Source organism: Salvelinus namaycush, chromosome 24 (assembly GCF_016432855.1).
Source record: "Salvelinus namaycush isolate Seneca chromosome 24, SaNama_1.0, whole genome shotgun sequence".
Lineage (NCBI taxonomy): Eukaryota > Metazoa > Chordata > Actinopteri > Salmoniformes > Salmonidae > Salvelinus > Salvelinus namaycush.
In genome coordinates this window covers 24,066,604-24,138,692 of record NC_052330.1, presented here as the reverse complement: position 1 = coordinate 24,138,692, position 72,089 = coordinate 24,066,604, and positions in this window count along the sequence as shown.

The window sequence follows — 72,089 nt, the reverse complement described above, 5'->3', positions numbered from 1 at the left end:
AACGTGTTTCCATTGCATTTCCATTTTTTTCGTCGAGTTCCATTGACCTCTTTACCGCATCTATGGGGATCAGATGCAGATGCCGTAAAATGTGGGGATCAGATGCAGATGCCGTAAAATGTGGGGATCAGATGCAGATGCCGTAAAATGTGGGGATCAGATGCAGATGCCGTAAAATGTGGGGATCAGATGCAGATGCCGTAAAATGTGGGGATCAGATGCAGATGCCGTAAAATGTGGGGATCAGATGCAGATGCCGTAAAATGTGGGGATCAGATGCAGATGCCGTAAAATGTGGGGATCAGATGCAGATGCCGTAAAATGTGGGGATCAGCTGCAGATGCCGTAAAATGTGGGGATCAGCTGCAGATGCCGTAAAATGTGGGGATCAGATGCAGATGCCGTAAAATGTGGGGATCAGATGCAGATGCCGTAAAATGTGGGGATCAGATGCAGATGCCGTAAAATGTGGGGATCAGATGCAGATGCCGTAAAATGTGGGGATCAGATGCAGATGCCGTAAAATGTGGGGATCAGATGCAGATGCCGTAAAATGTGGGGATCAGATGCAGATGCCGTAAAATGTGGGGATCAGATGCAGATGCCGTAAAATGTGGGGATCAGCTGCAGATGCCGTAAAATGTGGGGATCAGCTGCAGATGCCGTAAAATGTGGGGATCAGATGCAGATGCCGTAAAATGTGGGGATCAGATGCAGATGCCGTAAAATGTGGGGATCAGATGCAGATGCCGTAAAATGTGGGGATCAGATGCAGATGCCGTAAAATGTGGGGATCAGATGCAGATGCCGTAAAATGTGGGGATCAGATGCAGATGCCGTAAAATGTGGGGATCAGATGCAGATGCCGTAAAATGTGGGGATCAGATGCAGATGCCGTAAAATGTGGGGATCAGATGCAGATGCCGTAAAATTTGGGGATCAGCTGCAGATGCCGTAAAATGTGGGGATCAGCTGCAGATGCCGTAAAATGTGGGGATCAGATGCAGATGCCGTAAAATGTGGGGATCAGATGCAGATGCCGTAAAATGTGGGGATCAGATGCAGATGCCGTAAAATGTGGGGATCAGATGCAGATGCCGTAAAATGTGGGGATCAGATGCAGATGCCGTAAAATGTGGGGATCAGATGCAGATGCCGTAAAATGTGGGGATCAGATGCAGATGCCGTAAAATGTGGGGATCAGATGCAGATGCCGTAAAATGTGGGGATCAGATGCAGATGCCGTAAAATGTGGGGATCAGATGCAGATGCCGTAAAATGTGGGGATCAGATGCAGATGCCGTAAAATGTGGGGATCAGATGCAGATGCCGTAAAATGTGGGGATCAGATGCAGATGCCGTAAAATGTGGGGATCAGCTGCAGATGCCGTAAAATGTGGGGATCAGCTGCAGATGCCGTAAAATGTGGGGATCAGCTGCAGATGCCGTAAAATGTGGGGATCAGATGCAGATGCCGTAAAATGTGGGGATCAGATGCAGATGCCGTAAAATGTGGGGATCAGCTGCAGATGCCGTAAAATGTGGGGATCAGCTGCAGATGCCGTAAAATGTGGGGATCAGATGCAGATGCCGTAAAATGTGGGGATCAGATGCAGATGCCGTAAAATGTGGGGATTTTGCAGTAAGAGCTTGAAGTAAGAACAGGTTTAAATGTGACTTGTAACATAGATCAACAGACCAGCTAGCTCAAGTGTGTGTGTGTGTGTGTGTGTGTGTGTGTGTGTGTGTGTGTGTGTGTGTGTGTGTGTGTGTGTGTGTGTGTGTGTGTGTGTGTGTGTGTGTGTGTGTGTGTGTGTGTGATGACTTGTGAGGTAGGTGAAGAGAACCTTTATCGTTCGGAGATGCTGATTGGCTGACGGTGGGGCATGACTCACATCTGCTCTGAGCACTGTGCACACTTGGTGATCATGGCCAATTTGAGGCCGAATATATTCAACATGTTTGAAAATGATCAGGACGCCGTAAGTGCCCGCAGAGTGCCAGGAGCTTGTGACAGCCATCAACTTCAAATGGGGTAAGTGCTTACACTTACGGGTTGCGGCGTTACATTTTACTCAGAGTTTGCTCTGATTTCCTCAGATTTTGGAAAAATGTGCCGCGAGCTGATTGGGAGCCCGTAGATTGGGCTAAAAACATGTGGTGTCCGAGCAGCTTTAGTGGATTCTCTCTGCTTCAGTCTCTCATTGATGTCCATGAATGCTACAAATCATTTCCAGCTCATGATTCTGGTCTCTCTCGTAGTCTTGGCACATGGTATGAGCCTGGACAGAATGAGGGATAATCTGGCCTGGATGTAGGCTCTCTGCTGTAGAGCGGTGGATACTTGTCATGTCTAAGACAACAGCATGCCACCCTGCATCCCACTGCTGGCTTACCTCTGAAGCTAAGCAGGATTGGTTCTGGTCAGTCCCTGGATGGAGGGCCAGATTCTGCTGGAAGTGGTGTTGGAGGGCTAGTAGGAGGCACTCTTTCCTCTGGTCTAAAAGAAGTATACCAATTCCCCAGGGCAGAGATTGGGGACATTTCCCTGTGTAGGGTGCTGTCTTTTGGATGGGATGATAAACTGGTGTCCTGACTCACTAAAGATCCCATGGTACTTATTGTAAGAGTAGGGGTGTTAACACTGGTGTCATACCATCACGGACACCTAATCATCCCCACCTTCCAATAATCTATTCCTCAGGTCATTGCTTTAAATGAGAATGTGTTCTCAGTCAACTTACCTGGTAAAAAAAGATATTGAGGCCCAATGACATGCAGTGGTGAGGTTGAAGCACAACCAGCTGTGCAATAAAGGTCCTGACCTGTCGGCAGGGATGTTTGTAGTGTTTCAACTATGGATGTGTGTCTGTCTGTGCCAAGATGCTGTTTGTAGTCTCTCATGTCTTCTTTTGCATGCCAGGGCAATGCTGTGTGGATCTGTAGGTGTGGAGTGTGTCAAATCAGTAGGTAGGTCTTCGTATACATGTTTTTGTTTACGTGTCTTTGTATACGTGCAAAGACATTGGAGTGTGTACAGCCTGTGTGTCTTCTTATCTGAGCTCCAGATGCATGTCCCTGCGTGTGCCAGCCCACTGTGTGTGTAGCCTGTTAATGAAGGAGCTGGGGAGAAAGAAACCTTGTTAATGCGTGGCCATAACAACAGCTCATCACTTACTGGACCTGAATACCTCATTGGTGTTATTATCTTAACTGGGGACAACTTTAAGAAAATACGTTTTACATATCCAAACTGGCACGGGAACGATAGCTGACACCTATGTTGTCAACAACACTGAGGAAAGGGCACCATCCTCCTCAGTGAATTTCATACAAATAAAATAGTGAAACATGAAAAAGTATTCCTTTTTAGATAAAACTATACTAAATATATTCACTCCACTAAATAATTGATTAAAACACACTGTTTTGCAATGGTTTCCAGTAGCCTCAGCAGCACTCTGTAGGGTAGCACCATGGTGTAGCCGGAGGATATCTAGCTTCTGTCCTCCTCTGGGTACATTGACTTCAATACAAAACCTAGGAGGCTCATGGTTCTCACCCCCTTCCATAAACTTACACAGTAATTATGACAACTTCCGGAGGATGTCCTCCAACTTATCAGAGCTCTTGCAGCATGAACTGACATGTTGTCCACCCAATCAATGGATCAGAGAATGAATCTAGTACTGAAGGCATAAGCTACAGCTAGGGTTAGTACACACGCTCGCATTCAAACGGGTCTTGGGGTGGGGAATGGAGGGAGAAGTTATTTATTATTATTTTCAGGGGGGGGGGGGGCTGTGGGGGGAGGGTCTCGGATGGTTGAGGACCAGCTCTTGGGGAACTGTGGGAGGATCTTGGATGGTTGGAGGCCTGGCGGTTGAGAGCTTGGGCTGGTGGCCAATAGGTCGCTGGTTCGGGTCCCCGTTTTGACTTGGTGGGAGATCTGTTGAGATGCCCTTGGTGACCCTGGTTGCTCCTGTGGGTCGCTCTGGACGGGAGACGGTTAAATGACTGAATGTAATGTAAATGTTGAGCGACTTCACTGCAGGTAGATTGCATGTTTTAATATTCAATAAAACATTTAGGGAAAAAATAAAACACCTGTTTCAAACAGAGAGGGATGCAATGTTAGCTAAGTCAAGTCAAGGTAAGCTTTTGGCTTTATTAATTTATTGCCACCGGGGCAGCCGGTGCAACTGCTAAACTGCTTTCTGACTGTACCCTGTACTGCATGATTGTAGCGGGTTTACTAACACGTTAGTTGTAGTAGTTCTAGTTGTCTATGACGTGACAATGATGTAGATTGTGTGTAGTGGTTAGCAGTCATGATATGGTTTGGCCTGTAAAGTTTTTTTTTTGCATGGTCACAGACAGCTGATGTATTGTGCACTGAAGTTCACAAGCGAAGGGAAAAGGTGAGAGGAGGAGAGTGTGTAGATAGTTGCGAGAAGGAATTATATATACAACTAGTAAAGTGATCATGCTGTTTTTATGTGGCTGCTATGAAAGTGAACTGTGTTTGCGTGTGAGCCGGGGTGTGTTCATTCCACCGATTCACTTGAAAAACGTTTCTAAAACGGAAGCAAACAGAACGAAATGGGGATAAACATACCTGAATATGTCCAATAGAAACTCACATTTGCAACTGTTGGACTAATGATTACAACCTAGATCAGCTAGATGCATGCAAGAGTGTGCAGGCGGTATAGAATGTGTCACTGTCTGTCACTGATTACGCAAAATTCTCTCGACCTGTGCACCTACTTTCATTCATAGGCCAGGTTGTAGCAACTTCATGATGGGAATAGGGAAAATGTGTTTATCATGTAGTAGTCTAAACCTATCAACGTTACATTAAACTGGGTGAATGAAATATGAATGACAGTCATCTATTATGCTGTAATCGAAATAAGGCCATGCTCATCATTTGTTTTATCATCCTCCCTCATCTTAAACAGCACCGACCCCAACTGCAGCTACAGCATATGATCAAGCATATTTGAGAACTACATCCACAAACATTATGTTGCAAACAACACTATGCTCTAATGGACTGAGCCATTGGAACCACTTTCCCATCAGCTGTAGTAGTCTAATGTACCTGCTTCAAGACTCACGGCTAAGTAAGAAAGACTATCGGTAGGCTAATTGAAAAGCCAGTCTAAACTGGACCACAGTCCACAGTGACATCTTCACCCACTGCGATGGCTATAAGGTGTCACGGCGTGTTTGAGCTAGCATTAGCCAGCTGATTTGTAGAGGGTTTTAGTAAAATGTCGCTTCAGCAGCTTACAGTGGAGCCTGATTGCATCTGCCTCTCAGAGAGAAATCGACTCTAACAGGCTCTGGGGGGCTTCACGTTTGGATATTAATTAACACGCGCACACACACACACACACACACACACACACACACACACACACACACACACACACACACACACACACACACACACACACACACACACACACACACACACACACACACACACACACACACACACACACACACACACACACAGAGGCCTGACCACTGCATTTCCTCCTAACTGTTTTCCACTGCCCAGTAGGATCTGATAGGCCTGTAGTCTCCATAACAGTCGCCTGGCCCATAAACTATTGGGATGAGACAGTACAGCCATCTAAGCTCCGTGGTCGTACAATGGCTTTTATAGCGAGCCAGCGTTTTACACACTATATCACAGTATGTCCAGCCTCATGACTACTGCTTTTGTAAACGTGACACATGAGCCACATCTGACTCTCTATAATGGTTTGGTGAGACTAAGGGCCATATTCACTCAATACTGGCTTTCCTGGGGAATACAAAGTATAAAGGCTAAATATTTTACTCCAGCTAGGGGAGGGTGGTAGGGTTAGGGTAAAATAATAAAGAAGGAAAATCTATTTTATTAAAAAATATATATATTTAAAATAATATATATTTACAAAATAATATATATATATATATGGGGGATTGGGAATGATGCAGACAATTACATTGATAGATTGTGGCATCTGTCTGTAATATTAAAGCTGATCTACCCCCCCCCCCCCCCCCAAGTAAAACAGCTTTGTAGTGAATTACTGTAAATAAAATAAAAATACAGAACAGTTTGAACAGCCAATTATTGCAGGATATCCAAGGAGAGTCATAAGATTGATGAAACAGTGTTCAGTGTGTGTGCCAAACACAATTTTTTATTTTCTTTGGTACACACTTATTGGAAACTAAAATCCCATTGTAATGATCTGATGACGGCATAACTGATCGTGAAATGGTTTGTTATGAGAAAGAGAATTACAGGAATCTAAGGGTCAGTTTGGCAACGTGTATCCATCCATCAACATACAATAGGTGAGTCTTCATAATGAGCACATCACTTGTTAGGGCCTACGCTGTGGCACATGTTACTGAGTGGACTATACAATGAAATAAAAAGGAAAATAAATGGGCCCAAATTGCATTAACTATTAGAGAAACTCCATGTGTTTAAGAGTTTCTATCTACAAGTCATTTGACTGCTGAACACCTAAACTGGACTGACCACCTGCGCTGAATATCAGCACCTTAGCAGAAAGCACACACACACACACACACACACACACACACACACACACACACACACACACACACACACACACACACACACACACACACACACACACACACACACACACACACACACACACACACACACACACACACACACACACACACACACACACACACACACACACACACGCACACACACATCACAACAGCTGCTACCAGACTTATTTACTCGTGCTAATACTGCACAATTTATACACTTGCCCCTCAATCCCCACTTCCCTGATACATGTGTTGATATTGGACTATTATATATTATATATTATATTCTAAAGAGCCATTTACTTTATGTTCGTGTTCTTATCTTTTATTATTTCTTATTGTTGTTGCATTGTCCAGAAGGAGCCTGCAAGTAAGCATTTCATTGGACGGTGTATACCATGTGTATCCTGTACATACGACTAATGAAACTTCTGTGTGTGTGTGTGTGCGTGTGTGTGTGTGTGTGTGCCTGAGCTTAAGTCTTATCTCTAGTGTAATCAATCCAGGACAGCGCTACCCAGCCCTATCCATTGTGTTAATAGCTGGGCAAGTAACAACGCTAAGTCTCACCGCTCGCTCCTCTCGCCACCCTCCCTCATAAATAAGATAATGAACTTGGTCTTGGCCTGGCCGGCGTGGAGAATAGAACTGTCTTTACTGCTTCCTCTACTAGAAGGGAGGAGCACATTTAAACATACATAGATGCATTAACACACACACACATTGCAATTTGATCTCATAGTTGCAATTCGGGATTTGATGTAATTGGATGAAAGTGCACACACACACACACACGCACATGCACACGCACACGCACACACACACACACACACTTAGTCCTCTCCTTTCACTGCACAGGCGTAGAAGAATACAAATCAGATCTCTCCTGTCTGTCTGGGTTTAGAGGCTTGCTGTTCGGTAAATAATGAGAGACAATGAGGAGCTGCAAATGGAGGGGGAGATATATTCTCAATGAACTGACAGATAGGAGATGTACCACTGCCTACCAGCAGCAGCACAGTCACCACCTCAGTGGTCATTGAAGGGTATGATAAGAGATACTGGAACGTGGGGCTGAGGCACATCAGTGGAATTAGGTTTAAAGCGGTGCTATGAATGGTTTGATGAGCATGAGAATGATGTTTCCATATGCCATGGCCGTCTCAGTCACAAGATCTCAACCCAATTGAACAGGTACAGGAGATTCTGTAGCAACAACATCTCATAGTTTCCCTTCGAAACTCGACGTATTATTGGTGAGCGTCTATTTTTGTCGCATTTCTGCATGGTTACAGGGTTAATTCCGCATAGTTACAGGGTTAAAACAGAAACATTCAAAGGTTAACAATTTAGGTATTCATTCTGAGTGGTTAACGTTAGGGCTATGATTTGGGGAAGGCTTAAAACAAAATAATTAAAAAACAACACACTATTACCATCAGTATTCTCAGTATCATCAGTATTATCAGTATTCTCAGTATCATCAGTATTCTCAGTATCATCAGTATTCTCAGTATCATCAGTATTCTCAGTTTTCTCGCGGCTTGCTAAAGCATTGTGAACTGCCGTATCGCAGTGGTCTAAGTAGCGCACTCTGGCTCTGAGCGTCGTTTTTGGGGTGAGCGTAGAAGAAGGTGTACACTGAGTGTACAAAACATTAAGAACACCTGCTCATTCCATGACAGACTGATCAGGTGATTCCAGGTGAAAGCTACAGTATGATCCCTTATTGATGTCACCTGTTAAATCCACTTGAATCAGTGTAGATGAAGGGGAGGAGACAGGTTATAGAAGGATGTTTAAGCCTTGAGACAATTGAGATATGTATTGTGTATGTGTGCCATTCAGAGGGTGAATGGGCAAGACAAAAAATGCAAGGGCCTTGAAACGGGGTATGGTAGTATGTGCCAGGTGCCCTGTTTGTGCCAAGAACTGCAACGCTGCTGGGTTTTTCCCACTCAACAGATTCCCATGTGTATCAAGAATGGTCCACCACCCAAAGGACATCCAGCCAACATGACACAACTGTGATAAGCATTGTAGTTAACATGGGCCAGCATCCCTGTGGAAGGCTTTCCACACCTTGTAGAGGCGATGCTTCTCACAGACCCTTTCAAACATCAGAAATCAACGCCTATTTCTAGTGATCATTCTGTCTGGAGACAGCATTTTCCACAACCATAAACAAAATACCAAATTATAGAATTTCTCATGGAAGAATGCAGTCGCATCCCTCCAATAGAGTTACAGACACTTGTAGAATCTATGTCAAGTTACATTTCAGCTGTTCTGGCTCCTGGTGGCCCAACACCCTATTAAGACACTTTATGTCGGTGTTTCCTTTATTTTGGCAGTTACCTGTATGTTAGTGGGTTTCTAAATGCTTGTTGAAGGATTTGGACAATTTATCAAACTTTGAGAAATTAGAAATGTCTGAAAATCAAAGGGGACTCTAAAGAGTATGAGGTGGATGATATTTAACATGGACTGTAGCTTACGATGCAAAACCCCATTCTTACCATATCTACTACTTGCTATATAGACTAACTAAAATGTAACCTCAAGGAAAATGATAAAATTCTATTCAGAAGTCCAGCTCTTGCAAAAAAACCTTGTACTATGTACAATATTTCTGAATATTTTCTTGGAGAGTCAGGAGGAGGAGAAAAAGAGTGGGAAAAGTAATGTGTTTTGATAGAGCTGTCTGTATGTTATTGCCATCTTTCCATCTTTCAGTTTCATAAGGGAGACCACACGGCAGAAGAGTATGTGTCAGCACAATACTGTAAATAACAAAAAATGCCCCAGCCAAAGCCATAGGAATATACAAGACATGGAACAGGTTTGAGGGGGAGAGAATATTTATTCACTTTAATGATCAAGCCCTCTATTGACTTTTTGGAAAATCCAATATTCAGCCTGCAAGCCCATGTGACTCTTTCTCATCCCAACGCAATTTCAGAATTATCTCTGGGACAATAAACATTTATAACCTGCACACACACACACACACACACACACACTTAGCACACACACGCTCACACACACGCACACGCGCACACCCACACGCGCACACCCACACGCGCACACAAACAGACAGACGAACAGGCACACACACACATAGCCACACACACACATACACAAACACACACATGCACACACATGCCTTACCTGTGTCCTGTGTGCTTGGTCACCTCCAAGCTCATATTCCCAATATCACACTGTGTTTGCCCTCACAAGGTCATGGAAGAGCCAGATTAGTTTGGGGACAGATATGAAACAAAGCGTGGTTTACCATTCTCATAGAGTATAGTGTCTGGCAGGACAGCCAGTCATTCAGTCAGTGATGTTGCACTGATAGCTGGTAATCTTCATTTCTGTAGGAGGGCTATCTGGAGAGACATGGACTGTGTTTAGGGAGTAGCATGGGGAGGGAGAGAGAGAGAGGACAGAGAGAGGAGAGATAGAGAGAGAGAGACTGTTGTTGTGAACCTTCAGAACAGAGGAGCCGTCAGGATTTGAGGTCCTTTAGGTGAGAGGAGGTCAGGTTAACGGGGGTTGGTGTGGATCTCTCTCTCACTGTCTCTCTCTGTCTCTCTTTATCTGTGTGTGCGTATGTGTGAATGTGTGACTGTCTGTGCACTCTTAAGTGCAGTGCTTAATTTGTAAATTGGGCGGTGCCGGAACAAAAGGTTAGCCGGAGAAGGGGGTGAGCTGGGGGGCTCTGAGGTACCTGAATGCATGAAAAAAAATCACCTTTATAATAAAGCATTGCATGCATTGTCATCGCTTTTGCGTACTGATACAGAGCAGTAGAGGACAGGCGCTTGCAGGAGTTGCACATATGGGGAAAATGTTTTATAGCCTAGGCTCCGGGAAAACATGGGCCTTTTATAAAGGCCTTTCATGCATTTCTACATACATTTAGACGACTGGACATATTAGCAAAATCTTTGTTAATTCAACACAAATGATAGAAATGGCTTCTTTGACACTGATAAACTGAGAATCTGAGATCAATTAAAATTGACCTTGTCTTGAATCCATCAGTAGCCTAGACCTAGGTGTGGGGAGACATTTTGTACAAGATGAGGAGGAAATTATAGTTCTGAAAAGCATTCCAGTTTCATTGACTCACCCAATGATGTGTAGCTCCCTCGCTGGTGATGAACGATGCACTCGTGCCAAAAGCCTACCTCTCTCTTGTTTTACTTTGTAAACGATGCTGTTCGCTCAATAGGCCTATTTGGAAGATTATAACTTGGTAGCCCACAGGCAGATTAGTGTTCTCTTTTCAGCAGGATGCATTTGCTTTCCAATCTGCGTTTTCCCGTGATTGTATTTGAAATATTGTGAAAGGCCTGTTTTGGCTGCATGCTGTTCACTGACAGATTTGCTGTGTGTTCCTGACTGTAGGCATGCCTTGTGATTGGGCTACGCAATCCACAACTAGGCTATTTTTCTTTTTTAAAGCTATTGATCCTCTGTGGCTAAATTATAGACCTTCTCCTGATGTAGTATTCTGAATAATTTCATTTATTTCTGAACAGACAGCAGTAATTTTATAACTTTGGCAAATATCTTTAAAAATATCAGGGGTGTTGGGGCACCTCCAGCAAACTTCCCACAGTTCTACAAGGAAATAAATGAGGAAGTGCAATGCTGGAGAGACGAGAGTTGCAGGCTCATGTCTATCAGAGCAGAGAAGGGGAGAGAGATCATAGAAAGTAAATCTCATTCTAGTTCTGTGATTCAGGCGCGCTTCTCTCTCTCTCACAACAGACCTCTCGTTGTTGCCTTCAGAAAGTATTCACACCCCTTGACATTTTCAACATTTGTTGTGTTACAGCCTCAATTTAAAACGGATTACATTTCGATTTTGTGTCACTGGCCTACACACAATACCCCATGATGTCAAAGTGTTTATTTTTTAAAGTTTTATTACTAATAAATTAACATTGACAAGCTCGTAACGTCTTGAGTTAATAAGTATTTAACCCCTTTGTTATGGCAAGCCTAAATAAGTTCAGGGGTAGATATTTGCTTAACAAGTCACATAATAAGTTGCATGGACTCCCTCTGTGTGCAATACTAGTGTTTAACATGATTTTTGCATGACTACCTCATCTTTGTTCCCCACACATTCAAATGATCTGTCTTCAGTCGAGCGGTGAATTTCACACAGACTCAACCACAAATACCAGGGAGGTTTTCCAATGCCACGCAAAGAAGGGCACTTATTGGTAGATGGGTAAAAAAACGAAGGAGAAACTGAATATGCCTTTGAGCATGGTAAAGTTATTACAGTTTTTTACAATCACTTTGGCACTAATTTCAGAACCTTGATGTAATTTTTTCGAAACTCTAGACACAAAACTCACAACCGATGATCAAAATGCACATTTTAAATCTAACACTTTTTCCAATTGCTTGGATACAATACACATAAAGCTAAGATCATTTGTTCATTGACCTATAATCACCTGTTCAAAATGACAACTTAAAGTACTACCATTTCAAAATGCAATTCACACATTACATCTGAGATGACTGTCTATTCATTTCATTACAATGATCTAACTATCAATTGATACAACTGCTCAAAATGATAAGTAACTGTTGCATTACTCTTATTAATGCATAGTTTTATGGAAACTGACAAACAATATTCCATGTTTAGATCATGAAAGTCTCAGGATAATGAGATCCATTGACACCAATTACCGTGGAACATGAACCAATTGGATTACATTATCTATGGATGTAATATTTCATCATCATTCTTTATCAGACACTGTTTCTATGGTCCCATGTACCACTTTTCCAGACCATGTTTTCAGATTTGACATTACTGTAAACTCACTTTATTAGGTACACCTATCTAGTACTGGGTAGGACCCCCTTTCGCCTCCACAACAGCCTGAATTATTCACGGTGTTGTACGTTAGGAGATGCACTTCTGCTCACCATTTGTGGCCTTTCTGTTAGCTTGAATGAGTCTGGACATTCTCCTCTGACCTCTCTCATTAACAAGGTGTTTTGCCCACAGAACTGCCGCTCACTGAATGTGTTTCGTTTATCGCACCATTCTCTGTAAACTCCAGAGACTGTAGTGCGTAGAAATCCCAGGAGGGCAGCTGTTTCTGAGATGCTGGAACCACCATGTGGCACCAACAATCATACCACTGTCAAAGTTGCTTAAATTACGCATCTTGCCCGTTCTAATGTTTGGTCGAACAACAACTAAAGCTGTCTACTCTATACACTCTATATACTGAGTTGCAGGCAGCCACATGATTCACTGTTCGGGGGAACAGGCTATTTGCGTTAACACGCAGGTGTACCTAATAAAGACCAAGACAGCGGCAGCAACAGCAAAGTGTCCAATGAAATCCGAGTAATAGTTGCAGACCATGTCATAAATCATGGCATGACAATGACGGAGGCAGCTACAATGATTCAACCAAACCTCAGAAGATCAACCATGGCCTCAATCATCAGAACTTTCTGCAATTAGAACCAGTAAGTCTTCAGCATGCACTAAACATTAGGCTACTCTCAATTGTCAAATGACTGTATACTGCATGCCAATGTGTACCACAGAGTAGGTGATGTGACTAAATGTGTTCTTATTGTAATTTTCCCTGCAGAATTGAGAATAGGCCAAATAGGGGAGGCAGAGGCAAAAGTCTGACTGACCAATAAGAGCGGGCTGTGGTCAATTTGGTTCTGGCCAGAAATGATATTCGCCTTACAGAAATTCGGCAGCACACCTTGAACAATGACGACATGTTCAACAATGTGGAAGCCATAAGTTTGCCGACTATTGCCCGCATGCTGAAAAGGCACCAGGTGTCTCTAAAACAGTTATACCGTGTGCCTTTTGAAAGAAATGCAGACAGAGTGAAGCAACTGAGGACTGAGTATGTTCAAGTATGTTCAGTTTCAAGATGCCTGTTGTGAAACATTCCCCATCATTGTAATCAGTTCTCTTTCCAAAATGTCTTTTTAGAGAGTGATGGAGCTGGATGCTGACAAATACCAGCACAAATTACTCTTTTTGGATGAGGCAGGCTTCAATCTGGCCAAGACAAGGAGGAGAGGTCCAAATGTCATTGGCCAATGGGCAACCATCCAAGTACCTGGACAACGTGGGGCCAACATCACCATGTGTGCGGCTATATCGGAAGATGGTGTGGTGGGACGCAGACCTCGTATAGGATCATATAATGCAGCTCTCCTTGTAACCTTCCTTGATGAGCTCAATCAGGTCTGTAGCGCTGATGGTGTGACCTATGTCATTGTGTGGGATAATGTCAGGTTCCACCATGCTCAAATGGTGCAAGCATGGTTTCAGGCCCATCCACAATTTACCACCCTGTACTTACCCCCATACTCTCCTGAACCCGATTGAGGAATTTTTCTCCACATGGAGGTGGAAGGTATATGATAGACGCCCTCACGAACAAGCCACCCTTCTCCAGACCATGGATGACGCATGTGTCACGCCCTGGCCTTAGTATTCTTTGTTTTCTTTATTATTTTAGTTAGGTCAGGGTGTGACATGGGGAATGTTTGTGTTTTGTCTCGTCTTGGGTGGTTATATGGTAAAGGGGGTGTTGGGTTTAGTGTGTGGGCTTGTGTTTAGTGAATGTTTCTAGGTATGTCTATGGTTGCCTGAGTGGTTCTCAATCAGAGACAGATGTCTTTCATTTGTCTCTGATTGGGAGCCATATTTAAGGCAGCCATGGGCATCATGTGTTTGTGGGTAATTGTCTATGTTGAACGTTTGTCGCTTGTCCATGCACTTACGTCGTTAGCTTCACGGTCGTTTGTTGTTTTGTTTAGTTTGTATTCAGTGTTCGTTTTCGTGTTTTTCCCTTCTCTAAATAAAAGAGAATGTATTTTGCACACGCTGCGCCTTGGTCCTCTCTCTCACCCATAGACGATCGTGACAGAATTACCCACCAGAATCGGACCAAGCAGCGTGTAAAGCAGCAACGGGAGCAGCGCATAAAGGATTCATGGACATGGGAGGAGATATTGGATGGAAAGGGACCTTGGGCTCAACCTGGAGAATATTGCCGCCCTCGTGAAGAGCTGGAGGCAGCTAAAGCCGAGAGGCGGCGGTATGAGGAGGTAGCAGGGAAACAGGAGCAAAGACTGGACTACACTACGTGGGAGGAGATCGACAGGTGGGCGATAGACCCAGGGAGAATGCCGGAGCCCGCCTGGGATTCTCTGGCGCAGTGCGAGGAGGGATACCGGCGAATGGAGGCAGCACGACGACGCGGTAGGAAGCCTGTGAGTCAGCCCCAAAAATTTCTTGGGGGGGGGGGGGGGGGATAAAAGGGAGTGTGGCGAAGTCAGGTAGGAGACCTGCGCCTAATCCCTGTACTTACCGTGGAGAGCGAGAGTACGGGCAGACACCGTGTTACGCAGTAGAGCGCATGGTGTCTCCTGTACGTGTTCATAGCCTGGTGCGGGTTATTCCACCTCCCCGCACTGGCAGGGCTAGATTGGGCATTGAGCCAGGTGCCATGAAGCCGGCTCAACGCGTCTGGTCTCCAGTGCGTCTCCTCGGGACGGCATACATGGCACCAGCCTTACGCATGGTGTCCCCGGTTCGCCTACATAGCCCGGTGCGGGTTATTCCACCTCCCCGCACTGGTCGGGCGACGGGGAGCATACAACCAGGTAAGGTTGGGCAGGCTCAGTGCTCAAGGGAGCCAGTACGCCTGCACGGTCCGGTATTTCCGGCGCCACCTCCCCGCCCCAGCCCAGTACCACCAGTGCCTACACCACGCACCAGGCTTCCAGTGTGTCTCCAGAGCCCTGTTCCTCCTCCACGCACTAACCCTGTGGTGCGTGTCTCCAGCCCGGTACCACCAGATCTGGCACCACGCACCAAGCTTCCTATGCGTCTCCAGAGCCCTGTTCCTCCTCCACGCACTAGCCCTATGGTGCGTGTCTCCAGCCCATTACCACCAGTGCCTACACCACGCACCAAGCCTCCTGTGTGTCCCCAGAGTCCTGTGCGTCCTGTTGCTGCTCCCCGCACTAGCCCTGAGATGCATGTCCCCAGCCCGGTACCACCAGTGCCGGCACCACGCACTAGGCCTAATGTGCGTCTCCAGGGTCCAGTATGCCCTGTTCCTTCTCCCCGCACTAGCCCTGAGATGCGTGTCCCCAGCCCGGTACCACCAGTGCCGGCACCACGCACTAGGCCTAATGTGCGTCTCCAGGGTCCAGTATGCCCTGTTCCTTCTCCCCGCACTAGCCCTGAGATGCGTGTCCCCAGCCCGGTACCACCAGTTCCGGCACCACGCACCAGGCATACAGTGTGCCTCAGCCGGCCAGAGCTGCCCGTCTGCCAAGCACCGTCAGAGCTGCCCGTCTGCCAAGCACCGTCAGAGCTGCCCGTCTGCCAAGCACCGTCAGAGCTGCCCGTCTGCCAAGCACCGTCTGAGCTGCCCGTCTGTCAAGCACCGTCTGAGCTGCCCGTCTGCCAAGCACCGTCAGAGCTGCCCGTCTACCAAGCACCGTCAGAGCTGCCCGTCTGCCAAGCACCGTCAGAGCTGCCCGTCTGCCAAGCACCGTCACAGCTGCCCGTCTGTCCCGAACCGTCAGAGCTGCCCGTCTGTCCCGAGCCGCTAGAGCCGTCCGCCAGACAGGATCAGCCAGAGCCGTCCGCCAGACAGGATCAGCCAGAGCCGTCCGCCAGACAGGATCAGCCAGAGCCGTCCGCCAGACAGGATCAGCCCGAGCCGTCCGCCAGACAGGATCAGCCCGAGCCGTCCGCCAGACAGGATCAGCCCGAGCCGTCCGCCAGACAGGATCAGCCCGAGCCGTCCGCCAGACAGGATCAGCCCGAGCCGTCCGCCAGACAGGATCAGCCCGAGCCGTCCGCCAGCCATGAGCAGCCAGATCCGTCCGCCAGCCATGAGCAGCCAGATCCGTCCGCCAGCCATGAGCAGCCAGATCCGTCCGCCAGCCATGAGCAGCCAGATCCGTCAGCCAGCCATGAGCAGCCAGATCCGTCAGCCAGCCATGAGCAGCCAGATCCGTCAGCCAGCCATGAGCAGCCAGATCCGTCAGCCAGCCATGAGCAGCCAGATCCGTCAGCCAGCCATGAGCAGCCAGATCCGTCAGCCAGCCATGAGCAGCCAGATCCGTCAGCCAGCCATGAGCAGCCAGATCCGTCAGCCAGCCATGAGCTGCCGTCCCTCAGTCCGGAGCTGCCGTCCCTCAGTCCGGAGCTGCCGTCCCTCAGTCCGGAGCTGCCGTCCCTCAGTCCGGAGCTGCCGTCCCTCAGTCCGGAGCTACCCCTCAGTCCGGAGCTACCCCTCAGTCCGGAGCTACCCCTCAGTCCGGAGCTACCCCTCAGTTCGGAGCTACCCATCCGTCCGGTGGCGCCCTCTGGGATGGTCTTCAGTCCGGGACTTGCTACAAGGGTCGCCGCTCCAGAGGCGCCACCAAAGCGGGTATTGACAATGGTGGAGTGGGGGCCACGTCCCGCACCCGAGCCGCCGCCATATTAAGGCCCACCCCGGACCCTCCCTTTCTGTGTCAGGTTTTGCGGCCGGAGTCCGCACCTTTGGGGGGGGGGGGGGGGGGGGGGGTACTGTCACGCCCTGGCCTTAGTATTCTTTGTTTTCTTTATTTTAGTTAGGTCAGGGTGTGACATGGGGAATGTTTGTGTTTTGTCTCGTCTTGGGTGGTTATATGGTAAAGGGGGTGTTGGGTTTAGTGAATGTTTCTAGGTATGTCTATGGTTGCCTGAGTGGTTCTCAATCAGAGACAGATGTCTTTCATTTGTCTCTGATTGGGAGCCATATTTAAGGCAGCCATGGGCATCATGTGTTTGTGGGTAATTGTCTATGTTGAACGTTTGTCGCTTGTCCATGCACTTACGTCGTTAGCTTCACGGTCGTTTGTTGTTTTGTTTAGTTTGTATTCAGTGTTCGTTTTCGTGTTTTTCCCTTCTCTAAATAAAAGAGAATGTATTTTGCACACGCTGCGCCTTGGTCCTCTCTCTCACCCATAGACGATCGTGACAGCATGCAATGACATCACGGCAGACCAGTGTCAGGCCTGGATTCGCCATGCCCGAAGATTCTTCCCAAGATGTTTGGCTAATGAAAACATCCATTGTGATGTGGAAGAGAACCTGTGGCCAAATCCACAAGACAGACAAGACAACATTTTTTGTAGCTAATTATTTTTGCTTTGATTCAAAGAAACCTATTTTGTGATTTTATTTTATTTCATCAATACATTTCAGATTTTGTTTAATGATTCCACTGTGTCTCTCTACTAGTCATTTATTTACGTGTAGTACCATAATGAAACATGTATCACATATTTCGTACTACAATATTTAATGATTGTACAAACAACTACACAGTGAAACTATCGGTATCTTGTGTGTGGGTGATCTAAATTAATGTTCCTATGGTATTTTGTGATAAATTAGTTATTTGAACCAATGATTCTGCAAGTCCAAGGTTTCTTTTAAGATATGAATGCACAATGCAATGTTTTGAACATGGGACAGCCTGTGTTACAAGTGATGACCATTTAGAGTTTTGAAAAATTACAAGGTTTTGAAATTAGTGCCAAAGTGATTGTTAAAAACTGTAATTACACTTTGGATGGTGTATCAATACACCCAGTCACTACAAAGATACAGGCGTCTTTCCTAACTCAGTTGCCGGAGAGTAAGGAAACCACTTAGGGATTTCACCATGAGACCAATTGTGACTTTAAAACAGCTACAGAGTTTAATGACTGTTATGGGAGGAAACTTAGGATGGATCAACAACATTGTAGTTACTCCACGATAATAACCTAATTAACAGAGTGAAAAGAAGGAAGCCTGTACAGAATACAAATATTTCAAACATGCATCCTGTTCGCAACATGGCACTAAAGTAATACTGTCAAAAATGTGGCAAATCAATTAACTTTTTGTCAATCCACACAATTACATAGAGGATGGCTGGGGGTTGATTGTGGATTGGCCTACAGAAGAGAGACTAGTGGATGTGCAGAAGACATGAGGTCATCAGGATGAGACAGAGTTTGAGTCAGTGGGCTGTAGACCTGAGAAGGGCAGTGTGTGAGTGCATGGGTACATGTTTGTGTGTGTGTGTGGAGAAAACACCTTCCTAACACTGAGCCACTCAGTAGTGCTGTAGCCATTGGGTGGACACTGATCTATTCTATTTTAGTGTATGTGACCAATACAATTTGTCCTGGGTCAGGGGAATAGCTAAATGAAGAAAGGATGGAAAATAAAGGAACTTTCTTTCGTTTCAGAGGACACTGTCAATTCTACCATGTGTTACAGGACAAGAACACAATGTCTATTCATGGCTATGCCACTGCATTTATACAACAACAGAGACTAAAACAAAACAGCAGGGTGGATGTTGGGTGTTTTAATGAATCCCAGCTGTACAATAAAATAACAGTGTGTTATTTAACCACGGTTGCTACCTTAAGTAGTTTTTACATCAGTGATGATTTGCTATTCATACCTGGCCCTCTGCCAGAGGCTTCAGAGATTGGACTCTCCCCACATTAGACGGTCTCTGTTGGCATGTGTCTGTGTGTGCGTGAGTGTCTGTATGTGTGTCACGTTCTTTCAAAATCGAACCCAAAAGCATACCAGGACAAGGAGAGTAGGAAGAAGGTGAGTATTTATTTACAAGTGAATATGAAGGTGTAGAAATATCCAGGTAGCGTAACGGGCAGCGGTGGTGAGTTGATGGGAGTGAATAGGTGGGTCTAAAGGAGTAGCGGAAGCCTCCGACGACCAGGCAGGAATGGGGTAAGTGATCCGGGTGAATAACTGAAGACAGAACAAACGGGGTTAAGTTTAAGGCAAGCAAGACGTACAAAACAACAAAACAAATACTATCAAGCTGGAGGCTGATACGCTGGCACAACATACTGTTTATGGCTAACGATCCGGCAGGGAATGGATGTCAGGTCCGGGCTTATGAAGAGGAGAGATGATGATCAGGACCAGGTGCACAGATAGCTGATGGGATATAGGTGCGGTTAATCTGAGATCTCCCAACTAGCTAAAACGCCCGGCAACCAGACAGGGTGCGTTCCAGGACACCGGAAAAACACTCCAGAACAGAACACAGGCAAAAACCAGACTCAGGAAACGGGATTCGTGACAATGTGTGTATGTGTGTGTGTGTGTAGTTCCCTCATTAGATGGCCTATCAATAGGTGGTTAGTAAATGAGTATGATGGTTGGTTGGTAAATAGAGAGATGCTGCTGTACAGATGGACACATAGTCAATATGTATGAGAGTAAATGAAGGAGAACGTTATTTAAGACAGGTCAATAGGCCCATCAGGAAGGCACCCAGTCACATATTGAGTGGGTCATTGAGTCATTATTACACACGTTCACAGTTCTAAACCGCACTGATGCATATTAACAACCTTGTACAGGGGAGGAGGCTGATTTGGGCCACAGACACTGATCTGTGGTCAGTTTTGGATTTTCCCCTCTTTTTAAAGTATATTTAAAGGGACCCAAACTGCACTGATACATAGCAAGTCAGACCCTTAGAGGAGAGGAGGCTAATGTGGGCAATGGAGGCTGATCTAACGTCAGTTTTGGCCTCAACACTTACTCTGAAAATCAGTAATTTGGCTTTGGTGCATCTCATAGTAGACCTTGTATTCATCACCCTGTTGAGATATAAAACAGTCCCACTTCAGGCTACAACTAATACTAACTCTAACCTAAACCCTTGCCTCATTAGTGGTTGCAGCCCATACAGCAGGCCTGTGTTTTATCTCGGGCCGTCCTTGTCTCCCTCCAAGGTTCTCTTCCCCCAATAATTCCTCCATGTACTTCCTGAAGACATAACGGTACATTCATCAGATATAGAGTCCTCTTGTCTGATTTGCTGTGTAAGTTGGCCATGTTAGGGCCATCCAGTCAGAAGGGTATTTACTAGGGCTGGGAATTGCCATGGACCTCACAATACGATATGTGTGTGTGTGTGTGTGTGTGTGTGTGTGTGTGTGTGTGTGTGTGTGTGTGTGTGTGTGTGTGTGTGTGTGTGTGTGTGTGTGTGTGTGTGTGTGTGTGTGTGCGCACTCTTGTTTGTGATTTAGTGCTGAAAGCATAATACAGTTATCATACAGTATTCATATCTGAACCAGATATGTTGTCTGGTTTCATCTTAGGCTTTTCTATATTGAAACGTTCTGAATAAATCACATTACATTTCAGTCGCTTTGTGTCTAAATGTTCCCAAATCCACAAACAATTTCCAGGCCAGGCTCAAAGCTATACAGTACAACAGACAGCAAGGACAACATTAATAAGAATCTGAAATGAATTCATGTATTTTGCAAGTAAAACAATAAACTGCAAACAGTGACAGATGGGACGTGTGTGTTTATGAGTCTGCGTTTCTTTGAGGGTTTCTTTGCTTGTTTGTTTGTGCCTGTGTGTGTGCATGATTTTGCCAGCCTGTGTGTTTAAGCCTGTGTGTTCATATGTCTGTGAGTTAAACATCAGTGAGGCCAGACCATGGTTCAGTCCCAGTGACATGATTGGGGTTATCCTGTACAGCTGCTTCTGCCAGGCTAGCTTTGTGCCTCTCTTAATCACCAGTCCTCTCCAATCTCCTCCAGGGCTTAGGCCTTGTCTGCACATTCAATAGAAAGGCCATGCAGTCACAGTCTAGTCTGGGAGGCATCGTAACATACTAATTCAATACATGTATAGGGTCGGTTTTTGGGAAACCAGAGAAAGTCTACTTCTGGGCTGAAGAGAATGCTCAATTTGTGCAAATATGTACAAATAGTATTTCAGCAGATTTTATGTGTGTTTGTGCATTTTTGTGTGGCTTAATTTGTGTGAAAAGACAAAAAAATGGTGCAACTTCATTCATAGGAAAATACATTTTTGGGGCGCAAACTTCGAAACAATCTTTTGAAAGTTGTTAGAGAAATGTAGGATGGGAAATGGTGTTCTACACTGGCTTTTTTGTGTCCAAAATGTATTTATATAAAAAAATACACAAGTTAACAACCAAATATTCTTAGTCAACCAGGTCGTCACCAAAATAATTATAATAGTAGCCCTACGTAAGGTTTTTATTGTTATTGATGCCAATACTGTTTTCTGTGCTTGTTTTTGCTTAATACTTTGGGATACTGATGCTCTTATAGTCAGAAAGGCTGTTTTATCCTGTAGGCAACAGTATGCCTACATGATTTTCTTCATAACGCATTTTATATTTCGTGGAGCCTACATTACACCATTTCTTTCATAATGCATTTCATACATGACGTTGTGTCGAAATTTATGAGGGTTGCCAGATTGGACTAAATTTCAATTTTTTTTTTCCTGGTATCGATGAAGGTATTTTATTGGGGAATGGGGATACATTTAATGTGATGGGAAATTATAATAAACACCATAATACACACACACACACACACAAACACACACATATACACACACTCACTTTGTTTGTACTCATGTTATAGCCAAATCTTGACATTTGTATGACTTTTTTTAAATAAAATATTTGTATCTAGTTGTAATGTATTCATTATCTTTAAATGTTTGTAGTTTACTGTCACGCGGGACTAGGTGGGTGAAGGAATCAGACACAGAGAGTTCCACTGGGGAAAAGTGCTCCTTTACTATAGCACACAAAAAATGAATAAGCCCAAACATACAGGGCGCAGCGAACAACTTGAATAACCCAAAACACAGGGTGCCAAGTAAATTGGAAAAATTAATACACCTCTACCTAAAACACACACGTAACATAAAGACAATCCCGCACAAAACAAGGGCGGGTCTACCTACTACATATAGGGAAGCTCATTAACCGAAAACAGAAACACAGGTGAAACTAATAAGACAAAACAAACAGACAAACGAAAAAGGGATCGGTAGCGGCTAGTAGGACGGTGACGACGACCGCCGAGCACCGCCCGAACAGGCAGGGGAGCCAACTTCGGCGGAAGTCGTGACATTTACATGTTTCAGTAATGATTAACATGGTAAAGCATGGGGAAAAACATATTGAGCAAAGTGATATAGGAGAGTCTGACATATAACCTCTAACTTGAGTTCAGTCTTCACCAATGAGAACCAAGATGGGGCCTAGCTTCATCCTTCATGACTGGGAAAGGCCTCGATTCTAGGCCGTAGAAAATCCTACATCCATCTCATTAGATCAGAACAGGATGGAGCAAGAGTGATTCATATTACTGGTTTGCATCCTAAAAAAGAGATAGTTGTGTTTTGCTGTATAACACACATGATTTGTCTACCCATATGATGTGGATCATTGTCAGGTTATTAGATATATGACTTCAGTAACAAAAGAGCACCATGGTTGTAATAACACAGGTAGTTTGTAAATGTGTAGAATGTGTTTGTTTTGTGTCCACACTGGTAAGTTAACTTATGTCAATTAGACAGTAACAGAGGAGTTTCCTCTGAATAACTGGTCAGGGAATAGCACTTTCCATTCAGCGTCAGGCAACTTTGATGTAAGTCTTGATCACACCTGTAGTGATCACTTCTATCCGTCACGCCCGTTGTTGCTTATCCATTGTCCACTAAATATATCAATGTAATTACACCCAACACAATGTTGAGAAACAGAATGCTTCCTACCACTAGATATATCAATGTAATTACACCCAACACAATGTTGAGAAACAGAATGCTTCCTACCACTAGATATATCAATGTAATTACACCCAACACAATGTGGAGAAACAGAATGGTTCCTACCACTAGATATATCAATGTAATTACACCCAACACAATGTTGAGAAACAGAATGGTTCCTACCACTAGATATATCAATGTAATTACACCCAACACAATGTTGAGAAACAGAATGCTTCCTACCACTAGATATATCAATGTAATTACACCCAACACAATGTTGAGAAACAGAATGCTTCCTACCACTAGATATATCAATGTAATTACACCCAACACAATGTTGAGAAACAGAATGCTTCCTACCACTAGATATATCAATGTAATTACACCCAACACAATGTTGAGAAACAGAATGGTTCCTACCACTAGATATATCAATGTAATTACACCCAACACAATGTTGAGAAACAGAATGCTTCCCACCACTAGATATATCAATGTAATTACACCCAACACAATGTTGAGAAACAGAATGGTTCCTACCACTAGATATATCAATGTAATTACACCCAACACAATGTTGAGAAACAGAATGGTTCCTACCACTAGATATATCAATGTAATTACACCCAACACAATGTTGAGAAACAGAATGGTTCCCACCACTAGATATATCAATGTAATTACACCCAACACAATGTTGAGAAACAGAATGGTTCCTACCACTAGATATATCAATGTAATTACACCCAACACAATGTTGAGAAACAGAATGGTTCCCACCACTAGATATATCAATGTAATTACACCCAACACAATGTTGAGAAACAGAATGGTTCCTACCACTAGATATATCAATGTAATTACACCCAACACAATGTTGAGAAACAGAATGGTTCCCACCACTAGATATATCAATGTAATTACACCCAACACAATGTTGAGAAACAGAATGCTTCCTACCACTAGATATATCAATGTAATTACACCCAACACAATGTTGAGAAACAGAATGGTTCCTACCACTAGATATATCAATGTAATTACACCCAACACAATGTTGAGAAACAGAATGGTTCCCACCACTAGATATATCAATGTAATTACACCCAACACAATGTTGAGAAACAGAATGGTTCCCACCACTAGATATATCAATGTAATTACACCCAACACAATGTTGAGAAACAGAATGCTTCCTACCACTAGATATATCAATGTAATTACACCCAACACAATGTTGAGAAACAGAATGCTTCCTACCACTAGATATATCAATGTAATTACACCCAACACAATGTTGAGAAACAGAATGGTTCCCACCACTAGATATATCAATGTAATTACACCCAACACAATGTTGAGAAACAGAATGGTTCCTACCACTAGATATATCAATGTAATTACACCCAACACAATGTTGAGAAACAGAATGCTTCCTACCACTAGATATATCAATGTAATTACACCCAACACAATGTTGAGAAACAGAATGGTTCCCACCACTAGATATATCAATGTAATTACACCCAACACAATGTTGAGAAACAGAATGGTTCCTACCACTAGATATATCAATGTAATTACACCCAACACAATGTTGAGAAACAGAATGGTTCCTACCACTAGATATATCAATGTAATTACACCCAACACAATGTTGAGAAACAGAATGGTTCCTACCACTAGATATATCAATGTAATTACACCCAACACAATGTTGAGAAACAGAATGCTTCCCACCACTAGATATATCAATGTAATTACACCCAACACAATGTTGAGAAACAGAATGCTTCCCACCACTAGATATATCAATGTAATTACACCCAACACAATGTTGAGAAACAGAATGGTTCCTACCACTAGATATATCAATGTAATTACACCCAACACAATGTTGAGAAACAGAATGGTTCCTACCACTAGATATATCAATGTAATTACACCCAACACAATGTTGAGAAACAGAATGGTTCCTACCACTAGATATATCAATGTAATTACACCCAACACAATGTTGAGAAACAGAATGGTTCCCACCACTAGATATATCAATGTAATTACACCCAACACAATGTTGAGAAACAGAATGCTTCCTAACACTAGATATATCAATGTAATTACACCCAACACAATGTTGAGAAACAGAATGCTTCCTACCACTAGATATATCAATGTAGTTACACCCAACACAATGTTGAGAAACAGAATGGTTCCTACCACTAGATATATCAATGTAATTACACCCAACACAATGTTGAGAAACAGAATGCTTCCTACCACTAGATATATCAATGTAATTACACCCAACACAATGTTGAGAAACAGAATGCTTCCTACCACTAGATATATCAATGTAATTACACCCAACACAATGTTGAGAAACAGAATGCTGCCTACCACTAGATATATCAATGTAATTACACCCAACACAATGTTGAGAAACAGAATGGTTCCTACCACTAGATATATCAATGTAATTACACCCAACACCATGTTGAGAAACAGAATGCTTCCCACCACTAGATATATCAATGTAATTACACCCAACACAATGTTGAGAAACAGAATGGTTCCCACCACTAGATATATCAATGTAATTACACCCAACACAATGTTGAGAAACAGAATGGTTCCTACCACTAGATATATCAATGTAATTACACCCAACACAATGTTGAGAAACAGAATGGTTCCTACCACTAGATATATCAATGTAATTACACCCAACACAATGTTGAGAAACAGAATGGTTCCTACCACTAGATATATCAATGTAATTACACCCAACACAATGTGGAGAAACAGAATGGTTCCTACCACTAGATATATCAATGTAATTACACCCAACACAATGTTGAGAAACAGAATGGTTCCTACCACTAGATATATCAATGTAGTTACACCCAACACAATGTTGAGAAACAGAATGGTTCCTACCACTAGATATATCAATGTAATTACACCCAACACAATGTTGAGAAACAGAATGCTTCCTACCACTAGATATATCAATGTAATTACACCCAACACAATGTTGAGAAACAGAATGCTTCCTACCACTAGATATATCAATGTAATTACACCCAACACAATGTTGAGAAACAGAATGCTGCCTACCACTAGATATATCAATGTAATTACACCCAACACAATGTTGAGAAACAGAATGGTTCCTACCACTAGATATATCAATGTAATTACACCCAACACCATGTTGAGAAACAGAATGCTTCCCACCACTAGATATATCAATGTAATTACACCCAACACAATGTTGAGAAACAGAATGGTTCCTACCACTAGATATATCAATGTAATTACACCCAACACAATGTTGAGAAACAGAATGGTTCCCACCACTAGATATATCAATGTAATTACACCCAACACAATGTTGAGAAACAGAATGGTTCCCACCACTAGATATATCAATGTAATTACACCCAACACAATGTTGAGAAACAGAATGCTTCCTACCACTAGATATATCAATGTAATTACACCCAACACAATGTTGAGAAACAGAATGGTTCCTACCACTAGATATATCAATGTAATTACACCCAACACAATGTTGAGAAACAGAATGGTTCCTACCACTAGATATATCAATGTAATTATGCAACCCATGCTAGTTGTTGCATCAGTAGTAATATTAGCAACCCATGCTAGTTGTTGCATCAGTAGTCATATTTGCAACCCATGCTAGTTGTTGCATCAATAGTCATATTAGCAACCCATGCTAGTTGTTGCATCAGTAGTCATGTTAGCAACCCATGCTAGTTGTTGCATCAGTAGTAATATTAGCAACCCATGCTAGTTGTTGCGTCAATAGTCATATTAGCAACCCGTGCTAGTTGGTGCGACAATAGTCATATTAGCAACCCATGCTAGTTGTTGCGTCAATAGTCATATTAGCAACCCATGCTAGTTGTTGCATCAGTAGTAATATTAGCAACCCATGCTAGTTGTTGCATCAGTAGTAATATTAGCAACCCATGCTAGTTGTTGCGTCAATAGTCATATTAGCAACCCATGCTAGTTGTTGCATCAGTAGTCATATTAGCAACCCGTGCTAGTTGTTGCATCAATAGTCATATTAGCAACCCATGCTAGTTGTTGCATCAGTAGTAATATTAGCAATCCATGCTAGTTGTTGCGTCAATAGTCATATTAGCAACCCATGCTAGTTGTTGCATCAGTAGTAATATTAGCAACCCATGCTAGTTATTGCGTCAATAGTCATATTAGCAACCCGTGCTAGTTGGTGCGACAATAGTCATATTAGCAACCCGTGCTAGTTGTTGCATCAGTAGTAATATTAGCAACCCATGCTAGTTGTTGTGTCAATAGTCATATTAGCAACCCGTGCTAGTTGTTGCGTCAATAGTAATATTAGCAACCAATGCTAGTTGTTGCGTCAATAGTCATATTAGCAACCCATGCTAGTTGTTGCATCAGTAGTAATATTAGCAACCCATGCTAGTTGTTGCGTCAATAGTCATATTAGCAACCCGTGCTAGTTGTTGCGTCAATAGTCATATTAGCAACCCATGCTAGTTGTTGCGTCAATAGTCATAATAGCAACCCATGCTAGTTGTTGCGTCAATAGTCATATTAGCAACCCGTGCTAGTTGTTGCGTCAATAGTAATATTAGCAACCCATGCTAGTTGTTGCGTCAATAGTCATATTAGCAACCCATGCTAGTTGTTGCATCAGTAGTAATATTAGCAACCCATGCTAGTTGTTGCGTCAATAGTCATATTAGCAACCCGTGCTAGTTGTTGCGTCAATAGTCATATTAGCAACCCATGCTAGTTGTTGCGTCAATAGTCATAATAGCAACCCATGCTAGTTGTTGCGTCAATAGTCATATTAGCAACCCGTGCTAGTTGTTGCGTCAATAGTAATATTAGCAACCCATGCTAGTTGTTGCGTCAATAGTCATATTAGCAACCCATGCTAGTTGTTGCATCAGTAGTAATATTAGCAACCCATGCTAGTTGGTGCGTCAATAGTCATATTAGCAACCCGTGCTAGTTGTTGCGTCAGTAGTCATATTAGCAACCCGTGCTAGTTGTTGCATCAGTAGTCATATTAGTCGATGATAAGACGTTGGAAACAGCAGCGTGAGGAACTGACTCAGTGCAAAAAGACAACAAAAGCTTTCAGAGGGAAGAAAAGCAGATGGCCCGAACTAGAAAATGAGCTTGAAGACTGGGTCAACACACAGAGAGCAGACGGCCGAGGTGTTTCAACTGTGCAGATCCGACTGAAAGCCAAAACAATCGCCACCGCAATGAAGTTTGAGGATTTTAGAGGTGGACCATCGTGGTGTCAAAGATTTATGAGACGTAAAGGCCTGTCCATCAGGGTACGGACGAGTCTGTGTCAGCAGCTCCCTCCCGACTACGAGGAAAAAGTTTCAAACTTCCGCAAATTCACTGATGCAAAGATAGCGGAGCCTTCCATCGGCCCGCACGACATCATAAATATGGATGAGGTTCCTCTGACGTTTGACCTGCCTCTCACTCGGACTGTCAACAGGAAAGGCGAATCATCCGTCACGCTGAAAACAACTGGACATGAAAAAATACAAAATACATATTATTTAAAAATTCAGTGGGTGCGGCTTATATTCAGGTGCGCTTAATAGTCCGGAAATTACGGTACTAAGAATTGTTTTGTAAGCACTCTCAGAGAATTCATTTATAGACATTGAATTGATCTGAGAGTCAAAGGGCTATGGTGAAGCTCATATAATTAAAGATGGAGTTTAAAATATAACTCTGACTTGTGTGTGGTTTGTAAACTCTCACCATTTAGTAATACAGGAAATTACCACGACAATGACACAATTCCAGTGGGTCAGAAGTTTACATACACTAAGTTGACTGTGCCTTTAAACAGCTGGGGAAATTCCTGAAAATGATGTCATGGCTTTAGAAGCTTCTGATAGGCTAATTGACATCATTTGAGTCAATTGGAGGTGTACCTGTGGCTGTATTTCAAGGCCTACCTTCAAACTCAGTGCCTCTTTGCTAGATATCATGGTAAAATCAAAATAAATCAGCCAAGACCTAAAAAAAAAATGTAGACCTCAAGTCTGGTTCATCCTTGGGAGCAATTTCCAAACACCTGAAGGTACCACGTTCATCTGTACAAATAATAGTACGCAAGTATAAACACCATGGGACCACGCAGCCGTCATACCGCTCAGGAAGGAGACGCGTTCCATCTCCCAGAGATGAACGTACTTTGATGCGAAAAGTGACAATCAATCCCAGAACAACAGCAAAGGACCTTCTGAAGATGCTGATGGAAAGAGGTACAAAAGTATCTATATCCACAGTAAAACGAGTCCTATATCGACATAATCTGAAAGGCCGCTCCGCAAGGAAGAAGCCACTACTCCAACACTGCCGTAAAAAAGCCAGACTACGGTTTGTAACTGCACATGGGGACAAAGATTGTACTTTTTGGAAACATGTCTTCTGGTCTGATTAAACAAAAATAGATGACCCCAAGCACAGTGGCCCCCAGGCATACTTCCAAAGTTGTGGCAAAATGGCTTAAGGACAACAAAGTCAAGGTATTAGAGTGGCCATCACAAATTCCTGACCTCAATCCTATAGAAAAGTTGTGGGCAGAACTGAAAAAGCGTGTGCGAGCAAGGAGGCCTACAAACCTGACTCAGTTGCACCAGCTCTGTCAGGAGGAATGGGCCAAAATTCACCCAACTTATTCTGGGAAGCCTTGTGGAAGGCTTCCCGAAACATTTGACCCAAGTTAAGCAATTTAAAGGCAATGCTACCAAATACTAATTGAGTGTATGTAAACTTCTGACCCACTGGGAATGTGATGAAAGAAATTAAAGCTGAAATAAATAATTCTCTGTACTATTATTCTGACATTTCACATTCTTAAACTAATGTGGTGATCCTAACTGACCTAAAACAAGGAATCTTTACTGGGATTAAATGTCAGGAATTGTGAAAAACTGAGTTTAAATGTATTTGGCTAAGGTGTATGTAAACTTCCGACTTCAACTGTATATATATATATATATATATATATATATATATATATATATATATATATATATATATATATAACATGATTGACAGGACTGTAATAATCATCGTTGAAAGGGACTTGGAAGAGCCATAAGTGTAAGCTTACGTAATTCATTATGTAAAACATATGTAATTCATTATTTTACATGAACCTGTTTAACTGCATTGCTATTGCTTAATTGATCATAGTTCAGACTCTTATAGTTGCAAATACCAGTTTCACCATTTCACGCCCTGACCATAGAGAGCCTTTGTTTTTCTATGGTATTGTCACGTTCGTTGTATGGATGAGACCAAGGCGCAGCGTGAGATGAATACATCTTCTCATTTAATGAAACAAAGAACACTTAAACAAACTTACAAAACGAACGTGAAGCTATATATGAAAAGTGCAGACACAGGCAACTAACACATAGACAATCACCCACAAAATGCTCAAGGAATATGGCTGCCTAAATATGGTTCCCAATCAGAAACAACGATAAACAGCTGCCTCTAATTGAGAACCAATCTAGGCAACCATAGACATATAACTACCTAGACTAGTAAAAAACCCATAGACATACAAACCACCCCTTGTCACACCCTGACCTAACCAAAATAATAAAGAAAACGAATAATACTAAGGTCAGGGCGTGACAGGTATAGTAGGTCAGGGCGTGACTGGGGGTTTTCTAGTTATTATTTTCTATGTGGGGTTCTAGTTTAGTTTTTCTATGTTGATGTTTGGTGTGATTCCCAATTAGAGGCAGCTGGCTATCGTTGTCTCTAATTGGGGATCATATTTAAGACGCATTTTTTCCACCTGTGTTTTATGGGATATTGTTTTGAGTTAGTGCACGTAGCATCTCTGTAGTCACGGTTCGTTGTTAGTTTATTGTTTATTTGTTTTTGTCTTTGCTAAGTTTCACTTTATCATTAAATTATGTGGAACTCAACATCCGCTGCGCCTTGGTCCGATATTTATTCCAACGAACGTGACACACCAGGGGAATTTAAACCAAATATTATTTTTTGCAGGTCTTCTGTTTCCCCACATTCTTTGTTGAATTAATTTCCCATCATCAAAAAGTCTCCCCATTCCCCAATCAAATACCTTCATCAATACCATACACAAAAAACTGACAAATACAGCTTTTAGTCCAATCTGGCAACCCTCATAAAATCTGACATAGCACCAGTATCCCAAAGTATTAAGCGTAAACAAGCATACAAACATTTGCATTAATAAAAAAATACAAAAAAGTACTATTATATTCTAAGTATTTTGGTGACAACCTGGTTGATTAACAATATTGGGTTGTTAACACATTTATTTTGTGATATAAATGAGTGTGGGACACAAAAAGGCAGCATAGAGCAACCTTGCCAAAATGCATTGCTCCTATAAAGCAGGTTCTATATGGAGGATCTCCACTGAAATCCTTTTAAATCAGAGAATAGGCTAGATCTGGGAAAATGTCCCTTAATCGGTAGTTCACCTAAAGGACAAATTTACCGCAATATGCTGTATGCATACCTAGAAAGTTGTCTTGCTCTAAATAGCATGATTTACCTCAGTTACTGTATGCCTTTTGGAGCGTGCTTAAAGCGGTCTGACCACTCCCATTGCTTTGCACGGGACAATGTTTACTTTAGTTTCATACCACACCCAAATGCAAAGTCAAACTTAGGCAGTGATTCAAACCTTAGAGCTCTGACGATAACGCCGCTTTTAAAGACAAGGTTTTTTGCGTTTCCAGAGATTGCATCAACAGTAAAAGCTGAAAATGTCAGCTCAATCGGAAATTAGCTTTAAATGTCAATTGCGCCTGGCCTTACTAAAAAGTATTGCAATGTCTTGGTTCCTTTCCGCAAGAGAGTTTGTCTCATCTGCTTGTGGCTGTGTTGTGTATTTTAATGACCAGTATAAACAGTAATGGTGAATGTCCTGCCATGATTATGGCAGCATGGTAAAGTTGGCGATGCAAGATAGTTACACATGGTCAAAGCTGCTGCCCAATATGGCCCAAGGCACTACAAGGCCACATACTGTATTTGTACGCAAGCCAAGGGCCACATACAGATATTATGTTAATTTGATCACTCTGTCGTCACAGATAATTTTCCTGCCTGACAGGAAATGCAAAATTGTAGTGTATTCAAGGTTTTAAAAGGCTTTGAAACTTCCATTAATTGTAATCGACTTAATAATTCTCATCTTTGATGCTGCAGGATTATTTTCCGGCTATGAGAAACTGGTCAAATTAAGATAGTACATCTGTACTGTATTTGTGGTGGTTTAATTCCATCTGAACCAGCCTCTTGTTGTGTGCTCTTCCCTACACGCTTGTCAAGTCTCTTGGATAGCAGCCACACTCTCAATTTACCCATTGAATAGGAAAGGTATTACAATTCACCAAGTCCCTCTATCCCCCTTTTGTACTGCTCTCTAATGGAAAAACCCACAAATAGAAATGGTATTTAAAAGTTTGTCGCATAGAATCTCAGTGAAAATGGTGAGCTCCATACAAGTGGACTTTTGGAGGAAACTGCGAATCATGATTGCATATTAATTTGCATAGACACAACTGCCTCCGCATAACTGATTAGATGTTTTAGGATAACAGTGTGTATGTTTAAGAGAGGGGGTGACAGTACAAAGAAAACCTTTAAATGCTGTTATTTCAGCCAAGAGTCAGAAAGGGCCCCGGAACATGAATGAGTGTTATTGGATTGTGATGAAGCACTTATTGAGTATCATTGAGGGTTGTCCAGTACAAATAATATAACTTCCCTTGTTCTCTGAGGGGGCTCAGACCTAAGAGTGCAGTTACAGTAAGCTATAAGGACTAGGCTATGTGACATATGTCTGTGTGGAAAGTCATATCAATAAATAAAAATATGAAGAGTACCAAATGGATATCGAAATTTTATATTGAGTGTTATGGACTGCATAGACAATGACATGGCATGACTGTGTAATGCAGTGGTTACGGAGTGGTAATAGGGAGTTATAACATAGTGGTTACGGTGTGTACATAGGAAGTTATAACATAGTGGTTATGGAATGGACATAGGGAGTTATAACATAGTGCTTATCGATTGGACATAGGGAGTTATAACATAGTGCTTATCGATTGGACATAGGGAGTTATAACATAGTGGTTATGGAATGGACATAGGGAGTTATAACATAGTGCTTATCGATTGGACATAGGGAGTTATAACATAGCGGTATTGGAATGGACATAGGGAGTTATAACATAGTGCTTATCGATTGGACATAGGGAGTTATAACATAGTGGTTATGGAATGGACATAGGGAGTTATAACATAGCGGTTATGGAATGGACATAGGGAGTTATAACATAGTGCTTATCGATTGGACATAGGGAGTTATAACATAGTGGTTATGGAATGGACATAGGGAGTTATAACATAGTGCTTATCGATTGGACATAGGGAGTTATAACATAGCGGTATTGGAATGGACATAGGGAGTTATAACATAGTGCTTATCGATTGGACATAGGGAGTTATAACATAGTGGTATTGGAATGGACATAGGGAGTTATAACATAGTGCTTATCGATTGGACATAGGGAGTTATAACATAGCAGTATTGGAATGGACATAGGGAGTTATAACATAGCGGTATTGGAATGGACATAGGGAGTTATAACATAGTGCTTATCGATTGGACATAGGGAGTTATAACATAGTGCTATTGGAATGGACATAGGGAGTTATAACATAGTGCTTATCGATTGGACATAGGGAGTTATAACATAGCGGTATTGGAATGGACATAGGGAGTTATAACATAGTGGTTATGGAATGGACATAGGGAGTTATAACATAGTGGTTATGGAATGGACATAGGGAGTTATAACATAGTGCTTATCGATTGGACATAGGGAGTTATAACATAGCAGTATTGGAATGGACATAGGGAGTTATAACATAGCGGTATTGGAATGGACATAGGGAGTTATAACATAGTGCTTATCGATTGGACATAGGGAGTTATAACATAGTGCTATTGGAATGGACATAGGGAGTTATAACATAGTGCTTATCGATTGGACATAGGGAGTTATAACATAGCGGTATTGGAATGGACATAGGGAGTTATAACATAGTGGTTATGGAATGGACATAGGGAGTTATAACATAGTGGTTATGGAATGGACATAGGGAGTTATAACATAGTGCTTATCGATTGGACATAGGGAGTTATAGAGTGGTTACAGAGTTGACACAGAGTAGATTTCACATTGGTTACAGAGTTGGCACAGAGTAGATTATACATTGGTTACAGAGTTGGCACAGAGTAGATTATACATTGGTTACGGAGTTGAGATAGACTGACTATTGAACCATGACAGAGTTGAGGAATATGACACAGACAGGCTGATTATAGAGACCAGGGTGAGAGAGGAGCCCCAGTCTGGGCAGGTTTATTCAAGGCTGCCTGCTAAAGAGAAAAATACATTAATTTCTTTGAGCCTAATGGGCTATTTTTCACCTCTGCCGAGCATAACTCTGCCATCTGCTGCAGGGAGCAGCTCTAGCCGTCTCACTAGTGGGCAAATGGAAAAACCTGAGTGCTACGCTGAACAGCTGAGTACAAAACTATACACACGGTAGACCAGTGGAGGCTGCTGAGGGGAGGACGGCTCATAATAATGGCTGGAGTGGAGCAAATGGAATGGCATCAAACACAGTGAAACCTTGTGTTTGATATGAGACACCATGTGTTTGATACCATTCCACTCCATCCATTACCATGAGCCCATCCTCCCCAATTAAGGTGTCACTAACCTCCTGGGCAGTAGACACAAACACATACACACACACACAGACAGACAGAAAAAGGTCACAAACTGTGTTTTTCTTTTTTTTTGCTCAATGAGACAGATATGCTTTTTACTTAAACTGAGCACGCATGCACACGCACGCACGCACGCACGCACGCACGCACGCACGCACGCACGCACGCACGCACGCACGCACGCACGCACGCACGCACGCACGCACGCACGCACGCACGCACGCACGCACGCACGCACGCACGCACGCACGCACGCACGCACGCACGCACGCACGCACGCACGCACACACACACACACACACACACACACACACACACACACACACACACACACACACACACACACACACACACACACACACACACACACACACACACACACACACACACACACACACACACACACACACACACACACACGCACACACGCACACAAACAACTCTATGACCTTCATAATGAGGTAATTTATCAAATAAAGTTTCCATCTCCTGTTCAGCTCTGAATACCCAGTCAAAAATGTTAGCTATACGATGCATAAGAGGACTCACACCAGAGCATAACGGACCTATTTCTCTCCATATCCCCGGATTCCTACTGCAAACTCTGAACATTTTCATCTGGATCTTCGCAACTAGCTAACCGCAATCGCGGGTGACCACTCCTGGCTAGCGTTTCCATCCCGGAGCAAGCACCAATTAGCCTGAAGCTAGCCCGGCCAGAGCTCCTGGGCTACCACCGAAGCCCACTCCTGGGCTACAAAATCCGGACCCCTTCTACTGCCGGTACGGGGCACGGAACCCCGCCGACCCTCTACGACTGGAATACCGACATAATCTGCCCGAGGACTCCAACAGGCCCCTCAGGTGCGACGCCCGCTGAAGGCCCATTCTGCTAACCTGCTAGGCCTGCTAGCTACCTAGAGCTACATGGAACCCTACTAATTCCACGACTGGTCTATCGACGTCACCGCATGAAGAGGCAAAAACAGACTTACCCCTATCGCGACATCCCCCAAAGGCTAACTTGCTAGCCCCGGTCTGCTAACTGCTAGCTTGCCGACCCCGGTCTGCTAACTGCTAGCTCGCCTGCCCCGGTTTGCTAACTGCTAGCTTGCCTGCCCCGGTCTGCTAACTGCTAGCCCCTGCTAACTGCTTGCTTGCTAACTCGGTCTGCTAACTGCGAGCTTGTTTAGCCCCGGTCTGCTAACTGCTAGCTTGTTTAGCCCCGGCCTAGTAACTGTTAGCTTGTTAGCATGGTCCTGCTAACTGTCTGAATCGCCGTGTCCCCAGTCAGCCCAACCACTCACTGGACCCATATGTTCACTTGGCTACGCATGCCTCTCTCTAATATCAATATGCCTCGTCCATTACTGTCCTGGTTAGTGATTAATGTCTTATGTCACTGTAGAGCCTCTAGCCCTGCTCAATATGCCTTAACCAACCATGTTGTTCCACCTCCTACATATGCGATGACATTACCTGGTTTAAACGTCTCTAGAGACTATATCTCTCTCATCATTACTCAATGCCTAGGTTTACCTCCAATGTACTCACATTCTACCTAACCTTTGTCTGTACACTATGCCTTGAATCCATGCTATCGTGCCCAGAAACCTGTTCCTTTTACTCTCTGTTCCGAACGTGCTAGACGGCCAGTTCGTATAGCATTTAGCCGTACCCTTATCCTACTTCTCCTCTGGTGATGTAGAGGTTAATCCAGGTCCTGCAGTGCCTAGCCCCACTCCCACTCCCCAGGTGCTCTCAAACCACCAAAAACCCTGAAATCTCCATCGCAAACTATAACATTTTCCGCCAAGATAGAACTGCCAAAGGGGGCGGTGTTGCAATCTACTGCAAAGATAGCCTGCAGAGTTCTGTATTACTATCCAAGTCTGTACCCAAACAATTCGAGCTTCAACTTCTAAAAATTCACATTTCCAGAAACAAGTCTCTCACCGTTGCCGCTTGCTATAGACCTCCCTCTGCCCCCAGCTGTGCCCTCGATACCATATGTGAATTGATTGCCCCCCATCTATCTTCTGAGCTCGTGCTACTAGGTGACCTAAACTGGGACATGCATAACACCCCGGCCATCCTACAATCTAAGCTTGATGCCCTCAATCTCACACAAATTATCAATGAACCTACCAGGTACAACTCCAAATCCGTAAACACGGGCACCCTCATAGATGTCATCCTAACTAACTCGCCCTCCAAATACTCAAGATCTCAGCGATCACTACCTCATTGCCTGCATTCGTAATGGGTCTGCGACCAAACGACCACCCCTCATCACTGTCAAACTCTCCCAAAACACTTCTGCGAGCAGGCCTTTCTAATCGACCTGGCCGGGGTATCCTGGAATGACATTGACCTCATCCCGTCAGTAGATGATGCCTGCCTATTCTTTAAAAGTGCCTTCTTCACCATCTTAAATAAGCATGCCCCATTCAAAAAATGTAGAACTAGGAATAGATATAGTCCTTTATTCACTCCAGACCTGTCTGCCCTTGACCAGCACAAAAACATCCTGTGGCGTTCTGCATTAGCATCGAATAGCCCCCGTGATATGCAACTTTTCAGGGAAGTTAGGAACAAATATACACAGGCAGTTAGGAAAGCTAAAGCTAGCTTTTTCAAACAGAAATTTGCATCCTGTAGTACTAGCTCAAAAAAGTTCTGGGACACTGTAAAGTTCATGGAGAATAAGAGCACCTCCTCCCAGCTTCCCACTGCACTGAGGCTAGGAAACACTGTCACCACCGATACATCCACTATAATTGAGAATTTCAAAAAAGCATTTCTCTACGGTGGCCATGCTTTCCACCTGGCTATCCCTACCCCGGTCAACTGCCCGGCACCTTCCACAGCAACGCGCCAAAGCCCCCACCATTTCTCCTTCACCCAAATAGCTGATGTTTTGAAAGAGCTGCAAAATCTGGACCCCTACAAATCAGCCGGGCTAGACAATCTGGACCCTCTCTTTCTAAAATTATCTGCCGAAATTGTTGCAACCCCTATTACTAGCCTGTTCAACCTCTCTTTCGTATCGTCTGAGATTCCCAAAGATTGGAAAGCTGCCGCGGTCATCCCCCTCTTCAAAGGGGGTGACACTCTAGACCCAAACTGCTACAGACCTATATCTATCCTACCCTGTCTTTCTAAGGTCTTTGATAGCCAAGTTAACAAACAGATTACCGACCATTTCGAATCCCACCGTACCTTTTCCGCTATGCAATCTGGTTTCAGAGCTGGTCATGGGTGCACCTCAGCCACACTCAAGATCCTAAACGACATCATAACCGCCATCGATAAGAGACATTACTGCGCAGCCATATTCATCGACCTGGCCAAGGCTTTCGACTCTGTCAATCACCACATTCTTATTGGCAGACTCGACAGCCTTGGTTTCTCAAATGATTGCCTCGCCTGGTTTACCAACTACTTCTCTGATAGAGTTCAGTGTGTCAAATCGGAGGGCCTGTTGTCCGGACCTCTGGCAGTCTCTATTGGGGTGCCACAGTGTTCAATCCTCGGGCCGACTCTCTTCTCTGTATACATCAATGATGTTGCTCTTGCTGCTGGTGATTCTCTGATACACCTCTACTCAGACGACACCATTCTGTATACTTCTGGCCCCTCTTTGGACACTGTGTTAACTAACCTCCAGACGAGTTTCAATGCCATACACCTCTCCTTCCATGGCCTCCAACTGCTCTTAAATGCAAGTAAAACTAAATGCATGCTATTCAACCGATCACTGCCCGCACCTGCTCGCTCGTCCAGCATCACTACTCTGGACTGCTCTGACTTAGAATACGTGGACAACTACAAATACCTAGGTGTCTGGTTAGACTGTAAACTCTCCTTCCAGACTCACATTAAGCATCTCCGATCCAAAATTAAATCTAGAATCGGCTTCCTATATCGCAACAAAGCATCCTTCACTCATGCTGCCAAACATACCCTCGTAAAACTGACCATCCTACCGATCCTCGACTTCGGTGATGTCATCTATAAAATAGCCTCCAACACTCTACTCAACAAACTGGATGCAGTCTATCACAGTGCCATCCGTTTTGTCACCAAAGCCCCATACACTACCCACCATTGCGACCTGTACGCTCTCGTTGGTTGGCCCTCGCTTCATACTTGTCGCCAAACCCACTGGCTACAGGTTATCTACAAGTCTCTGCTAGGTAAAGCCCCGCCTTATCTCAGCTCACTGGTCACCATAGCAGCACCCACTCGTAGCACGTGCTCCAGCAGGTATATCTCACTGGTCACCCCCAAACCCAATTCCTCCTTTGGTCGTCTTTCCTTCCAGTTCTCTGCTGCCAATAACTGGAACTGTCACGCCCTGACCTTAGAGATCCTTTTTATGTCTCTATTTGGTCAGGGTGTGATTTGGTGTGGGTATTCTATGTTCTATTATTTGTATTTCTATGTTTTGGCCGAATAGGGTTCTCAATCAGGGACAGCTGTCTATCGTTGTCTCTGATTGATAACCATACTTAGGTATCCCTTTTCCCACCTGTCTTTGTGGGAAGTTGTCTTTGTTTGTTGGCACTATAGCCTTTAGCTATAGGTTGTTTTGTAGTGTTTATTGTTTTGTCGGCGTATTCACCTAAATAAAGGAATATGTACGCTCACCACGCTGCACCTTGGTCCAGTTCTTTCAACGGCCGTGACAGGAACGAACTGCAAAGATCTATGAAGCTGGAAACACTTATCTCCCTCACTAGCTTTAAGCACCAGCTGTCAGAGCAGCTCACAGATTACTGCACCTGTACATAGCCTATCTATAATTTAGCCCAAACAACTACCTCTTCCCCTACTGTATTTATTTATTTATTTAGCTCCTTTGCACCCCATTATTTCTATTTCTACTTTGCACATTCTTCCACTGCAAATCTACCATTCCAGTGTTTTACTTGCTATATTGTATTTACCTCGCCCCCATGGCCTTTCTTTTGCCTTTACCTCCCTTATCTTACCTCATTTGCTCACATTGTATATAGACTTATTTTTGTACTGTATTATTGACTGTATGTTTTGTTTATTCCATGTGTAACTCTGTGTTGTTGTATGTGTCGAATTGCTATGCTTTATCTTGGCCAGGTCGCAGTTGTAAATGAGAACTTGTTCTCAACTTGCCTACCTGGTTAAATAAAGGTGAAATAAATAATAATAATTAAAAAAAAAGGTACATTCCACCAGCAACCTCTCTCTCCAGAGCTACAGTAGCTACACATTCAGCAACATGGGTGTGTACATAATCACAATACAAGAGTTGTCAAATAAATCCTTGAAAAGCTTGAGTATTGGCAGCACGTGCATGGACCTGAATTAATAGATAGATGAATGAATGAATGAATGAATGAAGGAATGAATGAATGAATGAACGAACAAATTAATGACCGAATGAACAAATGAACGAAAGATGTGAAAGAACCAACGCATGTTCATTGTCATTGTCATTCCACTGAAAAGTATTTTCACAGCTCACCACCGTTACTGTTCTACCTGGTACTCACACAGGAGGAATCCCTCTCTTTCCAGACTTGAATCACAGTAGGGGTGGAAAAATTCTGGCAACTTTCCCCAAATTCCCAGCAATTCCACAAATCCCAGTTGGATGATTCCTCAAACCAGGATTTCTGTAAAACATATTTTTTGGGGGGGGGAAACGCTTTTTGGGAAAGTTACCAGAATTGATTGTGCAACCCAACAGTACAGTACACAGCACCAGATCAGATAGCTGCATCACATCCTGCTGAATTGTGGTGATGCCATGGTGGTGTCTCTCGTCTCTTCCTGACCAGGATAGATAAGCAAAGCTGGAAGTGATGCTATCAGACTACTGGGCAAAGGAACTACTGACAACTCTATCAGCTCACCTCCTGTCACTGACAGAATAGGACTGCATGGGGAGTGATAGGCTGCCTACCAAATTGCACTCTGTCCCCTATATAGTGCACTTCTTTTGACCAGAGCCCTATTGGCCCCGGTCAATAGTAGAGCACTATATAGGGAACAGTGTTGGGGAGTAATCAGTTAATTAAGTTAGCAAAAATATTGTAATCAGATTACAGATACTTTTGAAAAACTAGATGATTACTTCTTGGATTACTTATAAATTCAGAAAAGATGTTTGGGAAAAAATACATTATGAAACCTTTCTATTTTCTCAATGACATTCAGTTCAGCATGGAAAAAAGGCAAGTCTGACCACAAGTCAGAGACCACTATGTCTTCCTCTAATGCCTCTTCTGGGGAAAAGTAATCCAAAAGTAACTAATCTGATTACGTTAGAGTTTGGGTAATTCAAAAGTTATGTTACTGATTACAATTTTGGACAGGTAACTAGTAACTGTAATGGATTACATTTAGAAAATAACCTACCCAACCTACCCAGTGTCCCGAGTGGCACAGCGGTCTAAGGCACTGTATCTCAGTGCTAGAGGCATCACTACAGACACCCTGCTTCGAATCCAGGCTGTATCACAACTGGCCGTGATTGGGAGTCCCATAGGGCGGTGCACAATGGTTCAGTGTCGTCTGGGTTTGGCCGGTGTAGGCCGTCATTGTAAATAAGAATTTGTTCTTATCTGACTTGCCTAGTTAAATAAAGTTTGAATTAAATGTTTATTTTTATTTATTTTTACCTAGGGAATAGAGTGCCATTTGAGACATAGCTATAGACATAGGTAATAACAGAGATACACAACTATGGTCTGCCAAGGCCACAGTATCTATTGGCTTTTGTCCTTGATTTGTTGAGAAACAAATTAAGACCTTGTTAGAAAAGTATGTGGACTTTCCAGTGAATCAATAACATTCAAAAAACAAGGAGGACAGATTCAATAACGGTTATTTTCAATAGAACAGATTCTAAAAGCAGTGATGCATTTTGGTATGTGTTTGTGTGTGAGTGTGGATGGAGGTGCTAGCTACCTAACCCTCCTCCCTCGCCATAAGCACCACTTGGTCATAAAATAGGTTGTGAGCCATGGGCTACTTCTCATTGAGGTAGAGGGGAAATGTCAAAGGTCACTCAACCTGGGGTCAGACCTGCAGAACGAACGAGACCAATCTAGGAAAGTGACAGAGCAGGCGTGCTGCTAAATCCCCCATGTCTTCACGTGGTGTACAACACATCCAGCACACTGTCAGCTCTCTATTGGCCAGGGGAGGACGATAATGGCTGCTGTTTGTACAGCATGTCATTAGTTGTGTTTGTGTGTGTGTGTGTGTGGCTATAGTAGCCTACACATTGTTCTAGGAACAGTCCCCGTCTCTGCAGAGCAGGAGAACAGAGGGCATGTTTCACTGTCATGTTTCTTATGCTCCTGGTCTGGCTGAGGATGAGGGACCCATCCTCGAAATGACACGCTGCACAACACAGATGCCTCTGTGTCGCCACTCCCCAGAGTGTCCTAACACCTACTTGGTATTCCTGAAAGGGCAGATCTGGCTAACGCAGCCCGTCTTCCATGCCCGCCTGGCTGGCTGGCAGATCTCAGCGTAGAGTCCAGATCCGAGAGCCAAACTCCACAGTGGCACATTAGATTAACAGTAACAAATACAAAATGTGTTTGTATGTATGTGTGTGTGTGTCCACGGTTAAAAACAAAACAATAATATCTATGGCCCCTGAGTAGTCTGAATGGGCTGTGTGTTCTATACGGGGGAGTAATGCCTCCAATTTATAGCAAGGGTCATTTATGGCCAGGGTCATTTATGGCAAGCTGTTGCATATTTGCTATTGGCCCGTTAATACCTTTTTTCTTCCTTTAATTTGTGTGATTTGGATAGAATTAATGAAAGAAAATAAATTAATATGGGGATATTATTATTTAGAATATTGGCGATATTTCCAATGGGAGATAAACACAATTATGTTTTTGTAGTGGGCGAGCGAGCGGACAAATTGAAATGATATATGCTTCTCTGGCAGCGGAATCTGTTTATGTAACCCAATGAAAAATAATCGAAAAAATGTGAAATGGATTCATTCAATGGAATAGTTATCACAGTATCAAATATAGCCCTTCTTACATCAGCTGATATATCAAAGTGCTGTACAGAAACCCAGCCTAAAACCCCAATCAGCAAGCAATGCAGGTGTAGAAGCACAGTACCATGTGTTAATATGAAGCAATCATTTGTTGTTGTTATTTATGTACTATGGTGCCACACCAGTGGCATGATTGTTCCAAGATGGCGTAATAGTCGGACGTATGTTTTGTCTTGTCCCATGTAAATATCGTTTCTTCCTCGTTTTTTTCGTATATTTTTCGTATATATTTTCATCTCACTTTCCATCTACGGACTGATTATACTCTCCTGCAATCTGCCTCACCCAATGTGGTATGGATCTGCTATTTCTATACTTTAGAACCGGAACCCCAATCAGATGCTAGCCAGCTAACTAGCTACTAGCTAGTAGTCAGTTAGCCACTGCTAGCGGTCTTCACCGTTAACTCGGAGACCAGCAAGCCTCAGCTCGGTCAATATCTGCCAGTCTGCACAGCGCGATATCAACCCAGAGCATATCGGACTGCTTTTTCTCTACCACATCTCCGGATTCCTACCGCAAACTCTGGACCATTTCACCGGATCATCTCAGCTGGCTAGCTGCAATCCTAGTGGCTACTCCTGGCTAACGTCTCTGTCCCGAAGCAAGCACCAGATAGCCTTGAGCTAGCCTCGAGCTAGGCCCATCTCCCAGCTAGCCGAAGAGGTCCACCAGCCAATTCCTGGGCTACAATACCTCTTTTGCCAATTGGCCTGGACCCTTTACTGCCGACACGGAGCCCTGCCGATCCATCACGACTGGTCTGCCGATGTAATCGCCCGAGGTGGTTTCAACAGGCTCTCCATTGTGACGTCTGAATCGCCATGTCTCCAGCTCGCCTAGCGTAGTAGCGACTACTGAATCGGCTCCCTGACTCCTGTATTGCTACTCACTGGACCCTATGATCACTCGGCTACACATGATTAGTGAATATCTTTTATTTTACTGTAGAGCCCCCAGCCCTGCCCAATATGCCTTAGATAGCCCTTTTTTTCAACCCCCCACACATGCAGTGACCTCACATGGCGTAACTGGTGCCTCTAGAGACAAAAGCTCTCTCATCGTCACTCAATGCCTAGGTTTATCGCCACTGTGCTCACATCCTACCATACCCTTGTCTGTACATTATGCCTTGAATCTATTCTTCCGTGCCCAGAAATCTGCTCATTTTACTCTCTGTTCCAAACGCACTAGACTACCAGTTCTTATAGCCTTTAGCCGTACCCTTATCTTACTCCTCCTCTGTTCCTCTGGTGATGTAGAGGTTAACCCAGGCCCTGCAGCCCCCAGCACCACTCCCATTCCCCAGGCGCTCTTATTTGTTGACTTCTGTAACCGTAAAAGCCTTGGTTTCATGCATGTTAACATTAGAAGCCTCCTCCCTAAGTTTGTTTTATTCACTGCTTTAGCACACTCCGCCAACCCGGATGTCCTAGCTGTGTCTGAATCCTGGCTTAGGAAGGCCACAAAAAATCCTGAAATGTCCATCCCCCACTACAACATTTTCCGACAAGATAGAATTGCCAAAGGGGGCGGAGTTGCAATCTACTGCAGAAATAGCCTGCAGAGTCCTGTCATACTATCCAGGTCTGTACCCAAACAATTCGAGCTTCTACTTTTAAAATAAACATTTCTAGAAACAAGTCTCTCACTGTTGCTGCTTGTTATAGACACCCCCCCCAGCACCCAGCTGTGCCCTGGACACCATCTGTAAATTGATTGCCCCGCCATCTATCTTCAGAGTTCGTACTGTTAGGTGACCTAAACTGGGATATGCTTGACACCCCGGCCATCCTACAATCTAAGGTAGATGCCCTGAATCTCACACAAATTATCAAGGAACATACCAGGTACAAACCTAAATCCGTAACCATGGGCACCCTCTTAGATATCATCCTGACCAACTTTCCCTCTAAATACACCTCTGCTGTCTTCAACCAGATCTCAGCGATCACTGCCTCATTGCCTGCATCCGTAATGGGTCCGCGGTCAAACGACCACCCCTCATCACTGTCAAACGCTCCCTAAAACGAGCAGGACTTTCTAATCGACCTGGCCCCGGTATCCTGGAAGGATATTGACCTCATCCCGTCAGCAGAGGATGCCCAGTTGCTCTTTAAAAGTGCTTTCCTCAGCTTCTTAAATAAGCATGCCCCATTCAAAAAATGTAGAACTAAGAACAGATATAGCACTTGGTTCACCCCAGACTTGACTGCCCTTGACCAGCACAAAAACATCCTGTGGCGTTCTGCATTAGCATCGAATAGCCCCCGCGATATGCAACTTTTCAAGGAAGTCAGGAACCAATATACACAGTCAGTTAGGAAAGCTAAGGCTAGCTTTTTCAAACAGAAATTTGCATCCTGTAGCACTGATTCCAACAGTTTTGGGACACTGTAAAGCCCATGGAGAATAAGAGCACCTCCTCCCAGCTTCCCACTGCACTGAGGCTAGGAAACACTGTCACCCCCAGCAGCAACTTGCCCAAGCCCCCCCCCCCCCCCTCGCTTCTCCTTCACCCAAATCCAGATTGCTGATGTTCTGAAAGAGCTGCAAAATCTGGATCCTACAAATCAGCTGGGCTAGACAATCTGGACCCTCTCTTTCTAAAATTATCTGCTTTATAGGTTAACAGTAAAACCTTGAAATCAGCCCTTGCCTTAACAGGAAGCCAGTGTAGGGAAGCTAGCACTGGAGTAATATGATCAAATTTCTTGGTTCTATATTTGTCGCCAAACCCACTGGCTCCAGGTCATTTATAAGTCTTTGCTAGGTAAATCCCTGCCTTATCTCAGCTCACTGGTCACCTTAGCAACACCCAAACGTAGCACGCGCTCCAGCAGGTATATTTCACTGGTCATCCCCAAAGCCAACACTTCCCTTGGTCGCCTTTCCTTCCAGTTCTCTGCTGCCAATAACTGGAACAAATTGCAAAAATCACTGAAGCTGGAGACTTATATGTTACTCTCTAACCTTAAGCATCAGCTGTCAGAGCAGTACACAGCCAATCTGTAAACAACACACCCAACTACCTCATCCCCATATTGTTACTTATCTTCTTCCTCTTTTGCACCCACGTATCTCTACTTGCACATCATTATCTGCACATCTATTCACTCCAGTGTTAATGCTAAATTCGAATTATTTCACCTCTATGGCCAATTTATTGCCTATATCTAGTTTATCATTTGATCAGTGAGCAATGTGTGAATATTTTTTAGGGACACATTTCTGCTAATATTCATATCATATAGAGCCATAATAGTGAATTTATATTTTTGGGATGTATCATTCGATCACTGAAGAAAGCGAAGCGTTAAAGAGCTGATTCTGAATTAGTAATGGAGTGCGCCAAATGAAGACCATCACAGAACATCAGAACATACCGTATATCATATGTAACATTACCAAGCCATTAATGAACCCTTCCAGTCATTTATCAGTGTTCTTTCTGGAATTTTCCTGTTCTATACGAAGTGAATAGAAAGCTGTCCTTCCTATCCTTACTTCTCAAAATGGTTAGCCATTTTCAGTTCTTCTCATATGACAACACAGGTACCATTTTCAATCCACTGCAGAGCAGAAGTCTCTATCTCTCTCATTGATCTGGCTGACCTCCCTGAGACCCAAACATCATCCTTCAATAAACACCGTAGGGCCGAGGCAGAGAGGTTGATGGCTGCTGTTCTGTGGAGATATGGGAGTCTGGGATCCTGTTCTCTGATTACTGAAGTCTCTAGAATTAGTACCCTAAATCTGTTCTCTCTCTCACCTGTTTCTACAAGCCACACACACACACACACACACACACACACACACACACACACACACACACACACACCGCAGTTGAAAAGAAACATGATTCAGAGCGAAGATCATCACTAGACCTTGCATACCTCCAAAACAGAATGTTGTGGAGCCTTGTGGGGGAATTCTTCACTTCATTTAGGGCTAGGCCCCTTTTTTCTCCACTTCCTGTCTGAATGACGTGCCCAAAGTAAACTGCCTGTAGCTCAGGCCCTGAAGCCAGGATATGCATATAATTGGTACCATTGGAAAGAAAACACTTTGAAGTTTGTAGAAATGTAAGAAAAATGTAGGAGAATATAACACAATATATATGGTAGGAGAAAACCAAAGACAAACAAACCAGAATAATTTTTTTGAGAGAGACCATCCTCTTAGCCTCTCTAGGCTAGATGGGATGCTACTGTCCCACCAACATCCAGTGAAAGTGCAGGGCGCCAAATTCAAACTACAGAATTTTAAATATTTAACATTCTTGAAAATACACATGCAATATGTCAAAATAAAGCTTAACTTCTTGTTAATCCAGCAAAGGTGTCAGATTTCAAAAAGGCTTTACGGCAAAAGCATACCATGCGATTATCTGAGGACAGCACCCCATCATACAAACACATGACAATCATATTTCTACCCGCAAGGCACGACACAAAACTCAGAAAAAATTATATAATTCATGCCTTACCTTTGAAGATCTTCTTCTGTTGGCACTCCAAAATGTCCCATAAACATCACAAATGGTCCTTTTGTTCGATAATGTTCTAATTTATATCCATAAAAACTCAGTTTAGCTGGCACGCTTCAGTCAATAATCGACTCAGTATCGCTCCGTCAAAATGCATACAAAATGAATCCCAAACGTTACTAATAAACTTTTCCAAACAAGTCAGACAATGTTTATTACCAATCCTTAGGTATCCTAATACTCAAATAAACAATACAATTTAAGACGGAGAATCGTTATTGTCTTTACCGGAGATAAACAACAAAGAACGCGCTTTCCTCCATGTGCTTGGAATCACTAAAGCCAAAATGGGAGCCACCTAGATAAACAACAATTTCCAGGTCATTTTTCTAAAAACCAGCCTGAAACTCTTTCTAAAGACTGTTGACATCTAGTGGAAGCCCGAGGAACTGCAATTTGGGAGGACTTGGGCTTATAATTAAAGTTCAAGCCATTGAAAACAGTGGTAAGCTGACATTTTGTTGGGGGGGATGGTTTGTCCTCGGGGTTTCGCCTGCCATATCAGTTCTGTTATACTCACAGACATAATTTTAACACTTTAGAGTGTTTCCTATCTAAATATACCAATTATATGCATATCCTAGCTTCTGGGCCTGAGAAACAGGCAGTTTACTTTTGGCACGCTTTTCATCCGGACGTGAAAATACTGCCCCCTATCCCAAAGAAGCTCAGAAAGGCAAGAGAAAGTATTGGCAAGAGAAAATTAGCTCCCTGGATGCAATTCCTATGGCTTTTACAAGGTGTCAGCAGTCTATGATCAAGGTTTCAGGCTTGTAACTTCAAAAACGAATAAGAAATATCAGTTTTAGCAGAAGGACACAGTCTTGGAAATTCGTGTTTGCGCATGCATGAAGACATTACGCACCTGCTAAAATCAGTTTCCTATTGAACATACTTTTCTGTAAGAAATATTAGAGTTTGATTACATTTTAGGGTATCTGAGGAGTAAATAGAAATGTATTTTGACTTGTTGAAACAAAGTTTAGGGGTAGATTTTCGGATTTCCTTTCTATGCATGTTGAACGAGTGGATTACTCAAATCGATGGCGCCAACTAAACACTTTTTGGGATATAAAGAAGTATTTTTTTCTAACAAAACATCACTACATGTTATAGCTGGGATTTTCAAAAAGTAAGTCAATATTTAATCGTTATTTGTGAATGTATGAAACCTGTGCCGGTGGAAAAATATTTTGATTTGGAGAGCCATCCTCAAACAATCACATGGCATGTTTTCGCTGCAATAGCTACTGTAAATCGGACAGTGCAGTTAGATTAACAAGAATTTAAGCTTTCAGCCGATATAAGACACTTATATGTACATAAATGTTTGAAATCCATCATATTTATGAATATTTATTTGAATTGCGCGCCCTCCAGTTTCACCGGAAGTTGTCCCACTAGCTGGACTCCTATTCCTATTAAACAGGCTACGTGTATTCATACCCACACACCAAGCTCATTATAGTAAACTAAAACTAATCATGAAAGAAACAATTAAGTAAATTGAAAAAAAAAAACAGTTTGAAAAATTAAAACTATAGTGAAATTATTATCTTTGACGCCAAAACGAAATAAAATAAAATAAAAGCATCATAAAAATGATGCAGCCAGGTCACCCATGATACACGTCCGTATTCAATGTCCACCCATATCTGAAGACATCTAGAGATTACTTGTAAACAAGCCACTAGGGGCAACAGTGAGCACTGTTACCTTCAACTAGGTTTTGGTTTTATTAGGGCATTGTGGGCAGAGTTGGTGGATGCACGTAAGCATCTACCTCTAATTTCAAAGTTGCAAATTCAAATCCAGTGATAGAAAGTTAATTTTGTGTTAAGCCCAAACCTGGTAGGAATTCTAAACTTTAGATGAAAAGAGAACGGTGTTTTCAAGCTTTTCTTTCTATTGGGGTTTTAAAACTTCTAAATCTGGCAGTAAATGCTAATCTAGTCTCTTTAGACTGATGGGTTACCTCCCACAATGTACCAATGTTTCAGCATACACATCTGTACAAGTACCTGCGTCACTTGGGACAGAGAGGAGGAGTCGGAACAGGGAAGACCATCACTACCTTATCCGGCAACATCGCTTTCTTATTTGCTTGTTGCCTTAGCATTAACCTAACGTAGCAGGCGTAGAAAGATGCCTGAGCAGAGTCCCTACTCTTGTTAGCCGAGTCCCAACTATTTCAGAAGTTAGGTTGAAATTACTGTATCCCTGAAAGCTGGATGTTAGCGTTTCTGGCGACCCCGCATAGACTACCCTAGCGTAAACATTCCCGCTGGACACAAAGTAGTAACTAGCTAGCGAGATGGAGAACGCGTAGATTATTTTTAATGATTACATTGCAAGTGGCTAGTTTGCATCATCTACCTTCACTAAAACCACAGCAAAGGTTTCCCTGCAAACTAAGGTTTCGAATTGCAATGTTCTGAGATGTCTGCCTACAGGCTATGGAAGCAGTGAAGGCTCCTCAGAGAAGTTATCCTTTTTAGATAAAACTATACTAAATATATTCAAGTCACCAAATAATTGATTAAAACACGCTGTTTTGCAATGAAGGTCTACAGTAGCCTCAGCAGCACTCTGTAGGGTAGCACCATGGTGTAGCTGGAGGACAGCTAGCTTCTGTCCTCCTCTGGGTACATTGACTTCAACAGAAAATGGTTCTCAACCCCTTCCATAGACACAGTAATTTTGACAACTTCCGGAGGACATCCTACAACGTATCAGAGCTCTTGCAGCCTGAACTGACATGTTCTCCACCCAATCAAAGGATCAGAGAATGAATCTAGTGGTGAAAGCATAAGCTACAGCTAGCACTGCAGTGCATAAAACGTGGTGAGTAGTTGACTCAAAGAGAAAGACAATAGTTTCCAGTTAGCTAGTGATAGAGAGTTGTCTCCTGTTAGCTAGTAGTCTCCTGTTAGCTAGTGATAGATAGTAGTCGCCCGATAGATAATAGTCTCCTGTTAGCTAGTGATAGACAAATACATTTCTTCCAAAATTAAGGAGAATGTTACGATCGTCTAATGAATTAACGGACCAAGGCTCAGCGTACGTAGAGTTCCACATGTTTATTAAATGAAACTCACAAAAACAATAAAGAGCAACGAAACGTGACGTTCTGTAGCGCTCACAGGCATCAACACGAAAACAAAATCCCACAAAAACCAGTGGGGAAATGGCTGCCTAAATATGATCCCCAATCAGAGACAACGATAAACAGCTGCCTCTGATTGGGAACCATACCAGGCCAACATAGAAATAAATGCACTAGATCACCCACCCTAGTCACACCCCGACCTAACCAAAATAGAGAATAAAAAGGCTCTCTATGGTCAGGGCTTGACAGAGAAGCGAGAGAGAGAGAGAGAGAGCTGTATTTCGTAGTATATACGGTGCATTCTGGAAGAATTCAGACCTCTTCCCTATTTATTATTATTATTTTTTACTTTACAGTCTTTTTCTGAAATTGATTAAATTAATTGTTTTCATTAATCTACGCACAGTACCCCATATAACGACAAAGCGAAAAAAGGTTTTTAGACATTTTTGCACATTTATAAAAAATATAAAACAGAAAAAAACTTATTTGCATAAGTATTCAGACCCTTTGCTATGAGACTCGAAATTGAGCTCAGGTGCATCCTGTTTCCATTGATCATCCTTGAGATGTTTCTACAACTTGGAGTCCACCTGTGGTAAATTCAATTGATTTTACATGATTTGAAAAAGCACACACCTGTCTATGTAAGGTCCCACAGTTGACAGTGCATGTCAGAGCAAAAATCAAGCCATGAGGTGGAAGGAATTGTCTGTAGAGCGCACAGACAGGATTGTGTCAAGGCATTATACATACATCAAGCAAAGTGATCATGCAGTTTATGGGTACATTTGTAAATTCACTCTGGCTATCTACTTTGATTTCAGAGCATTCTCGTCTGAGTGTACCAGAGCGCAGAATAACAGATTATCTAATTTGTGTCTGGAAGTAGCTAGCAAGCTAGCCAACTTTAGCCAATTAACTTGGGTGCATGACTGCTGTTGTGAGGTTAGAACGCTAGGATCACCCCCAATCCTCGGCCAGAGCATCCAGTGTGCGCTCTAAATGCACCAAGAGCGAAATTCTCTGAATTTACGAACAGACAATCTGACAAGGCTCTTCATTTTTGAATGCCAAGAGCGCACTTTGGCACTCGAGTGAATTTACGAACACACCCTGTATGTGGCTGCTAGTTCTGTTTGTGTGTGATCAGGTGTGTGTGATCAGGGGTGTATTAATTCTGCCGATTCTGTTGAACGTTTCTTAAAAGGAAGCAAACGGATGGAAACAGGGATAAACATACCTGAATTTGTCCTATAGAAACTCTAGTTATCAACTGTTGGACTAATGATTACAACCTAGATCAGCTAGATGCATGCAAGAGTGTGCAGGCGGTATAGAATGTGTCAGGTGAAAGGAATATCAGTGGTGTAAAGTATTTAAGTACAAATGCTTTAATGTACTACTTTAGTTTTATAGGGTATCTGTACTTTACTATTTATATTTTTGGCAGCTTTTACTTCATTACATTCCTAAAGAAAATTTACTTTTTACTCCATACATTTCCCTGACACCCAAAATTACTCGTTACATGTTGAATGCTTAGCAGGACAGGAAAAAAAAGTCAAATTCACACACTTATCAAGAGAACCTCCCTGGTCATCCTCTACTGCCTCTGATCTGGCGGACTCACTAAACACAAATGCTTAATTTGTAAAGATGTCTGAGTGTTGGAGTGTGCCCCTGGCTATCCGTAAATGTATAAAAAAAAAATCGAAAATGGTGCTGTGTGGTTTACTTAACATAAGGAATTTTAAGTTATTTATACTTTGATAAATAAGTATATTTTAACAATTACATTTAATTTTGATACATAAGTATATTTAAAACCAAATACTTTCAGACTTTCACGCAAGTGATATTTTACTTTGTGATTTTCACTTTTACTTGAGTCATCTTTACTTTTACTCAAGTATAACAATTGGGTACTTTTTCCACCACTGTGGAATATGAATGACAGTTATCCAATATGCTGTAATAGAAATGAGGCCATGCTCATAGAAAATGGTTCTCCCTCAACTTAAATGGCACCGACCACCACTGACGGAAAGAGTTCCATTTCTCAGGCTTGGCCCATTTACCCAAGCTTGTGGGAGAGTTCTCAGAGAGGACCCTCACTGGAACAATATTTTTCTAAATGTCCAAGAGAATCTGACATCCTCCCCTGAAGTAGTGCTGTTGCTCTAGGTCTGGGATTTGAGACTACCATCTATCACTAGCTAACAGGAGACTACTATCACTAGCTAACATGAGACTACTAGCACGAGCTAACAGGAGACTACTATCACTAGCTAACATGAGACTACTATCACTAGCTAACATGAGACTACTATCACTAGCTAACAGGAGACTACTATCACTAGCTAACAGGAGACTACTATCACTAGCTAACAGGAGACTACTATCACTAGCTAACAGGAGACTACTATCACTAGCTAACAGGAGACTACTAGCACTAGCTAACAGGAGACTACTATCACTAGCTAACAGGAGACTACTATCACTAGCTAACAGGAGACTACTATCACTAGCTAACAGGAGACTACTATCACTAGCTAACAGGGAAGAAATAAACCCCACAACACATACATGGTTCTAGCCTCCCAGGCATAGGCTACTTTCTGTCCCTAACACTAAAACAAAAACTTAAAAGAAAAAAAGATAAACGGAGTAAATCAAGACAGAAAACAGAAGAAAAAAAACAGTAATAACCTTGATACACACAAATGTGCACACGCATCATACGCGCTGACATGAACACATGCGTGCTCACACTTTCTTGCCCTCAACAGGAAATATGTATAATTCCCCATGCGTTTCTCAGAGAAGGCCAGATTAACAACAAACCTTCATGTAACGTATACAGTGCCTTCGGAAAGTATTCACACCCCTTGACTTTTTCCATTTTTTTTTATGTTACAGCTTTTTCTAAAATGTATTAAATTGTTCCCCCCCGCCATCAAGCCAAACACAATACCCCATAATGACAAAGCAAAAACAGGTTTCGAAATTTCTGCAATTAAAAAAAATATATATCACATTTACATAATTATTCAGACCCTTTACTCAGTACTTTGTTGAAGAACCTTTGACAGTGATTACAGCCTCGAGTCTTCATGGGTATGATGCTACAAGCTTGGAACACCTGTATTTGGGGAGTTTCTCCCATTCTTCTCTGCAGATACTCTCAAGCTCTGTCAGGTTGGATGGGGAGCATTGCTGCACAGCTATTTTCAGGTCTCTCCAGAGATGTTTGATCGGGTTCAAGTCTGGGCTCTGGCTGGGCCACTCAAGGACATTCAGACACTTGTCCCGACACCACTCCTGCGTTGTCTTGGCTGTGTGCTTAGGGTTGTTGTCCTGTTGGAAGATGAACCTTCACTCCAGTCTGAGGTTCTGAGCAGGTTTTCATCAAGTATCCCCCTCTACCTTGCGCCGTTCATCTTTTCCTTGATCCTGACTAGTCTCCCAGTCCCTGCCGCTGAAAAACATCCCCACAGCATGATGCTGCCAACACCATGCTTCACCGTAGGGATGGTGCCAGGTTTCCGCCAGATGTGACTCTTGGCATTCGTGACAAAGAGTTCAACCTTGGTTTCATCAGACCAAAGAATCTTGTTTCTCATGTTCTGAGAGTCTTTAGTTGCCTTTTGGCAAACTCCAAACGGGCTGTCATGTGCCTGTTACTGTGGAGTGACTTCTGTCTGACCACTATCAAAGTCCTAATTGGTGGAGGCCCTTCTCCGATTGCTCAGTTTGGCCGGGTGGCCAGCTCTAGGAGTCTTGGTGGTTCAAAACTTGGAGGCCACTGTGTTCTTTGGGACCTTCAATCCTGCAGAAATGTTTTGGTACCCTTCCCCAGATCTGTGCCTCAACACAATCCTGTCTCGGCGCTCTATGGACAATTCCTTCGACCTCATAGCTTGGTTTTTACTCTGACATGAACTGTCAACCAACTGTGGGACCTTATATAGACAGGTGTGTGTGCCTTTCTAAATCATGTCCAATCAATTGAATTCACTACAGGTAGACTCCAATCAAGTTGTAGCAACAGCTCAGCGTTGATCAATGGAAACAGGATGCACCTGAGCTCAATTTCAATTCTCATAGCAAATAGTCTAAATACTAATGTAAGGTATTTCTGTTTTAAAAATGTAATACATTTGGCCAAAATGTCTAATTTCTTATGGTGTATTGTGTGTAGATTGCTAAGGATTGTATTTATTTCATCCATTTTACAATAAGGCTGTAACGTAATAAAATGTAGAAAAAAATCAAGGGGTCTGAGTACTGTATGTCTATCCCATGACACTTTCCACATTGACTACAAAAACATTGTTTTGTATAATAAATTGATATTCAAACATGCTTAAACCTTAAGCAGTGTTGTTCTGGAGTACTTTATAATTGTCAATATGGATTCAGCTATTTGTATTTTTTCCATTTTATTCTTCCTCCCGGGACAGGTTTATTTAACCGTTGCATTTTTCTACTGATGTTCAGGCATGTCAAGTAGATTTAAATCTGAGCAGGTTGCTATGGGGAGGCAGCAGCAGGTTGTTATGGGGAGGCAGCAGCAGGTTGTTATGGGGAGGCAGCAGCAGGTTGTTATGGGGAGGCAGCAGCAGGTTGTTATGGGGAGGCAGCAGCAGGTTGTTATTGGCGAGGCAGCAGCAGGTTGTTATGGGGAGGCAGCAGCAGGTTGTTATGGGGAGGCAGCAGCAGGTTGTTATGGGGAGGCAGCAGCAGGTTGTTATGGCGAGGCAGCAGCAGGTTGCTATGGGGAGGCAGCAGCAGGTTGTTATGGGGAGGCAGCAGCAGGTTGTTATGGCGAGGCAGCAGCAGGTTGCTATGGGGAGGCAGCAGCAGGTTGTTATGGCGAGGCAGCAGCAGGTTGTTATGGCGAGGCAGCAGCAGGTTGTTATGGGGAGGCAGCAGCAGGTTGTTATGGGGAGGCAGCAGCAGGTTGTTATGAGGAGGCAGCAGATGGACAAGGATTGGCTGTAGAGTGGCTGAGGAAATTAAAGCTGCCCTTTATTACCTCTTTTCCTTTCCCTCCCCCTCTCTCCCCTTTCTTCCCCCATCCCACACCACTCAACCAATGTTACCTCTACCTCTCTCCCTCCCCTTCTCCTCCCCACCACCATTCAACCTCGTTACCTTTCTCCTTCCCCCTCTCAATTCAATTCAATTCAAAGGGCTTTATTGGCATGGGAAACATATGTTTACATTGCCAAAGCAAGTGAAATAGATAAAACACAAAAGTGAAATTAACATTATTAAATGAACAGTAAACATTACACAAAGTTCCAAAGGAATAGACATTTCAAGTTTCATATGATGGCTATATACAGTGTTGCAACGATGCGCAAATGGTTAAAGTACAAAAGGGAAAATAAATAAACATAAATATGGGTTGTATTTACCATGGTGTTTGTTCTTCACTGGTTGCCCTTTTCTTGTGGCAACAGGCCACAAATCGTACTGCTGCAATGGCACACTGTGGTATTTCACCCAATAAATGGGGGAGTTAATCAAAATTGGATTTGTTTTTCAAATTCTTTGTTGGTTTGTGTAATCTAAGGTTAATATGTCTCTAATATGGTCAAACACTTGGCAGGAGGTTAGGACGTGCAGCGCAGTTTCCACCTCATTTTGTACGCAGTGTGCACATAGTGTAATGGCAGTCTATCTCTTCCTCCTCTTCGGACGAGGAGAGGCGAGAAGGATCGGAGGACCAATATGCAGAGTGGTAAGTTTCCATGATTTTAATATCCACAAAAACAAGATACAATACAAAATAACAAAAGAACTAACCGTAACAGTCCCGTGTGGCACAAACACTGACACAGGAAACAAACACCCACAAACCAAACGTGAAACCCAGGCTGCCTAAATATGATTCTCAATCAGGGACAACGATTGACAGCTGCCTCTGATTGAGAATCATACCAGGCCGAACACAAAACCCCAACATAGAAAAACACACATAGACAACCCACCCCAACTCACGCCCTGACCCTACTAAATAAAGATAAAACAAAGGAAATAAAGGTCAGAACGTGACAGTACCCCCCCCCCCCCCAAAGGTGCGAACTCCGGACGCACCACCTAAAACTCTAGGGGAGGGTCTGGGTGGGCGTCTGTCCGCGGTGGCGGCTCTGGCGCGGGACGTGGACCCCACTTCACCATTGTTTTTGTCCACTTCTTTAACCGCCCCCGTGGCCTCTTATGAGCGGCGATCCTCGCCGCCGACCTTGGCCTGGGGACCCTAGCCATGGGTCCCGAATGGACAGGATATTCCGGCAGCACCGGAGTGCAAGACAACTCCGGCTGCGCCGGAGTAAAAGGCAATTCCGGCATCGCCGGCTTGACAGGCAGCTCTGGCAGCTCCCGGCTGACTGACGGCTCCGGCAGGTCCTGGCTGACTGACGGCTCTGGCAGGTCCTGGCTGACTGACAGCTCTGGCAGGTCCTGGCTGGCTGGCTCTGGCAGGTCCTGGCTGACTGACGGCTCTGGCAGGTCCTGGCTGACTGACGGCTCTGGCAGGTCCTGGCTGACTGGCTCTGGCAGCTCCTGGCTGGCTGGCGGCTCTGGCAGGTCCTGGCTGACTGGCTCTGGCAGCTCCTGGCTGGCTGGCGGCTCTGGCAGCTCCTGACTGACGGACGGCTCTAGCGGCTCCTGACTGACGGACGGCTCTAATGGCTCGGGACAGACGGGCGGCTCTGACGGCTCGGGACAGATGGGCGACTCAGATGACGCTGGGCAGGCAGGCAGCTCAGACGGCGCTGGGCAGGCAGCTCAGACGGCGCTGGGCAGGCAGCTCAGACGGCGCTGGGCAGGCAGGCAGCTCAGACAGCGCTGGGCAGGCAGGCAGCTCAGACGGCGCTGGGCAGGCAGGCAGCTCAGACGGCGCTGGGCAGGCAGGCAGCTCAGACGGCGCTGGGCAGACAGGCAGCTCAGACGGCGCTGGGCAGACAGGCAGTTCAGACGGCGCTGGACAGATGAGAGACTCTGGCTGCGCTGGAGAAGAGGAAGGCTCTGGCCGCGCTGGACAGGCGGGAGCAACTGTAGAGAGAAACCGGAGAGACAGCCTGGTGCGGGGGGCTGCCACCGGAGGACTGGTACGTGGAGGTGGCACCGGATATACCGGACCGTGAAGGAGTACAAGAGCTCTTGAGCACCGAGCCTGCCCAACCTTACCTGGTTTAATGCTCCCCATAGCCAGGCCAGTGCGGCGAGGTGGAATAGCCCGCACTGGGCTGTGCTGGCGAACCGGGGACACCATGCGTAAGGCTGGTGCCACGTACGCCGGCCCGAGGAGACGCACTGGAGACCAGATGCGTTGAGCCGGCTTCATGGCACCCGGCTCGATGCCCAACCTAGCCCGGCCAGTGCGGCGAGGTGGAATAGCCCGCACTGGGCTAAGCACGCGTACTGGGGACACCGTGCGCTCCACCGCATAAAACGGTGCCTGACCAGTACGACGCCCTCTGATTGAGAACCATACTTAGGTTGCCTTTTCCCACCTGTATTTGTGGGTAGTTGTCTATGTGTAGTTGCATGTCAGCACTAGTTGTTTATAGCTTCACGGTCGTTTTGTTATTTTGTTAGTTTGTTTAAGTGTTCTTCGTTTAATAAAGAAGAATGTATTCCAATCACGCTGCACCTTGGTCTCATCGTTATGACGAACGTGACACTTCTCTTGAGAGCCAGGTCTGCCTACGGCGGCCTTTCTCAATAGCAAGGCTATGCTCAGTCTGTATGTAGTCAAAGCTTTCCTTAAATTCTGGTCAGTCACAATGGTCAGGATTTCTGCCACTGTGTACTCTCTGCTTAGGGCCAAATAGCATTTTAGTTTGCTCAGTTTTTTTGTTAATTCTTTCCAATGTGTCAAGTAATTCTCGTTTTGTTTTGTCATGATTTGGTTGGTTCTATTTGTGTTGCTGTCCTGGGTCTCTGTGAGGTCTGCTTGTGTTTCTGAACAGACCCCCATGACCAGCTTGCTCTTCTCTCCTACCATCCCTCCACCTCTCCTCTCTTCCCCTCCATCACCACCACTGCTCAACCACTGCTAAAGATTGCACTCAGTGTATGAGGTGTACATGTGTACAAGCATGTAAAATATCAGTTGCGCCTGTATAAATCAGTTTTGTAGCTTCTTTTGAGAATAAATGCAACACTAGCAAGCAGGTATTGTGATGTGTGAATCAATACAGCAAGTCTTTCAAAAATGTAACTTGATATGTGAATAAAACCAATAAGATTTTGCGACAGGTGAATCTACTTCTGTGAATCAAAACTACATTGGCCTGTGTCAAATCTGTTTTTGTACTAGTTTAGCGATTAACCTGCACCAAAACAGATGTAGTTGTAAAAATAATATCTGTGCTCTTCAAGCAACCAGTAGAGAAACACAGGAGAGCTCTGGTGGGCGGGCTTTTTCTTCTGACCAATCAGGTTAGGTGTTATCATTCTGGACATACTTTCAAACGGGGGTCAGGATAAAAATTGGATAACATTTTTTGAAATTACTACATGATATTCTCATAATTTGAAAGCTACAGCAAGGCATTGGTGAGGAAGATTAATGAAATAATTAAAAAGTGTGTTTCCACATAGCATAATCGCTACAAAGCCGATGCTCAAGTAACATTAGCCAAAACAGATACTGTTAAAGATGTTTTCAGTCAAGCATGTGCCATGATGTGTAGAAGCTGTTATTGAAAAAAGGGAACATGAATCATAAATACACAGAAAACGTTGTTCCATGTACAATAGATTGAGGAGACGTGTTCATTAGAGAAGTGGTGGTGGATTGCATGTGGATGGTAGTCATGGAGAGTAATGTTGGTCATCCTAGCGAATAATTTAAATTAAAATGTAGTCTAATCCAGATCAGCTAAATGTTCACATTTGGAAAATAAGGATATACAACCCCAACACAACACTCACTGTTCTTGTTACAAATGCATGACTAGTGTATCATGTTAATCAGGACAGCCCTGATCAACAGTCAAAGTGATTTACAGATACCCAGCCTTAAACGAAAAACATCTAGCAATGTAGAGGCAGAAGCACAGTGACTACCTGGCTAAACTTGATCTGCAGGGGTCTGGGACAAGGTAGAACGTCCGGTGAAATCAGGCCAGGGGTAGCTGCAGTCGGAACGGCAGCACAGCTAGTAGCTCCTCCGGGAGGGGAGACGCAGAAAGATCAACTATGATCTAAAAGTCAAAACTGATCCTAGATCGGCACTCCTACTCTAAGACACTTTGTAAATACGGCTCCAGATAAGACAAGTTGACCCTAGCCCCCCGGCACATAAGCTATTGCAGAATAATTCCTGGGGACTGAAACAGGGGGGTTGGGAGACACTGTGATCCCGTCCAATGTCACATCTGAGGCAGTGGTTGTGTGGCTAGCAGAGGCAGAGGTGTGCTTAGCTGTAGAGGCAGTGGTTGTGTGGCTAGCAGAGGCAGTGGTTGTGTGGCTAGCAGAGGCAGAGGTTGTGTGGCTAGCAGAGGCAGAGGTGTGCTTAGCAGATGTGAAAGAGAGCCACAACATTATTTGAAAGAGAATTCAGTCCACTTGACACAATTCAGTATTGTTCATGCTGATGATTTGTCCAACTTCAGACAGCTAGCAATACAGCACAAATAGATGACAACATAATATGGAATGTAACAAATCAAACTTTATTTGTCACATGCGCCGAATACAACCTTACCGGGAAATGCTTACTTACAAGCCCTTAACCAACAATGCAGTTTAAGAAATAGAGTTAAGAAAATATTTCCCAAATAAACTAAAGTAAAAAATTATTAAAAAGTAACACAATAAAATAACAATAACTAGGCTATAGGGGTACCGGTACCGAGTTATTGTGTGGGGGTACAGGTTAGTCGAGGTAATTTGTACATGTAGGTAAAATGATTATGCATAAACAGCGAGTAGCAGCAGCGTAAAAACAAACGGCTGGGGGGGTCTAAATAATAAATACAGATGACATCTGCAAGTGTAGTTTGGATTCACAGAAGAAGATGCACCAGTTGCAATTTTAGTGCATTTGTTGCATCATTCTGAAATGGAGTTGCACGTGTGCAAATCTTATTGAATTTATTCACATATCAACTTAACCTGTTTGTAACTGCTGTTGTATTTATTCACATATCAACTTAACCTGTTTGTAACTGCTGTTGTATTTATCACATATCAACTTAACCTGTTTGTAACTGCTGTTGTATTTATTCACATATCAACTTAACCTGTTTGTAACTGCTGTTGTATTTATTCACATATCAACTTAACCTGTTTGTAACTGCTGTTCTATTTATTCACATATCAACTTAACCTGTTTGTAACTGCTGTTGTATTTATCACATATCAACTTAACCTGTTTGTAACCGCTGTTGTATTTATTCACATATCAACTTAACCTGTTTGTAACTGCTGTTGTATTTATTCACATATCAACTTAACCTGTTTGTAACTGCTGTTGTATTTATTCACATATCAACTTAACCTGTTTGTAACTGCTGTTGTATTTATTCACATATCAACTTAACCTGTTTGTAACTGCTGTTGTATTTATTCACATATCAACTTAACCTGTTTGTAACTGCTGTTGTATTTATTCACATATCAACTTAACCTGTTTGTAACTGCTGTTCTATTTATCACATATCAACTTAACCTGTTTGTAACTGCTGTTGTATTTATTCACATATCAACTTAACCTGTTTGTAACTGCTGTTGTATTTATTCACATATCAACTTAACCTGTTTGTAACTGCTGTTCTATTTATTCACATATCAACTTAACCTGTTTGTAACTGCTGTTGTATTTATCACATATCAACTTAACCTGTTTGTAACTGCTGTTGTATTTATCACATATCAACTTAACCTGTTTGTAACTACTGTTGTATTTATTCACATATCAACTTAACCTGTTTGTAACTGCTGTTGTATTTATTCACATATCAACTTAACCTGTTTGTAACTGCTGTTGTATTTATCACATATCAACTTAACCTGTTTGTAACTGCTGTTGTATTTATTCACATATCAACTTAACCTGTTTGTAACTGCTGTTCTATTTATTCACATATCAACTTAACCTGTTTGTAACTGCTGTTGTATTTATTCACATATCAACTTAACCTGTTTGTAACTGCTGTTGTATTTATCACATATCAACTTAACCTGTTTGTAACTGCTGTTGTATTTATTCACATATCAACTTAACCTGTTTGTAACTGCTGTTCTATTTATTCACATATCAACTTAACCTGTTTGTAACTGCTGTTCTATTTATTCACATATCAACTTAACCTGTTTGTAACTGCTGTTGAATTTATCACATATCAACTTAACCTGTTTGTAACTGCTGTTGTATTTATTCACATATCAACTTAACCTGTTTGTAACTGCTGTTGTATTTATTCACATATCAACTTAACCTGTTTGTAACTGCTGTTCTATTTATTCACATATCAACTTAACCTGTTTGTAACTGCTGTTGTATTTATTCACATATCAACTTAACCTGTTTGTAACTGCTGTTGTATTTATCACATATCAACTTAACCTGTTTTTAACTGCTGTTCTATTTATTCACATATCAACTTAACCTGTTTGTAACTGCTGTTGTATTTATTCACATATCAACTTAACCTGTTTGTAACTGCTGTTGTATTTATTCACATATCAACTTAACCTGTTTGTAACTGTTGTTGTATTTGTTCATACATCACATTATGCGCTTGCAAGTGTTGTCGCATTTATTCTCAAAATAACTTACGTTTGCAAATATTGTTTGCAACTACAAAACTCAGTATACAGATGCAACACATATTTGACGTGTAAATCATATTTGACATGCTTGTATAATTAAGTCATGATTCACACCGGTGGCAGACCCAGAGGAGTATAACATGTCAGGATTACAGTGAAGGAGTGGAGTGGTAATGAGATGATAATTGTGTGTTTTCAGTGCCTTAACTGTCAACAGATAGTTGAACATGCTCTTGGATGTACCTGTCAATAAACGCTGGAGCAGACAAAATTACATTATATAGTCAGTTAGAGGGCTGGAGATATTATAGCATTGGATGTATTCTGCTAACCATTATATTGGCTAGTACTTTACATTTTCTCTGTCATACAGTAAGTGTGGCCAAATGCGGGCTAAATTTAAAGTAGCAGTGTTGTAGTACTCGAGTCTAGGGCCGATTTTCAGGACTTGTGACTTGACTTTGGACTCTGGTGACCATTGGTGACTCGTACTTGGACTTGGACTCGTATTCTCGACTATTGGTGACTCAGACTCGCATATAAACTTAGCAAAAAAAGAAACATCCCTTTTTCAGGACCTTGTAAAAATCCAAATAACTTCACACATTTTCATTGTAAAGTCAGGGTTTTGTCTGACTTTCACCAGGGGTGATGGTCAGATTCGCGTTTATCGTCGAAGGAATGAGAGTTACACCGAGGCCTGTACTCTGGAGCGGGATTGATTTGGAGGTGGAGGGTCCATCATGGTCTGGTGCGGTGTGTCACAGCATCATCGGACTGAGCTTGTTGTCATTGCAGGCAATCTCAACGCTGTGCGTTAAGGGAAGACATCCTCCTCCCTCATGTGGTACCCTTCCTGCAGGCTCATCCTGACATGACCCTCCAGCATGACAATGCCACCAGCCATACCTCTCATTCTGTGCGGGATTTCCGGCAAGACAGGAATGTCAGTGTTCTGCCATGGCCAGCGAAGAGCCCGGATCTCAATCCCATTGAGCACGTCTGGGACCTGTTGGATCGGAGGGTGAGGGCTTTGGGCCATTCCCCCCAGAAATGTCCGGGAACTTGCAGGTGCCTTGGTGAAAGAGTGGGGTAACATCTCACAGCAAGAACTGGCTAATCTGGTGCAGTCCATGAGGAGGAGATGCGCTGCAGTACTTAATGCAGCTGGTGGCCACACCAGATACTGACTGTTACTTTTGATTTTGACCCCCCCATTTGTTCAGGGACACATTATTCCATTTCTGTTAGTCACATGTCTGTGGAACTGGTTTAGTTCATGTCTCATTTGTTGAAACTTGATATGTTCATACAAATATTTACACATGTTAAGTTTGCTGAAAATAAATGCAGTTGACAGTGAGAGGATGTTTCTTTTTTTGCTGAGTTCATGTGCTTGGCTAGTGCTCTATAGCTAGCTAGCTACTTACCGAGCTAAATAATTTGTGTTAGCTTGGCAAACATTAGCATGTAGCTAACGTTACCGTATAGACGAGAAGGTGGGAAGAGTTTCTGCCACTTGCCATTTTGAAGGTAAAGTCTCCCTCTTTACTTTTTTGTTCTTAAAAATTGCAGCATCACACACATAACGGTTTTAGTCGGGCATTACTGCTGCTCTTTAAATATTTGTTATTCTTATCTCTTACTTTTTAAAATGTTTTTTCTTAAAACTGCATTGTTGGTTATGGGCTTGAAAGTAAGCATTTCACTGTAAGGTCTACACCTGTGGGTATTCGGCGCATGTGACGTAACATTTGATGTCATAATAATGTTGTATGCCATTCCCCGGTTGACCTTCATTCTGACAGTAGGACCTGCTCCTCTCCATTAACCAACATACAGCCCACAGTATCTTCAATGCTATTTCTATTGTAGAAATAGTTTAGAGCAGCAATAGTTGAGAGCAGTCTGATGACATTGGAGAGGCATGTCTTCTGGAGTCTGATGACATTGGAGAGGCATATCTTCTGGAGTCTGATGACATTGGAGAGGCATATCTTCTGGAGTCTGATGGCCCAGGAGAGGCATGTCTTCTGGAGTCTGATGGCCCAGGAGAGGCATGTCTTCTGGAGTCTGATGACCCAGGAGAGGCATGTCTTTTGGAGTCTGATGGCCCAGGAGAGGCATGTCTCCTGGAGTCTAATGGCCCAGGAGAGGCATGTCTTCTGGAGTCTAAGGGCCCAGGAGAGGCATGTCTTCTGGAGTCTGATGGCCCAGGAGAGGCATGTCTTCTGGAGTCTGATGGCCCAGGAGAGGCATATCTTCTGGAGTCTGATGGCCCAGGAGAGGCATGTCTTCTGGAGTCTGATGACATTGGAGAGGTGTGTCCTCTGGATTCGGACGGCCCAGGAGAGGCGTGTCCTCTGAAGTCAGATGGCCCAGGAGAGGCGTGTCCTCTGAAGTCAGATGGCCCAGGAGAGGCGTGTCCTCTGGATTCGGACGGCCCAGGAGAGGCGTGTCCTCTGAAGTCAGATGGCCCACGAGATGCATAGTTTTGGGACAGCAGTGGTTTATTTATTTTTGGTGCACTGTACAGTTTTATCTTTAACATACTGCTGCTCTTGGGTCGTTTCTAAATTGTTGTTGCACTGGGTATGTTTCTCTCTGACATACTCCTGGGCTCGTCATCATCACTTTCTCCTGGGAATCTTCTGTTTGTTTTTCTAACAAATGTTTTAAAAGTTTAATGAGACTGAACATCTTTATACTAAGGCCATTTATACAATGCTTTCTACAAGTCACAAAACCTAAAAATAATCAAACCAAACATAACTTTTGACTGCATTTCACCTTCACAATAGACTCCTCTGTATCTGTCTGTACATCTGTGTGCTCCTCTGCCTCTGGTAGTTTTAGCCGCAATGCGGTATAATTATCTGTAAAACATGAATCAAATGATCAACCACTAAGGAAAATAATATGCTACCTAAACCTAAAAGGGTTCTTTGTCTCTCCCCATAGGAGAGTGGTTCAGAGATATTTCACTGATGAGGACACCCCCCACCCACAGCATGAGCTTTCCTCCCAAATCTAAATCAAATAAAATAACATTTTATTGGTCACATACACATGGTTAGCAGATGTTATTGTGAATGTAGCAAAATGCTTGTGCTTCTAGTTCCGACAGTGCAGTAATATCTAACAAGTAATCTAACAATTCCACAACAACTACCTAATACACACAAATCTAAGTAAAGGGATGAATAAGAATATATACATATAAATATATGGATGAGCGATGACCGAGCGGTACAGGCAAGATGCAATCGATGGTATAAAAATACAGTATATATATATATATATATATATATATGGGATGAGTAATGCAAGATATCTAAACATTATTCAAGTGACATTATCAAAGTGACTAGTGATCTATTTATTAAAGTGGCCAATGATTTCAAGTCTGTATGTAGGCAGCAGCCTCTCTGTGTTAGTGACGGCTGTTTAACAGTCTGATGGCCTTGAGATTGAAAATTAGCTTCTTATCACGCTCGTCGAAAGGAATGGACCAAGGTGCAGCGTGGTAGGCGTACATTTTCCTTTATTAAATGAACACCGAACAAAAACAACAAAATACCAAACGAAACGTGAAGCTAATAATATTGCTGACATGCAACTATCCATAGACAAGATCCCACAAAACACAAAGGGGAATTGGCTGCCTAAATATGATCCCCAATCAGAGACAACGATAAACAGCTGCCTCTGATTGGGAACCATAACAGGCCAACATAGACACACAAACACCTAGATGACCCACCCTAGTCACACCCCGACCCAACCAACATAGAGAATAAAAAGCTCTCTATGGTCAGGGCATGACACTTCTGTCTTCTGGGCCCAGCTTTAATGTACCTGTACTTGACCTGGCCTTCTTGATGGTATCGGGGTGAACAGGCAGTGGCTCGGGTGGTTGTTGTCCTAGTACACAATAGAATGCGCTGCTTCTATTATTTTACACAAAAATACAATATTAGAAAACATTTATATTGACATGAGGATGAGAGTTAAAAGATTAAAAACTGGTAAAATGGTAAAGATGAAAGGATACAGAATGTTTACTGTTGGGAACCGCCAATTACGTTGAGAGCAGCAATTGAGGGCTACTACTACTGTATACACTTTAAACAATTTACCTGTTATAATTGCTAGAATCTAGCAAACTCTTTTTTTAGATAATGTAATCATTTAGTTGAGCATGTCCATCTCCCTCTACATACTGAATAGTTATTTTTGGTTCCATGTAGAACCCTTTCTACACACCCCTGGAACACCAAAATAAAAATGATACATACCTGCTGAGAAAACTACCCTGACATTAACCTTCCACCACATTTCCAGAAGATGCTCAGGAAGCTGAATGCTGCTTCAGGTGAGTTACTCAAGCAAGTGATATATATATAAAAAGTCTAATCACCCTTCTATAACATGGCATTGATATGATAAGTACACATTCGTGTCCTAAATACTGGAATTATTCTTCAACTGCTGTACTATGATTTCCCAACACGTGAATCAGATTGTTTCTTGGTCCTGTCCAGACCAACCAAATGTGGGGTTGTAGCTCAAGAATAGCCACGTTGTAGTTTTAGCATTGTATGTATTATCTTTTACTTGTGAATAAAAGCTACAAATCACAGTCCAGCCCTGTCTTTATTGTTGTAGAATCTTGCCCAGAGAAAGTGTCTCTTAGAACGTTTACCCAAATGAAGCTTTCTTATGGCAGACCTCCAGTTTCATCATGGCTCTACGGCCTTGTTCTGGCTAGAATAAGGGAACTTTTGCTGAGTTGTTGGCTAAAATGCGGTCATAAGGCGGGTCAATTCTGTCTGAGGTAGGGCTGCTGCATCTGGGCCGCTTCAGGGCCCTAATTTCAAACCACATGTGGGCCACACAAGTGGCCGATGTGGGCCAGGTCCGGCCCAGATACATTTTGCTAACTGGGGAGCTGTTATGCAGATGAATGAGGACCCAAAAGCGACTTAACAAAAACAGAGTCTTTATTCCAAACTTAAACAAAACGGTACTCCAGGATATATCTTAGATGACACCTGCTCACACGCAGCATCTGATGAAGGCAAAAACACGACAGGGCGGAACCAGGACACGGAACAGCAAACATCAAACAAAGATCCGACAAGGACAGAAGCGGAAAACAGAGGGAGAAATAGGAACTCTAATCAGAGGGCAAAATAGGGGACAGGTGTGAAAGATTAAATGAGGTAGTTAGGAGAATGAGGAACAGCTGGGAGCAGGAACGGAACGATAGAGAGAGAGCGAGAGAGGAAGAGAGGGAGGGGAAGAGAGAGGGAAAGAACCTACTAAGACCAGCAGAGGGAGACAAATGGAAGGGAAGCACAGGGACAAGACATGATAATCAAAAGACAAAACATGACAGTACCCCCCCACTCACCGAGCGCCTCCTGGCGCACTCGAGGAGGAACCCTGGCGGCAACGGAGGAAATCATTAATCAACGAACGGTCCAGCACGTCCCGAGATGGAACCCAACTCCTCTCCTCAGGACCGTAACCCTCCCAATCCACTAAGTACTGGTGACCACGTCCCCGAGAACGCATGTCCATGATCTTCCGTACCTTGTAAATAGGTGCGCCCTCGACAAGGACGGGAGGGGGAGAGGGAAGACGAACGGGAGCGCGAAGAAAAGGCTTGACACAAGAGACATGGAAGACAGGGTGGACGCGACGAAGATGTCGCGGAAGAAGCAGTCGCACAGCGACAGGATTGACGACCTGAGAGACACGGAACGGACCAATGAACCGCGGAGTCAACTTGCGAGAAGCTGTCGTAAGGGGAAGGTTACGAGTGGAAAGCCACACTCTCTGACCGCGACAATACCTAGGACTCTTAATCCAACGTTTATTGGCGGCTCTCACAGTCTGCGCCCTGTAACGGCAAAGTGCAGACCTGACCCTCCTCCAAGTGCGCTCACAACGTTGGACAAAAGCCTGAGCGGAGGGAACGCTGGACTCGGCGAGCTGGGACGAGAACAGAGGAGGCTGGTAACCAAGACTACTCTGAAACGGAGATAGCCCTGTAGCAGACGAAGGAAGCGAGTTGTGAGCGTACTCAGCCCAGGGGAGCTGTTCTGCCCAAGACGCAGGGTTTCGAAACGAAAGGCTGCGTAAAATGCGACCAATCGACTGATTGGCCCTTTCTGCTTGACCGTTAGACTGGGGATGAAACCCGGAAGAGAGACTGACGGAAGCACCGATCAAACGACAGAACTCCCTCCAAAACTGTGACGTGAATTGCGGACCTCTGTCTGAAACGGCGTCTAACGGGAGGCCATGAATTCTGAACACATTCTCAATGATGATTTGTGCCGTCTCCTTAGCGGAAGGAAGCTTAGCGAGGGGAATGAAATGTGCCGCCTTAGAGAACCTATCGATAACCGTAAGAATCACAGTCTTCCCCGCAGACGAAGGCAGACCGGTAATAAAGTCTAAGGCGATGTGAGACCATGGTCGAGAAGGAATGGGAAGCGGTCTGAGACGACCGGCAGGAGGAGAGTTACCTGACTTAGTCTGCGCGCAGTCCGAACAAGCAGCCACGAAACGGCGCGTGTCCCGCTCCTGAGTAGGCCACCAAAACCGCTGGCGAATAGAAGCAAGCGTACCCCGAACACCGGGGTGGCCAGCTAACTTGGCAGAATGAGCCCACTGAAGAACAGCCAGACGAGTAGGGACAGGAACAAACAGAAGGTTACTAGGACAAGCGCGCGGCGACGCAGTGTGAGTGAGCGCTTGCTTTACCTGTCTCTCAATTCCCCAGACAGTCAACCCGACAACACGCCCTTCAGGGAGAATCCCCTCGGGGTCGGTAGAAACCACAGAAGAACTAAAGAGACGGGATAAGGCATCAGGCTTGGTGTTCTTATTCCCCGGGCGATAGGAAATCACGAACTCGAAACGAGCGAAAAACAACGCCCAACGAGCTTGACGTGCATTAAGTCGTTTGGCAGAACGGATGTACTCAAGGTTCTTATGGTCAGTCCAAACGACAAAAGGAACGGTCGCCCCCTCCAACCACTGTCGCCATTCGCCTATGGCTAAGCGGATAGCGAGCAGTTCGCGGTTACCCACATCATAGTTGCGTTCCGATGGCGACAGGCGATGAGAAAAGTAAGCGCAAGGATGAACCTTATCGTCAGACTGGAAGCGCTGGGACAGAATGGCTCCCACGCCCACCTCTGAAGCGTCAACCTCGACAATAAATTGTTTAGTGACGTCAGGAGTAACAAGGATAGGAGCGGATGTAAAACGCTTCTTGAGGAGATCAAAAGCTCCCTGGGCGGAACCGGACCACTTAAAGCAAGTCTTGACAGAAGTCAGAGCTGTGAGAGGGGCAGCCACTTGACCGAAATTACGAATGAAACGCCGATAGAAATTAGCGAAACCGAGAAAGCGCTGCAACTCGACACGTGACTTAGGGACGGGCCAATCGCTGACAGCCTGGACCTTAGCGGGATCCATCTGAATGCCTTCAGCGGAAATAACAGAACCAAGAAAAGTGACAGAGGAGACATGAAAGGCGCACTTCTCAGCCTTCACGTAGAGACAATTCTCTAAAAGGCGCTGGAGTACACGTCGAACGTGCTGAACATGAATCTCGAGTGACGGTGAAAAAATCAGGATATCGTCAAGGTAAACGAAAACAAAGATGTTCAGCATGTCTCTCAGTACATCATTGACTAATGCCTGAAAGACCGCTGGAGCATTAGAGAGACCGAACGGCAGAACCCGGTATTCAAAATGCCCTAACGGAGTGTTAAACGCCGTTTTCCACTCGTCCCCCTCTCTGATGCGTACGAGATGGTAAGCGTTACGAAGGTCCAACTTAGTAAAGAACCTGGCTCCCTGCAGCATCTCGAAGGCTGACGACATAAGGGGAAGCGGATAACGATTCTTAACCGTTATGTCATTCAGCCCTCGATAATCCACACAGGGGCGCAGAGTACCGTCCTTCTTCTTAACAAAGAAAAACCCCGCTCCGGCGGGAGAGGAAGAAGGCACCACGGTACCGGCGTTGAGAGAAACAGACAGATAATCCTCGAGAGCCTTACGTTCGGGAGCCGACAGAGAGTAAAGTCTACCCCGAGGGGGAGTGGTCCCCGGAAGGAGATCAATACAACAATCATACGACCGGTGAGGAGGAAGGGAGCTGGCTCTGGACCGACTGAAGACCGTGCGCAGATCATGATATTCCTCCGGCACTCCTGTCAAGTCACCAGGTTCCTCCTGAGTAGAGGGGACAGAAGACACAGGAGGGATAGCAGACATTAAACACTTCACATGACAAGAAACGTTCCAGGATAGGATAGAATTACTAGACCAATTAATAGAAGGATTATGACATACTAGCCAGGGATGACCCAAAACAACAGGTGTAAAAGGTGAACGAAAAATCAAAAAGGAAATGGTCTCACTGTGGTTACCAGATACTGTGAGGGTTAAAGGTAGTGTCTCACATCTGATACTGGGGAGAAGACTACCATCTAAGGCGAACATGGGCGTGGGCTTCCCTAACTGTCTGAGAGGAATGTCATGTTTCCGAGCCCATGCTTCGTCCATAAAACAACCCTCAGCCCCAGAGTCTATCAAGGCACTGCAGGAAGCAGCCGAACCGGTCCAGCGTAGATGGACCGACAAGGTAGTACAGGATCTTGATGGAGAGACCTGAGTAGTAGCGCTCACCAGTAGCCCTCCGCTTACTGATGAGCTCTGGCCTTTTACTGGACATGACATGACAAAATGTCCAGCAGAACCGCAATAGAGACAAAGGCGGTTGGTGATTCTCCGTTCCCTCTCCTTAGTCGAGATGCGAATACCTCCCAGCTGCATGGGCTCAGTCTCTGAGCTGATGGGAGAAGATGGTTGAGATGCGGAGAGGGGAAACACCGTTAACGCGAGCTCTCTTCCACGAGCTCGGTGACGAAGATCTACCCGTCGTTCTATGCGGATGGCGAGTGCAATCAAAGAGTCCACGCTGGAAGGAACCTCCCGGGAGAGAATCTCATCCTTAACCTCAGCGTGAAGTCCCTCCAGAAAACGAGCGAGCAACGCCGGCTCGTTCCAGTCACTGGATGCAGCAAGAGTGCGAAACTCTATAGAGTAATCCGTTATGGATCGATCACCTTGACATAGGGAAGCCAGGACCCTGGAAGCCTCCTTCCCAAAAACTGAACGATCAAAAACCCGTATCATCTCCTCTTTAAAGCTCTGATAATCGTTAGTACACTCAGCCCTTGCCTCCCAGATAGCTGTGCCCCACTCCCGAGCCCGACCAGTAAGGAGTGATATGACGTAGGCGATCCGAGCTCTCTCTCGTGAGTATGTGTTGGGCTGGAG